Source organism: Passer montanus, unplaced genomic scaffold (genome assembly GCF_014805655.1).
Source record: "Passer montanus isolate IOZ18808 unplaced genomic scaffold, ASM1480565v1 scaffold51, whole genome shotgun sequence".
Lineage (NCBI taxonomy): Eukaryota > Metazoa > Chordata > Aves > Passeriformes > Passeridae > Passer > Passer montanus.
The window spans coordinates 1,541,521-1,613,075 of NW_024370041.1; the positions used below are offsets into that span (position 1 = coordinate 1,541,521).

Genomic DNA, 71,555 nt, shown 5'->3' on the forward strand with positions numbered 1-71,555 from the left:
GGATCACACCCTCCTATATTTATTTGATTTAATTTGTCCGCAGAGAGGCACACTGACTCATTTATCCCAGGCCCTTCTTTCATTTGCTCAGTGCCTGGCACAGGTTGGAAGCTCTGCTGCCTGCACCCTCACATGAGGGTGAGCCAAAGAAAAGGGAAATGTGGGATCATTGCTCCTTCTCAGGGAAAGGGAGAGCTCACTCTCACATCTCCTCTGTGTTGGGAGCTGCAGAGCATTCCACATCAGCCTCCCCTCACCTGAAAACGACCCAGTCGGAGCAGCTCCGTGTAAATGGATATTTCTGTGGTTCATTTCTGGATATTTCTGAAGTTTGTGCTGGAATTGCTTCTCCATTTTTGCTGCCTGAAGCAAATGGCACCAAACTCTCCTGCCTCTCGAGAGTCACCCACGGGCTTTTGACAGGGATGGGAGGAGTGAAAAATAAACCCCAGGGCTGAGCCTAGTCTACCTGCAAGGCTTGGACTGTCAATACAGAACATGAAATCAATCTATCAACATCTTTTTACTGCTGACTGCCTCTGCAGTCATTGCTCCCAGCTACTCTGGGATGGATCATACACAGAGACCAAGGCAACTTGCTGGTTCAGCACCTTGAGCAGCTCTTTAGAACGTGTTTCTGCTTTTCAGACCCATAAAACCTCAATGACTGTCCTTCTTACTGCTTCACCTCCTACCACAGACCCAGGATCTATTCCCAATGAAGCATTTTACTGGCATCTCTTTACTGGAAGGAGAAAGATAACTGTGGATGGACTGAACAGCCATGCCAGAAGGGATACATGCACCTCTCCTCCTCTAATGATGCTCAAAGTAGCACAGATTCTGCAGGAATTGAAGGAGGGGGACTTGCAGCACAACTCACTGTTGCAGCCACCCTTAGACCCATTTCTGAAGATCTTCAGTGACATGAGATTAACTCAAAGCTCTGGGCAGAGTCCCCTTGAAGGCTAATGAGCTTAAAATGCACAGGCAGTGGAAATTTATTCTGCTTGCAAAGCCAGGTGCATGCATAATTCTTTGTTGATTCAGGACCCTGTTCACAAGAATAAAAGCAACTGAACCCATTACACTTTGTGTGACCCTGCTCAGAAGAACTTGTGAGGATTTTTCTTCAAAATCTCTTGAATTAGCTATAATCAACTCTCATTCCATCCACCTCTTTCACCCTGATTCCTGCAGAACAGCCCAACACCTCGCATATAACAATGTGAATAGAAAGAAACTGTAAAGACCCTGGTGGGCTGAGTGTCTGGTATTTATTACTTGTGGGAATTGATTTCTTCTTAGCTCAATATTGACCATTTTAGGGGGATTTTTTTGTTGCAAGAGGTAAGAAAAATTGCAGGTGGGTGTGCCATTGGTTCTAGTGCCATTCTTCTACATAACTATCTCTTTGTCTCACAAGATACATTTTTTTGCATTGTCTAATGCATGTAAAAAAAGCAGGCAAAAATATTTATTTAATTGAATGAACAGAAAGATGATATGAGCCCTCAGCCCTCACATTATATATTTGCCATGACAAGGATCAAAATCATTCAGCCTGCAACTGAAATGGCTCATGAAAAGTCTTAAAATGCAAACAGACATGATGCAAAGGTTCTCTTGTGGATTGGACACTCGGGCACTATAATTCCACCTGGATTGCCCACTCAAAGCTCTCACAATGCCTTTTGTCTCCTCTTTTGGGGACTAGGAAAAAGTTCTCATCTCTAACTGGACACTTCTTATGCCTCTTGGCTATCATTCCTACTCAATGTTTTGTTTAAAATTAATGGCAAGATATATACAAACAGCCAGCAAGCTTTGCCTCCTTAGGAAGTCAGGCTAAATATTCAATTAACAAACCAAACAGCATTTAACTTTACCTTGAAACTTCAGTAACTTATTAGCTTTGCCTTTGCAGGTGCTGGAGACAATTAAATTCCCAACACTGAAGCCCTAGTCAGATACTGAAAAGCAGCCAAGCTCCTAAGGCTGGGGCACTGGAAATAATCTGTTTTCCCTGCCAAAACCAGAAGAAAGTTAGCAACCAATTTAAGTTTCAAGGCAAACTGCTTTCATGTGTGCTGTTCATTTATTTGTCTTTGCTAGATAGGTTTTTCTTCCCCTCAGTCCTTAGCTTGTGCAAGGCTGCCAGGGAGGAGAATGATGTGGTGTGGGGAGGAATTGGAAGGAGTCTCAGACAGCATAAAAGTGTTTGTTTTAGAGGCAGAGACAGAGAGGCTGAATCAGGTGCACGCTGCCAGATTACAGCAGTCAAACACACACTAAGATGACACTATAAAAAAAAGTCATCAGCCCACCTAATCCAGGGACAAGCCACAACATAAACCAGGCTGCTCAGGCTCACTGCTGATGCTGTATGGGTTGTGCCTTGTGGTTGCACTGGCTGAGAAGAAATTCAGATTTAACTGTGCCAGCTCTGCCACCCTCAGCCATCTGAGCCTCAGGTTCACATGATTGAAAATCCATCTGTAAGGGGAAAAACAAGATGCCAGCTCTCAGCAGACCACCCTGCAAGGGGCCAAGCAATCAGCCTGCCATAATAATTGCCCTTCTAATAACCTCCTGTTTAAGGAAAAACTCAGGCTGTTGCTGCCATTTACCCTGGTGAGAGTCCTGGAAGGTTGAAAACCCTTCCCACTCCCCATGAAACCCTTTAGCTTAGTCCCATTGTGTGATTACTCAAGTCCTTCTGTAAGTCCCCATAATTCAGGGGCTGCTGCTTCTGCTCACATGGTTGTGACCCACTGCTGTCTGCTTCTGCTCCTCATCCATCTGTGCAGGCTGCAGCCACTTCAGCAGAGCTCTTTGGAACAAAATCCATGTTAGAGTGATTAAAAGGTAAACCATTAGTCATTTTTTAATGATTCTAACTTCAGCTCCCAGAATGTTTTTGGGGTTTTTGACTAATGGCTGAATTTCAGTTGGAGGATTAATTCTAGAGATGTATGTCCACACATTTCCCCCTTTCTTCCACCAGAGGTTTTGAATCCTTACAGGTCTTAAAACAGAGATGATAATTTCCTTCTCATCATAGTAGAGAATGTCTCAAGGCTAAGATATGAGAGCTGTCCAAAAAGTTAGAAGGAAAAAGGCTGGAAACACCCAGGGGAGACCCAGGCAGCTCAAGGCCAAGAAGTCTCTGCACAAAGGGTGAGGACACTGATCTCTTTTCAGTGGTGACAGGACCAAGGAATGGCCTGAAGCTGTGTCAGGGGAGGTTTAGGTTGGATATCAGGAAAAGGTTCTTCCCCCAGAGGGTGGCTGGGCACTGAGCAGGCTCCCCAGGGCAGTGCTCACAGCACAGCCTGGCAGAGCTCAGGAGTGTTGGGACAATGCTCTGGGGCACAGGGTGGGACTCCGGGGCATGGCTGTGACCAGAGGGCTCAGGGGCAGCAGCTCACAGCCACCTCTGGTGCTGTCAGAAGCTCCACAGCTCTCTGTTCCCCTGCCAAGGGGATTTGGGCACAGACAGATGCAGCAACATCTTGAGACAGCTCCTTTAGGACACAGAGCTCACTTGTAGGGCATACTCTGTCATCAGACCAAGATCTGTCTGCTGACCAACAGATCAGTTTCTATCCGTGGAAATTTGCCAACTTGGGGTTTTTGTTTTGTTTTGGATTTTTGGGGGTGGTGATGTTTTGTTGTTTTGTTTTTGGTTTATTTTTTTTTCCCCACAAACAATTCTAGCTGGGATGGTGTTTCTTAAAAATTCACCATTATTTCCAGCTGTGAAACCAGTGAACATGTCATGGTGCCACAATATTAACATATGCCTATGTAACATTTCTAATTAATATTGAATGTTTGGATGTTGTTTATTTACAGGAGCATGATGACAGACCCATTTAACCACAGAACAACCAGTCAGCAAGAATATTCTTCATAATTAAAAGCCTTTTCCCCATCTAAACACCTGTTTCTCATCCTTTAATTTGCATCTGCATGCCAAACACTGTCATGCTGGAATTCAAAAGTACAGCACTAAACAACCACTCTTCACTGGTCCTGTGGAAGCAGCTCCCTGTCTCAAAGGTCACCTTGGAGAAATAAAGGAAGGTATTGTGTCATGGAGGGAGAGGCAGGTGATCTGCAAGATCTAGAGGCAGGGAAAGGCCACTGCAGTGAGAGTTAAAGAAGTTCCACAGAGTGGATTTTCACACACTGTTAAGATCCCTTATGGGATCTAATATGGGGATTTTGGAAGGAATTTTGAATGAGTTAGAGAGGGGACCTCTGAGTTTTTAGATGATGAGGTTTATTTTCTTATCTTCTACAAAGACAGGAAGGGTGAGTTTGGCTCACATCTTCACTGCACGGTTCAGAAGGTCACAGGACCCCCAGTTACAAGACCTTTTAAGGATTTATTGACCAATAAAACACTGCCAACAAGGATATTTATGTTTTTGACCCAATCCTTAAATATTTCACCTTATGGACCTATGCTACAGTGTAAGCTTTCTTAGGCAATCATGTTATGACAAACAAACCTACAGTCTTGCATTCTAAACTCTTTGTTTACCTTTGTAACTACTTTTCTTTTTTTCTGCATCTTAAACTCTAAAACTCTAAACATTCCTTAACTTAACATGTCTCTGCTTTAAACTATAAATCCACATTCTCACTTCTAGTACCTACGTTTGGAAGCCTTTTCCAAGGTCTCAGATCAAATCCTGTGTTTAATTCTAAGCTTTGGCTTACAGGCCCAAAGTTCTGAGAGCTCTTTGCTGGTTCCTTCTGAAAATTCCTTGTTGGAGAGCAGCGTGCAGCATTCCAAGACCCCAAGGACAGCCAGGAGTTCACAGATCTTAATTAAGGTTCTGATGCTTTGTATAGCTCCAGACAAACTGCATCTGGGAGAAAAACTTTGCTGCAGTACTGACTGCAACATCCTCATCCACACCTCCTGGCATTCCTTCATCCCTCACTGCATCACTCCAGTGACAGCTTCAGAAGGTGGCTTAAACTTCAAGGGACTTGCCATAATCCTACCCACAGGGAACAGGGGTGGTGATGCCCCAAAATACTGCTTGAGCTGTAGCTGTGGGGTTATTACAGCTTCAGTGGGTACAAAGCTTTAAACACTGATTTCATGGACCCATATGCATATTAGTTCCAGATTTCTATGCATTAAGTTAGGCCATGAAAGCATTTAGATCTCAAAGTAGAATCACCACAGCCACTGAAAAGTACTTGAGCATTGATAATTAGCAGGGAAGTTGCAAATTCTCTTGCAGCTGAAGTCTTGGGTAAGTCTACAGGAGCTGTCTGGAATTTTCCATGTATATTTAGAAGATTTATTGTTGAAGATTTACCCTTTCATACAACAGCTTTTGCCACCACTCTTCACTGTGGCCAGCAGCTACCACAGGAGCCACGCTGCCCTAGTTCACATTCTGAGATCCATATTTCTGTCATGCTGAAATGAGAATTATTATAAACACTGGGGGACTTTCTCAGGGTGTAAAGGCTGTCTCTAACTCCTGTTTGCAAGATGAAGAGGCAAGGCTCAGCAAATAGAGTTAAGGTGCAAAGATCAAGTCATACACATTTCCTCCTGCACAGATTTGTACTGGAAATGAGGCGTGTCCAGATAACAGAGCACCAGTCTAGTAGAGCCAGTGAAGAAAAAAAGCTGAGTTTGATTTTAGACCTCGGTGTGTGGACTCCTCTACTCAGCTTGCCTGTGTGGCATAAAAGCACCTCGAAGTGACAGGGGTAACAACATTTCTGCCATGGGAAGCTGCTGTTTGTGAATTTTTTTTTCCCCTTCAGATTTTACATTTTTCAGAGGTTGGAAGCAGCTGAAGTGCTGTTGTTAGCAGTGAGCAGCCAAAGAAAAGGAAGGAGAAAAAAATGGAGCCATTCTTCTAACCATATGTCTGTTCCCCAGGTCTGTCTAGAGAGTGCAATTACCAATAGATAATCACTCAATTTAGAAATGTTAGACCCTGTAGGCAGCTTTCATGACTGAACACAAGGGATGTGCAGCATTAAATAGTTACTCTGCCTCAAGAGATAATTCTCAATAACACTTAGTGGGCCAGAAATCATGGCTGCAATCGAATTCAGGTTTTACATCTTGGCCCAATAAAAATATATCAGGTGCAATTTAGAAAAGGAAAAAGAAACTTGCATACAAGCAGACATAAACCAAGAATTTTCCCTTCACATTTCCCTGCCCATCTTTCTTTATGTTTGCTCTGCATTAGAGAAATGGGAGGCTGGGACTTTTTGCCTCTTTGCCATGTTGAATTTATTGCAAGGTGGGTCCTCCTCACAGCTCAAAGAGCAGTGGGGAAGGGGAAAGGAGTTCAACCTTCCCCCTTGGAAGCTTTCCCTATCCAGAGATGTGTCTTCCTTCTTCCCAGGTACCTCATTCCTGCTGATGTCTTCAGTTTTAACTTTTATATTTTTCAGATCCTGTACTGTATTAGTACATAACTCTGAACTTCACTCAAAGTGTTAGCAAGTTCTATTCACAGTTTGGTCAGACAAAACAATCCTTTTCCAGATGGGAACCAAAGTCATCATCTCAGCCTCAGGCACAAAAAGTGCAAACAAAAATGAATTGAGGGGAGCAAACTGGGGGGATGTGACTCTGTTACCTGAAGCTGTAATTGGACAATTAACCCCTGATAGGTAAAGAGACCAAACTTATATCTGTCTGAAAAACTCATTAATGTGATCCATCTTGGGTGTAGCCTCTGCACTGCCCAAGGTGTATCCTTTGAAGGCCTTTCTACAAATACCTGCTTCATTTCTATCTCTGTCCAGCCTCTGTTCTGGTAGCCTGTCCAAGGCATCACTGCCTCTTGGATGGAGCTGCAGGGACACTGCTGGGAAGCCCTGGCAGCAGATGCAGGAGGGAGGAGAGGCCCAAGGGTGGCCCTGTAACTGAGTCCAGAAACCTCAAGGCACAGATGACTTTCTTGTTGAGACCTTCTGGCAGGAGAGGTTCCAGTTCCCAGTCTGCTGAGACAGAGCAGAGCATGACCAAGAGCAAATATGGTCTTGGTTAAGCTGTGTTGAGGAAAATAGAGGTTGGATATTAGGAAAAAGTATTTTACAGAAAGGGTGATAAAGTTCTGGAATGGCTACCCAGGGAGGCGGTGGAATCACCATTCCTGGATGTGTTTAACAAAGCCTGGATGTGGCTCTGGGGGCCAGGGTTTAGTTGAGGTGTTGGGGCTGGGTTGGACTCAATGATCTTGAAGGATTCTTCCAACCTGGCAATTCTGTGAAATTGAAATCTTTTCTTTCTTGTCCTTTGTATCATAGGACTTTGGAGCAGGGCCAGCACCAGCACTGGGTGAGGTGCTGAGCCTTGGCCACTGCAAGGAGACTTTGCCATCAGTTTATATCTTCAAGCCCCACTCAACCCTCAGTAACACTCTCCAGGTAAGAGCCAGCAGGATGGATTTTTCCAAAGTGCTGAAAGGCACTTCTGCAAACCAATTTAATCTCCTGAGATAGAAAGACACATAAGTGCAAGGAAGAGCAGTTTGCTTTGCCCCCATCCAGGCAGCTTTATTTGTGCTCTGGATAGATCTGTGACAGTGCTCCTGACTGATGCACAAAGCACTCAGTGCCCAGAGAGGTTACAATACTAAAACCCCAAGTGTCAGCTTTAGCAGGTGACAGTGCCACCCCAGAGCCATCATTACTGCTGCTTCTGAGAAGGGAAGTGGGCTGGCTACAAGCAGCAAAAAGAGAGCAAGGGCCTGCTCCCCAAAACCATAAAAAATAACCCCTCCTTAATCTCCCACCAAGAGCCCTGTGAAGTTCAGGTGAAAGCCCTTAGGCTCAGAAAGCACAGTTGGGTGAATTTTGGGAATATCAAGGACCTTTCCTAGGATAATCCTGCTTTGATCTTACAGACATCCAACTTGTTCTGGCCCAGACAAATCCCACTGAAGCTCTCACACTGGGGTGCTGAGAGCTGTACAGTTTGAGCAGCATTTCACAGCCCCACACTGCTCTCAGTGCTCCTGCAGCACCAGGACTGCTCCTGTGTGTGTCAGAGGAGTACACACACATTTCTCCTGCTCTGTGCCCTCTCTCTCCTTCCAAAAGCAAAGCAGAGGCTAAATTTCAACTCTGAAGTATTAAAATACATCTAAAAGTTTATGAGTTTCCTGCCTGGAAGGGCTTTCCTTTGAGGAATTTCATCAGGAGTTACAGGAGAAGAAGCTCAGATGATCAGTATGGATAGAGATGCACAAATGACTTACCTTCAACAAATGTTATTTGGGCTCCTCTTGATTAGGCAGCAGGGTAAAAAGCCTTGAGATGTATTCATTGGTTAAGCTGGGAATAAGTTTTTATCTCAGAAACTATTTGGCATCTACAATTCTTAGTCTGTTCACAAGACAACCACTTTCAGCTTGACATAGTTAGAAATCAATGAGCAAGGTTAAGAACGATGCTGTAACTCAAGGTTTTTGTGCCACAAATGCAACTGTAGTTATGCTAAATCAGTGGGATATGGTAGCCCAAATTTACTGCTGAGTGGCAGCACGAGCAGTTAATTCATGGATATTGCTCTGGCTGGTTCAGAGGTAAAAGGGTTGTTAAGAACAGCACTCTGGAGCAGCTCCCCCATGGCTGTCATTCATCTTCCATCCAGCCTGCCAGGCTTCTCAGTGTGTTGAAAGAGACTTTGATTTCAGCAATAAAAACAGGTAGTTCAAATTCTGCTTGCTTTGTTGCTGTGTAAGCACAGCTCCCCTGAAATGATTTTGTGTGTTTCAAAGCTATCAGCTTGGCAAACATGTCTTTAACTTCATGAATAAAGTGGAACTGACTTGCTTCTTAAAAAAAACATCACTCGCTCTATTTTTTAATCTTTTATTGCTGTTTGTACAAAATTCATTCATAATAATTAGCATTAATATACGTGCAACAAGTTTTGCAAGCACTTTACATCTACAGTTGCCCTGCCTCTTGTTCCTTGGTAAAAACACCTCCCACAGGTCCCTATGAATTTGGAAACCATCTATCATTTGTGTCACTGGGTTAAGAAACGTGAGGAAAAGCAGGAAGCCAGACACCACGGGAGCTCATCAACATCATGTGCCTTGAATGTGTTTTAAGGATGATAAAAAACCCACCTCAAAGGGAGATCATTATGATTAATTGTTTTAATTTTTTTTTTACTCAAATCTAAGTTGAAATTACTCATTTGAGTTACACTGTGAAAAAATAACTCTCTTTTCACAACTGCCATCACTGTGCCCTTTGGAAGGGAGATTTTCCAGCTTGCTTGTACGGATCAGTGAGGTTTGTATGCACCTGGATATTAAAAGAGGAAAATGTTCATGCTTGTCTGATGGTTTCCATTAAAATCTTACTTTGGCTTTTTGTGAAGGCCTTGCCATGTTGATTCTTCCAGAACAGCTGAGAAAATTTCTCTCTGAAATTAACTTCATATGAAAGACTGCATGGTTCCACTGCTATGTGAAGTGAGGGTGACTGGATTATGCATTGGTTTGTTTCTGCTGGAAAACAGGTTTTTGTCAAAAGGAATTTACATTCTACAACAAAATCTTTTTTGGCTGTCACCTTTAAATCATTTCCCAGCAGGAAAATTTCAAATAAAGCAAATATTTTAATCTACTTTGCTTTTCAAAAGAACAGATTGCAGAGTGAAAGCAGAAGTGGAATGGAAACCAACTCTTTTAACATAAAAGTAGAGGTACATGTTCTTTGACTTTATTTTCCTCAGAGGGTTAGAAAATAAGTAGATGTATAATAAAATGAATTAAAGCAACATCCATAGGGTTCCCAACATGTTTCTTAAAAGAAAAATGAAATATTGTTGTGTGTAGAGCTGCATTTATAGATTTTTCTTTTCCTTTTTTTTTTTTTTATGGTCATTTATTTTGAGAGTGAGGGGTGTTATTTGTATGGTTATGGCTTCTTACCAGGATTATGGTTCCCCATAAGATGGTACTGCTCCATCATACAGGGCTCTGAATTATTTCAATAGGTTTGATGTAACTTTGAATTTCACAGGAAGGGGCAGGGGAAGTGGGAATAGAAAACTTCAGCTGACTTTTTTTTCCCCTTTCAGCCCTCAGCTCCTGCTCACACATATTTATAGCCACTTCCAAGGATGATAACTTCTTTGAAAGGGTTGCAATTTGAGCATTTTTATACACCCCAGGTGTATTGCATCTATATAACTCTTATTACCATATAACTCTTTCTAACTATAAAACTCCTTTAGGGAACATAATGCTGTTTGCATTAACTCAGGAGCTCAGAGCCAGTCAGGAGGATCTGGGGCACCTCGTGCAGGGCACTGCACATGTCCACATCCTTTACTCCAGGATGAAACAGGCCCAGGAGCCCTTTTTACCCCTCATAATGGCCAAATAGATTATGAAAACATTTCTCTGCAGGAGTGGCTCTGGAGATAAGGAACGTTCATCAGGATTCAATGGGGGTGAATTTAATTTCAGCCAGCGCCATCTCTGACTTTGCTGTTGAGCACCTGGTGCCTTCTCACACTCAGCTTGGAGGGGAATAAAACAACAAAATTCCTGTCAATGGAAAAGCCAATAGCAGAGGCAAGGGAGTGAAATGTCCTCGTGCAGACGAATATTTACAGCTGCCATGTGAACATCTATTTTCTCAGATCACACCAGAAGATGTGGTAACAACACTGGAGGAAATTGCTTTATGAATTTAATACTCATCTATTTCCTGTGGTGATTTCATTCATCTAGGTTTGGTGGCATTTTATGTGGGTGGTGAGCTCTGCTCTATGACTATTCTTATTACAGCTAATCATCATCATCATCATTGTTATTGTAATTAATTGCCAATTTCCTCCTAAAAAATCTTCTGTGAAAATAACTGAGGAAAGATACAATAACAATAGAAATATAGAGACTTTTAGGAATTGCTTAAGCAGTCAAACTGTCAAAGATCTTGTGCTAAGGACTTCCCACAGCTAAAATATGCCTCTGACATCCTTAATGGCTTTCTGCTCAGCACCAAAGGGATGAGATTACCCTCAAATTAGGAATTTGTGTCCTTCTTCAAAAGGGCACACAGCAAGAGAGCCTGTCTCAAGTGCCTTGAAAGCCTCTCAAAGCTGCCCTGGTAGGGGAGAGAGGACTTGGCTGTGATGAAACAGAAGCTGATCTCATGAGCACTGGACACAGATTTTGGTGGGTCTGTCCCCTTACCAGACTGCTAAAGGTGCAGCAAAATGCAGACCCCTCCACCTGGGGTACAAAAGAGGAAGAGACAAAGGCAGAATTTAACCACCCAGATTGGTACCTTGGGCTGTCTGGGACATGAGAGAACCTCCTGCAGTGGGCACACACCACACAGGACCTAGGGATCTCCAACTTCTGTCTCATTTGGGCATTTTGGGCATCTCAGGCAGCACCTGGTCTCTCCTTTAATCAATATCTTTCTCTAATCAATATCTCCTCAATCCATGCCACAGGCAGACCCATCTTGCTCCCAGTTGTACAAAGTCAGTATCTGTAATCCCCCTGCTCAGCACAATCAAAAAACACAGCACAGAACCTTAACCAGGGTCAAGCCATCTCCCATATTGGTCCCTGTTGTTTTTATCACTAGATAAACAAAATAAGTGATATCAGCTAGAAATAATCTCTTTTAAAGCATTATGCTGAGAGATGTCTTTAAAGAGGTCTGGAGTCCACTGGCAGTCTCAAAACTTAGTAAAATCAATGAGTTCTTTAAATGTTCTCCTCCTAATTAAAAAAAGGCAATTAAGCCCCCTTTCCACCTAAAGACACCATGGAAGGTGTGTTTAGGTTGTGTTTAACCTGATCCATCCCATGACACAGCAGGAAACTGCAGGAGAGCACAGGGGAATAAACCCCTAGAGTAGGTGGCCTCACTGCCAAGAAAAGAAAAAACTCTTGAAAGAATGAGACACAGGGTCCCAAGGAAGTGATTTTGAGTTTAATACATCAAGAACCAGCAGGGATGGGCTCTGATTATTGTCTGGCTGCCATCAGGTCAGGCTGGGCACCCCAAATTAGATATCAGAGAGGTCATGGACAGAGTCTGGGCTCCCCAAAAAAGGCTGCACTGAGCTCACCATGGCACTGCCAGGTGTCCTTATGTTTTCAGACACAAGGAAAGCACTGGTCACCACTTCAGCACTTAGCAGAGTGTTGGAATCCTGGATGCTGAGAATTTTAAACTTTCTGTGCTGGAAGGCACAGACCCACAAGAGAACACTGCATTTGACCTCAGGCTGTGAAGAAGGTTTCCAAAATTGATTGATAGCACTGGGATTATGGGTGTGTGGTTGTTTAGAAGTGTGCAATATGACAGGGTGGAAAACTTGGAGTTTGGGATTTTAGAATATAGAAATAAATATGAAGCAAGATGGGGGGTTTAGGGTGGAGGTTGGTTGTTCTTCTTTACCTTCTTCTTCACCTTCTTCTTCCTTCTTCTTCATGGGTTTGGGTGATGTTTTTTAATTGGGCAGAAAAGTCTGCATTGTGGACTTCAAGGGATCAGTTATTGGGTTAAAAGGGAAAATAATCTAGGTGTCAGTTCTTAATTAGATAGTTTAGTCTTAAAAGACCTTGTAACAAGAGATTGTTGGCCATTTTGTGCCTTCTAATGAAAGGCTGCAGAACTCATGGTTGTGAGGTTGTTTCACTCATAAGAAATAATAAACATCTGAGTCTGAACATGAAAAACTGTCACAAGTGCATTCAATCCAGACCCAGAGAAACTGATAGGAGAATTGTCCCTGCCTAGGACTGGTCCCCCTGTGCCTTTCTTTTTGCAGTAGTGCTTCAGGCAGTGACCTGTCCCATCTTGCTTGGCTCCCAGTTTCACCCATGACCTTCCTCAGCTGTTTTTCCTCCCACCTCAGTCTCTGTGTGCTCTGAGCACATTTCACACATGCTTGTGAATTGCCATGACTTGACTCCAGGAACACACAGAAACACTGCAGGATTTACATGCCCATTTCTCCAGGCACCACACAGATGGGCTTGAAGAGACAGCCCCTTTCCTGAGCTGGGTACAGATGAAGAAAAAAAAAATTAGGAAATTTATTATAGTTACTCAGCAGCAGAGTAAGGAAAAAAAAGTGCCAGTCCCAAGGTTGGTGTTCTGCCCAGACCCTTTTACCATTCCTGTCTTTTAATGCATTTAACTTTCGCTGGCATTTTGTTGAAACAAACTTTATGGTCCATAACACCAATGGCATCAAAATATGACAATTAATCACAGTCAGCCACCAAGCTTCCACTGAGTTCAAGCATTTAAGTCACAATTAGCAGACACAATTTCAGGATCTCAGTTTAGTCAAAACATGGAAAGGCTGAACCAAATTTGATCTATGACACTGGCAGAGATGCCAGCAGCCCGTTATTGCACAGCTATATCCATCATAATTTATCTGGTCCCTACCAAGCTCTGCTGTGCTCACCAGGCCATGAAGGCAAGGACTATAAGTAATCCTTGAATCTGCAGAGATGATGGTTAAAGCCTAGTTTGCCCAGCAGCTTTTACTGTCCTGTTTCTCACACATACAGCCAGTAAAGTTCCTGAGAATAAGCACTTTAGGACCAAAAAGACCAATTTTTGCAGTAACAGGCTCCAGTAGTGCCAGCCCAGCTGTACATTCAGCTCCCAAAGATGCTGCCAAAGCAACAGCAAACAGCTCCAGGGCAAGGAGGGGCCCACCCTCAGCTTTCTTACAGAGGACTCGTTGCTCTGGTATTTACACTGTTCTTCACCAGCAGAGCAAACAGCCACTAAACACCCAAAAAAAAAAAAAATAGGAGAAAGAGAGAAAACCCCTTTAACTGTGAGAGAACTCTTTCTTCTCTTACCTCAGTCCCTGCAAGGCCAATGGAGCATTTCAGAGAGGGGCTGCTAGGGGACAGAAAGATGAGATGCCACTGGGTGGTGGAGTAACTGCTGAGGGTTCAGAATCAAATCAGATCAAACCAGAGCTCCTTCAAAATCAGATGCAGGAGCAGCTGAAAAACTGGCACAGGTGAAACAAACAGGGCTAAAACTGCCCATTCAGAGGAATATCCTGCTTGAGCTTCCAGCCTGAGGGATACTGCTGGAATTATACAAGTTACACACTTGACATGGCAACTAAAAAAGAGAGATCTATGAACTGACTAGTCTCATGAAGTACAACTCATGAGAAGAAGCATTTGCCCTCTCCCTCAAAAAAAAACAAACAAACAAAAAAAAAACAACAAAAAAAACCAAAGAAATAGACAAAAAAAACTTAGTGGTTGAAAGGAGAGGATCAGAAAGGCAAATTTAAAAAAAAAAAAATTTAAAAAAAAGACTGGTTCATTGTAGCCACTGATGAATAGCAGGGCAGAAGAAGAGGAAAATTTAACCCCAAAACATCTATGAGAATGTGCCCAATGAGACTGAGGTGTTGCTTACAAATGAGCTGCACTTAAAGGCTCATAACTGCACTGCACAGAGCAGATCCTGGGGGGAATATCTGTCCACTTCATCTCCCCATCCTCATGGATTGAGCCTTGTCACTCCTCTGTCCATGAGGTGTGAGCAAGGCCATGGACAGGACACAAAGCCAGGACTGCTGGCTCTCTCTTCCTCCCAGCACCCTGTGATCCAGCTTGATGGATTGTTTGCTTCTTTTCTGCCAAGGCTGAGATTAAATCTCAAGATGGTATTTCTTGTTCGGACTCAGATGTTTATTCGTTCTTATCTATGTTACTCTATTAGTTCTTGTCACAGTTCTTATCCATGTCACCAGAGGTGTTCGTATGCCTGAGACTTAGCACACACCAGACCCCCATTGGTCATCTGCCCAACAGCCTGTGTTATTGATCCTGAGCAGCTTTTATAGCAATTCAAAAACTCCCAGAGCTAAACAGTCATCGGTCTGGTCTCTATGCCCCCCAGACTGTGAACCAGTCAGATGCCTGTATTTTAGGGGAGTTGTTATTGGTTGAGGCCTCTGTCAGTCAGCCCAGAGGATGGTTTATAGAACTGTGCTGGAGTTCTTCTTTATAACTGGATTAATGCTAACCACAGACCAGCTTGTAGTGGAACAGCTCAAAGAGGCAGCACAGCCTTGGTTACCCCAGGGGGCTGCCCAGCCACCCCCAGCCACCTGCACCCACCCCCTGAACAGAAAACAGACCATGAGTCCCAGCCCTCCACCCCTCCTATGGCAGCAGAGCTCTGCCACCATCATATTCTCTGGAAAATCCCTTTGCCCAGGATTCCTCTCCTGGGAAACTGAGAAGCCTCAGAGAAAAATGAAAACAATAATTATCTGATTTGCTTCTCCTGTGTTTTGCTGCTTTGGGATGTGGTTTGGACATTGTTTACCAACAGGTGCATGTTTGATTGGTTTAATGTGAATTGTTTTGACTTAATGACCAATCGAGGCCAGGCTGTGTCGGGACTCTGGAAGGAGTCACGAGTTTTCATTATTATCTTGTTAAGCCTTCTGTCTCTATCCTTTAGTATAGTTTCAGTATAGTAATATAATATAATTTAGTATAATATAGTATAATATGATATAGTATAATTAATACTGTATAATATAATATAATATAATATAATATAATATAATATAATATAATATAATATAATATAATCCTTCTAAGAACATGAAGTTAGATTCATCAGTTTCTTTCCTTCAACGGGGACCCCAGAAACTCCCAGAGAGCTCCAGACATTCTCCTCTGCTGTGGGCCTGCCCTGCCCCTGTGCCAGGCTGAGCAGGCAGGTGTCTGCAGCCTGAGCCAGCTCCCTATCCACCACCACCCTCCTCCTGTGGCTCTGCCATGCCTGCTGGGCACCAGCCTTCTGGACTCTGACACCTCCCCAGCACTGATATGGATGTCTCAGAGTGACAGGGGCCTTGCCCAAGCCTCCACATGTCCCCAAAATGACCTGATTTCCCCACTTGCCTGGGTTTAAAAGTCTTGTAAAAAGGTTGCACAGAGCCTGTTTCTGGCTTGGCACATACCTGCTCATCTCCACGGTGAACCCTTTTAACCAATGGTGCTTGAGATGATTTACAGGTTTCCAAGAGCCCAAGTCAAAGCACATCACTGGGTTATTTTTGGATTATTATTCATGAAGCTCATTCAAAGGGCATATGTACACAGTTGGGGAAGAGCTGGGACCCCCACTGTAATAAATGAGTCATTTCTCAGTGAAGAAGGAAAAATTTACCATGTCAGCAGGAAGAATGCACATGGCAGAGCCTTGAGAGAAAATAAAAAGGGGGTTAAGGGAATGGAAATACAAGAAAATCTTAGGGGAAACAGAGGCAGTAAAATATACAAGTGGGGAGAGTGTCAGATAAAGTTGTGTAAAGAATTACTCTCATGAAAATTTTCAAAAGCTCCAGAGCTTCAGAATGAGAGAAAATAATTCAGTCAGCAAAACTCCTTTCCACCTCCCTTCCCACCCAGCTTTCTTCTTCTTCTCAAAGTGGGTGTCCAGGTGCAGAAGAGGTGGTGCAAGGATTCCCAAAGGGAATCAGCCCCTAAAGACATTGATCCATGAATAAACTTACCAAGTCAGGGCATGATTTTCCAGGAGGTGCTTGGCTCAGAGCAGAGTGGATGGCAGGTGAAGGGCAGTTCACCAGGCTACTACCACTGTTCTGCAAGGAGAAAGCAAGCATCCAGGTAGGAGCATCCACAGTACAAGGGAAAGCAGGCAGGAACATTTTCACACTCTTGCTGCACTGTCCATGACAAATTTTTGGTCCTTAGGGCCAAAATTTTCTCTTACACTTGGCAATATCAGCCTTTCCTGAACTGGAACTTTGATGTTTTGTTAGAAAAGTACAAAGTGGGCTTAACTTTGTGTGAGCTGAACCAGAGCTGGGCCACATCAGTGTCTCTGCAGGGGAATTCAGGGGAATTTCTGTTCTACAGGGGCTGCAAAATCAGAGCCAGCCCTAACAGCTCCGAGGATGAAGGTTGGTAACCTGCACAGCTGGTGAATTTCTTCCCAGGAAGACCAAAGCTTCCTAACCCAGATGCCAAAGGTTCATCTGCCTCTCAGGCAGGGCTCAGCTGCAGGTGGTTCATTTTCATTAAAATAACAAAGCGTCAAAACCACCTCTGGCTCCAAGCCTGGTAAAAAATATTCTTGGGCTCAGCTGTGTCAACCTTTGCCATTGCCTCCTTCCCCTCCACCTGTCCCCAGCCAAGGTGACTCTGCCACCCTTCCTGATGTCCCCTTCCTATGAGATAAGTATAATTTTGGTGTAAAAGTGTCAGTTCTTTTAATTCACTATGCCTTTCTCAAGAAAATCTCCTGCTGATTTTTTTGTCTAGGTGCTTCTGTATTTGTTCTGAGGGGTTTGCTTTCATCACTTTAAAATGAGTTTCATTAGGAGGCTCCTTGCTCTGGTGTGGCTAGAAAAGCCTGAATGATAGACTTACCTCTTACAGCATCATTTGTATTGATTCCTTTCACCAGTTTTGTGGGGCTAATTATTTTAATTTTCCTTCCCTGAGCTCTTCTTATTGATGAGGTTTTCCACAGATCTGCCAAAAGTACAAAAAAAAAAAAAAGTGTTTTTCCCCTGCATGGTGGCTGATGCTGCAAAGTCCATCACTCCACGTGGGCAGCAGGAATGTTTCTTTCTGGAGCAGGGAGCCCCATGGATCAGCACCTGGCTCCACAAATGAAGCAGTTTTGAATTTAACACCTCAGTGCTTTTGCCGTGATCGTGGTTGTAATCCTTCACAATTACCTCCAAGGGCATTTGCCCCCATTCAAATGAATAATGTCCTGCAGGGCCTGCCAGGAACACATGGAGAGAGGGGGAGAAAAGGATGGATAAAAGAAGGATATAACTAAAAAGAAAGAGAATGCAACAGAACTTCTTTGTTGCCCTCCTTCCTTTTGTTTTCCACTCAGAATTATGGCTTTAAAAGTGCAGATTGTTTACAGAAAATGCTGAAACTGTTGAAGCAGCAAAGGTAGTGAGGGATGCCAGGAAATGGAGCATGGGTTTGCTGCTCATGGACTTAATGATCCCTGTGGGTCCCTTCCAGCTCAGGATACTCCAGGAGTGAGGGACCCTTCAATGCCATGAAACTGTGGTTCACACTACCCTCAACATCAAACTGTTTTGATTTCTTGTCCCTCCTTAAATCTTAACACCAGACTGGTCTGAAGCCTTTTAATATCTCACTTATACCTCCCTGAGGTAGATAAATGAAAGGGAAGCCAAGAAATTCATTGGATGTATTTTTCCACCTTCAGAGTGTTTTGGAAGCAAAGCTGATCGTGAGGCAGAAGCACAACTTGTGTATTAACCATGATAGGCAAGAGCAGTAGGATTTCCTTTCCTTTCCTTCTGACACAGCTTGAAGATGAGTTGACACACCACCTCTAGAGCAGGCAATGAGTATTGAAGAAACCAAGCCCAACCAGAGTAAATAATTTAAATGTCCATGTAGACAAAGGGCTTAAAATACCCAAACTCTGCTGGGGTGCTGCAGAATCAGGCTGCAAGCAGGAAACTGAAGTGTGGGACTGCAGTGGGGATACAAACAAAGAGCAGCTTCATGTTCGAACAGCAAATTTCTGAAAAAAATGCTGCTGTCTGCCTGTGTTTGCTGCAGTGACCTCATTGCTGACCCTGCTTTGAGCAGGAGGCTGAGCCAGAGGCCTCCTGAGGTCCCTTCCCCACTTGCATGATCCTGTGATCCCCAGCCGCTCACCTCCTGCCAGCTTGGTCGTGAACTTAGCTGGAGTTTCCCTGAGATGAAGTGTTCAAAGGCTTTGGTCAAAGCCCTTGCAGAACAGTAATCCCTGGTACAAATCACTGCTCTGGATGTTTCGCAGGCACACACCAAACCAAGCAGACAGTAGGAGCGAGCCTTGGGATGATCTAACCAGGTCTGCAGGATAAAAATGACCTAACAGGTGCTGAAAGCCAGAAAAACCATCATGGCCATTGAGTGTGACCTCCTGAACACACAGACAAAAGCATTTTAGCCAATGTTCTGCACCAAACACTTCTTTGCCATGACCACTTTGCCCATAAATGCAGAAGCATTGCAAACACCTTCAGAACTGAGGTACCTGAAGGTGCTGATCCCTTAAGAGGATGCCAGTGTAGGAAAGAGGCACTGTAACCCTTTTGCTGGAACAGGTGCTTATTCATTAACCACAAAAGGAAGGAGGAGCCCCCAGCAACAATTTAGGACCTGAGAGAAAAGCCTCTTCTTGTCCAGCCGTCCTTGTTTCCGCCACAGGGCTCACAACCTGTGATTAAAGCTGGGTCTGAAGTTCACATCAGACTGAAAAGAGGGGTGCAAGACTGACCCTTATAGTATATAAATATATATATATATTTATTTTTTATATATATATATATTTATATGGGTCTGAAGTTCACATCAGACTGAAAAGGGGTGCAAGACTGACCCTTATAATATATAAATATATATATTTATATATATATATATATATTTATATATGTATAATATCTTAAATCTCTTGGTGGTGAAGAGTGACACAATATATCCTGTAAGTCACAGGCTCAGGAGAGACTTGAAACTGCCTCTAACATTTTGCCAGTTGAACAGATGAATTAATAGCTGAACACTTGGACCCATATCACAAAGGACAGACAGATCTGCCAGCACAGACCTCCTCAACAGCCACAGAGCACAGAAACACAGATGCTGGTCAGTTTGGACAGACAGACAGCCTGACAGACACACAAAGAAGGAAGTCAGATAATGAACACAGAATTTTTCATGTCAAAATTCACACACCTTTCTCTCTTTTTTGAGTAACATTAAAAATGGGATTCAGCACAAGAGACACATTTTGGCATTGAAATACAGGAACTAGCTGGTTCTCTGAGTCTCAGTGGAGATCACAGAGGCAAGTTGGCAAGCAGCTGATGTCTCAGGCTGCCCTCCTTGACCTCCATCTGCTTTCCTTTAGCCCATGAATCTTCCACAGGTGCTGTATCATATTCACAAGCCCCATGTGGAAGATTTGCCTATTTGGCATCTTCATGTGGAAAGCGGAATCCCACTTCTACATTTGTCAAAAACTGAATTTAGGTGCCTGAACCTGGAGCTGAACAAAAGTGCCAACTGTTCACACCATCAGATGTCTCTTCCCCTTCTGCTCCATCTCACATTCTCCTAAACACCCTCTAAGGGATCATTTGCTAGTTTGTAAAGTTTCTAAAGAGCTTTTAGGGTCTTCAGGACGAAAAAAGATCAATTATTTGTTAAGTCATTTATAACGAGGATGTCCATAGCCTTATTCCTGATGAGCAGGATTTAAACTGTCCCATCTGTGGAAGCAGTGGTTTAATTACAGGTATGCTTCTTTCATATTTTGCATGAGGGAGGAAAGAGAGCAGGAATGGTTTGATGCAGACAGTAGATGCACCAGAGGTCACTGGTGGCTCAAATAAGTCATCAAATTTTGTGGCCTCCCGCCATTACAGGACACTCTGCTACCTGGGATAATTGGCATTTATTAGCTGATCTTTAGTACTGCATCTGCAGAGAACAAACTATTCAAATCCTAAGGAATTCACTTGTCCAGTCAGAAAAAAAATACACACAAAACAAACAAGTGAATAGGATAGAAATATTTCCAAATGGAATGCCAGCAAGCTGCTACTCTCACCCTCTCTTTAGTCACCTGGTTCATTCAGTGACATCAAAGAGTCTCCCTGGGAAGAGTCCAGGCTCTGCAGTCCTTGAAAAATCTCCACAAACCTGAATTCCTGGGATACTCAGAGCTGAATATTTGTCCAGCCACATGGGAGCAAGGTATTTTATAGAATCCTGGAATGGTTTGGGTTGGAAGAGACCTTACAGATCACCCGATTCCAACCTTCCTGCCATGGGCAGGGACACCTCCCACTGGACCAGGTGACTTCAAATCTCATCCAGCCTTTGGATAAGACTTGAAGATCCAGCTGATCTTTAAGGTCCTTCCCAATCCCAACCATTCTCTGGTCCTGTGAACCACCTGGAAACCATCTCTTGCCACCTTGTATCCCCCAGACCTGGGACAGCTCACTCACATCGACTGCAGAGGTGTGGTCAGGAACAAAACTTCTCCATTTCTTCCTTGTTCAGAACCTCCCTGGAAGCTTTGGCCATATTTCTTTACAGCTCCAAAGATGGGAACCTGCTGCAAAGGAAGAAGGGTCCTCAAAATTCCAGCTCTTGAACCCTCTAAAGAATTGTCTCCTTGCTTATGCCTTTGCAAAGGTGTCTTGGTTTGAAAAGACAGGTGTCTGCTAAGGAAGGCAGGAGCCTCCCTTGGAATGGAGAATGTAAACCCTCTCCCTCTGAATTATTATAATTTGGAAATTAAGAGGCTCTCAGGCAAAGATATGGGAGTAGAAATAACAGTTCTTTACTAGGAAAATTAAGATACAAATTCAATAGTAAAAATAAAATAAATTTTAAAAAAAAACTACTGCCTTGTGTGTCAGGGTGGTGGCACAGTCCCATCCCATGGGGGCTCAGCCCTCCTGCAGTGCCAGCTGTGCTTCTGCTGGAGCAGGGATCCTGCACAAGGCTGCAGTTTTCCTCTGGAGTTCCAGGGCTGCTGGAGATGGGCCTGCTCTTCCTCTGGGAATGCAGGGCAGGAGAAAGCTGCTCCTCTGGGAATGCAGTGGGCAAAGGCTGCTGTGCTGTTCCAGGCTCAGATTGTATCCAGGTAGGAATGCTTGGCTCCTCCCCTGGGCAGAGCATCTCCCAGTGGGATGATGGCATTTGATCAGCCATGCAGGAACACTCAATGGCCATGAACAGAAGATAATTAATAATTAATGGCCCATGAACAGCAGAGATCTCCTGGAGGGAGGATTGGTTGTGGGGGAGATAAAGAAAACTGTCCAATGAGGAGAAGAGAACTGCCCCATCTCTCACAGATGGTGATAGATCACACACCCCAGCTGCATTTTGTAATCCAAGACAAAAGGAAACCCTTCAAAAGGCCTTTATGGCTGCTCTGTCTCCAGAGGATGCACAGTTCCCCTCATTTCAGTTTCTAAGCTCTCAGGTCAGGTTTTCTGGCTTTTCTCCTATAGCCATGGGATCCAAGCTCCCAGAAAAAAGGAAACCCTTCAAAAGGCCTTTATGGCTGCTCTGTCTCCAGAGGATGCACAGCTCCCCTCATTTCAGTTTCTGAGCTCTCAGGTCAGGTTTTTCTGGCTTTTCTCCTATAGCCTTGGGATCCAAGCTCCCAGAGTGTCCCTCCAAATGGAGACACAGCCACTGCCATGGGCTGGCAGCTTCACAGGGCAGTTCTGGCTTCCAGCCCCTGCAGCTGGGCTCTGAAGGAGCAGAATTAAGTTACAAGGCACACAGCAAGAACTTGAGAGTTGGCAGCAGGGCTTTTGGTTTATATTTTAGAATTAGTTCCTCTAATCCAAACCATCTTCAGGCTTCTGCATGCCTGGCATCCAGGAGACCCTTATAGTCGGGGGAATGAAACAAACCTCAGCTCATTACAACTATCCTCTGGAAAAAAGAAACATAGTTTGAAGCTGTAAATCCCAGCACTCAGCCTCTAACAACCTAAAAACAATCTATCCAGCAGAAGATGTTCTCCCCATCCTGCAAGCATTATTCACACATTAAATCAGGACTGACAATGCAATCTTTTCAGCTGAGCTGTTCTCATCCTTCTTTTTTTATCATGATGAAATAATTCCCCTTTTTAACGACTTCCAAATGTTCCTAGGGATGTGTTATTGAAGTGACAATGCAAACTCCAAGGGGATGTGTTTGGGGTTTTTTCAAAGCAGTGAATAGACAGGATGTTAATGAATTGGAGAAGTATTAAAAATTTGTTTTGCAAAAAGAAATGTTTTTAACTCTATAAACTGCTGCAACAGCTATTGATTGTATTTCCACCACAACAAGGCAGGCAGGCAGGCAGGGGCTGATTTATGGCAGCAACCCACCCTAACTATCTAACCAGATTTAATATAGTTGCCATCCCATGACACAATGATGTATACTTTCGTGGCAATCTAGAAAATAATTTGCAAGGAGTAACAGCTCGTTCTTCAGGCATCAGCCATAAAGCTGTCACAGGAGGGTCCCCAGCCCTGTCTGTGGGACAGTGATGTAGTGAGGATGACTGCAAAGCCTCGTGGGCTGGGGGGAGAATGGAGAACCTCAAATTTATGGATAGGAGCATTTTCAAGAGGCTGTGTTTGTTACTGGGTTTATTTAACCATAAACCAAAGGTAACAATGTCTCTATAAGAATATGCAATGTTTGCCAAAACCTCACTTTTCACTGTCAGACAAAAAATTCAAATGGGCCCTTACTGTGTAAGCTCACAATGTGGTGTTTGGTCTGGAGAGAGCTGGAAACAGCTTTCCATCTGGGAAACCAGAGACAAGGTTAAGGAGAGAAGAGGAGGGTGCTGTTCCTCAAGGAAGAACACCCCTGTCCATGGGCTGCTGGGACATGAAACATTATGCAGGAGATGCCCTGAGATACCTCCATAGCTTTGCAGGTCCAGCCACCACCCTCACTCCTGGGCTGGCAGCACTAGAAAGAAGCTCCAAATAGACTGGAGAAAATTCTTCACAGAAAGGGTGGTCAGGTATTAGAACAGCTGCCCAGGGCAGTGGTGGAATCATTATCCCTGGGAGCGTTCAAAAGCCATGTAGATGTGATGCTTGGGGACATGGTTTAGTGGGACCTGGCAGTGCTGGGTTAACAGTTGGAGCTGATGATCTTGGAGGCTTTTTCCAACCTTAATGATTCTGTGATTCCCACTGGAGGAGAAGCTTGTTTTCTCATTAAGTGCTTCATACAAAATAATTTCTACCATTTGTCATAAGCAGAGCTAATAAATACCTTGGCAAGCAATTTCTTTTCTGCACTTCACTGCAGGTTAAATGGTTGAGCAGTAAATACAAAACAAGCCCCTTCCCCTCCACCATTCCCTTGCTGCCTGCTCTCTTCTGCCCCTGTTGCTCTCCAACACTCCCATTTTTGGGGTTTGAGGTATTTTCTTTCACTTTTGCCATTGCTGTATCGCCCCGATTTAGGGTGCACTGGCTCCCCACCAAATCTCAAAACCTGATCCACAGGATCACTAATCCACTGGAACACTGATCCACTGATCCCAGAGGTGCTCCAAGCAAACTTCAAGGTGGAAAGCAAAGGGGACAGGAGGACTGCAGGTGCTTCAGGCTGAGTGACTACCACCACAGCAGGTTTTCCTAGAAAAAAAAAAAAATCCATGTTTTAAGCCTCTAAGGATGCCTTATTTGCCAGCAGCAAATAAAAAAATGAACAAACAACAATAACCCCTAAAGTTAACCACTGAAGACAGCCCCTGCTGGATACAAGCTGAGCATATTTTCTTTAGTTGACTAATTCTTGTTGATTCTTTGAAGGCTGACGCTATAAAACTGACAATCCAATTACAATTTCCAGGCTGAAAGGATGGCTTCTAATTATATTGTTTTCCATCATTGCACGAAAGAGTGGATTAATGCTGTATGATTTCATTCCCTGTACAAAATCAGATCTTGGTGTTCTCAAGTGTTTTATAAAAGACACATTAAATAAATTATTAACTGTGTTTTTGCAGCAGAAATGGGCTGTACCATAAATAGGACAAATTGAAAAATTTCAGATCTGCTGCTGTTTCAATGCATCAGGAATGAGGATGGCACGGTGCATACTGAGTAAAATGGCACCCATTTAAAACTGGAAGGAAAGCTCCAATGACTTTTTGAGGTGTGGGAGTGGCAGCTTGACTTTCAACATGACTTTGGGCAAGTCACTTGGACAGGGGGAGGGAGATTGCATCTCCAGGCAGAGCCAGCCAAGCTGTCCTGCAGGCACAGCTGCCTCCATGCAGGTGAGGGTGTCCAAGTTTCTGCTCTGACCAGGAGATCAGACATGCCTGAAATGTGACCATTTCAGAGCTTCTGCTGTCTTGACCTTGTTCCTTACATGTTCCCCAAGCACTGAGTTCTACCAACACGCCTAAACTTTGGGATGTGGATATGGATCTTCCCCAAATTCGATGTTTCAGGACAGGGCTGAGCCACAGTCTGTCACTGTCATATTTTCTGGAAAAATTCCTTTGCCAGGATTTCTCTCCTGGGAAGCTGAGAAGCCTCAGAGAAAAAGGAAAACCATACTATCACATTTGCTTCTCCTGTGTTCTGCTGCTTTGGAATGTGGTTGGAGATTGTTTACCAACAGGTGATTGTTTCATTGGATTCTGGTGTGAGTTGTTTTCACTCTTTGGCCAATCAGGGCCAAACTGTGTTGGGACTGTGGAAGGGGGATTGTTTACCCACAGGTGATTGTTTCATTGGATTCTGCTGCGAGTTGTTTTCACTCTTTGGCAATCAGGGCCAAGCTGTGTGGGGACTCTTGAGAGAGCCACGAGTTTTCATTATTATCTTTTTAGCCTATTGTCAGTATCCTTGCTGCATTCCTTAGTATAGTTTAGTTTAGTGTTCTTCAATATAATATAATATAGTATCATAAAATAATAAAGTAGCCTTCTGAGAACATGGAGTCAGATTCATCATTCCTTCTTTCGTCTGGGAGCCCCACAAACACAAGAGCAGTCTAGGCTGGCATCTGTGAGCTTGGGTTGGATTTACATCCAAGTCATCTATACTCTGGGGAAGAAAAAAATTTATTGCTTGTCTTGAACAAACATAACAGTTGCCTACAGAAAGATAAATAAAATACACTCAGTTAAATGACTGAAATGATTGGAGGCTCAATCTCCTGCCTATTGCTTCTCCTCCTTGTAGCCAGGGCTGCAGTCAGTAATTAGGCTTGCAGTCTGCAGGGAGAACAAGGGAGGAGAGGGTGACCTTGAGCAAGGCACCGTCCCTCAGGGTACAAATCCTTCAGAGACACTTGTACATGCACACAGCTGGCTCCACACACACAGCAGCTGTTCCCAGACACAGCTCCTGGCCCACAGGAGCCCTGGCAGCCTCTTCCATGCCAGGGCTGGCACTTGAGACCTCGAATTATGGAATCACAGCATGGTTTGGGTTGGAAGGGACCTCAGAAGGTCATCCAGTTCCACCTCCCCTGCCATGGGCAGGGAAACCTCCCACAAGGCTGGGTTGGTTCCATTGAACCAAAGTGGTCTGGTGCCCAGCTGGCCGTGAGAGGAGCAGGACTGGTGCCAGCCCTGAGGACACAGCTGACCCATTGCCCTGGAGGTTACAGAGCCTGGTGGACACAGCAGCACGGAGGACGCTTCTCTTCCAAGGAGCAAACAAGTGGATAAAAGGAAAAAAAGCAAAGTCAGAGTTGCTGAGCCCTTGAAGAAACAGTCTGAGCCATTTCTTGCCTGTTTCAAAATGAACACAGGTATTTGTCTGAGGCAGGTCCCATTTGACTGCCAAAGCCACACAGTTCAGACATACAGCAAGAAAAACAAGACATTTCCACATCGTGAGTGTAGTGAGAGCACCATGAGGAAACCAGGCAGATCCTTTAACACCTCTCTCCAACTCATATAAAAGGATATGATCATAAATCAGTCTAACACAGAGAAAGAATAAAGTAGCAGTCCTTTGCCTCCATCTTTTATTTCTCCAGCACATTTTGAGCCCGAGTTCAGAGCAGGAACCAAATCCATGTTTTGGAGTCAAAACCTGCCACCTAGAGAGCAAAACAGCAAATGGAAAGGAGCAGGCTGGGAGGCTGATGGGGTTTTTTAAAGCAGCTATCTTGTAACGTTACAGATGTGCTGGAAACTATAAATTTGCTGTGCTGTCTTTTACAGCAACAAAACAGATTTTAAGAGACCCTCAATTATGTATCTGCACAGCACAGACATCGTTAGAGGATACTGCTCCTACTGCCAGCACCAACACTGCTCTGCGTGGTTACTCATTACAGCACAGAAACACAGGTTTACTCCCAGCCCTAGAAATTTATGTGGTTTTGTAAACAGAGAGGCATCTCTTGCCTTTTCTTTTGAGACCATGTAACTGCTGCAGAAATAAAGTCAGATTTAATGAGTTTTTGGATGTTCTGAGTGGCAGAGAATTGTCTGGGTCTGAGTCCTGTGACTGAGCTATGGATGGTCAGCAGGTCCAACAAACAAACAAACAAACAAACAAGTGAACAAAAAACCACCAAACCAACAAAAACAAACAAACAACAAAAAACCCCATGAACCAAAAAAATCCAAACACACCATACACACACACACACACACACAAACCAAACAAACAAACCAACCACAACCCTGGTGCAACCCTGAGCAAGTTCCCTGAGGTTTTTAACTTCGGCAAAACTCTCAGAGTTCCATTTCTAGGAAAATATCTTGTTTATACCTCAAGTTCAAGTGGAACAAGATGACAAATTCCTTTAGAAAATTGAAAGACTTTCATCATTTCTGAGTCAATAAAATTTCCAAAATCGCTGGCATTGATTTCAGGTCAATTCAACACTAAACCAAACTGACAGAGCTACAAGGAGAGGGGACATCCTGAAGTAACCTCTCCCTAACAATGGAACCTTACAGGTTTTAATTCCTGTATCATAGAATCACCCCCATCACATTCAGTCACAGGGCTCTGTGGCTCATCATACAGCCCAGGCAGGAAAGGAGGAAGTGGCAGATAATTTCAGGATTGTGCGTTATTTATTTACCCTGCATTGTGAAATACCTTACCCCCACCACTCACCTCAGTCAGCCTCTGTGAAGGGTCCTCAGAGCCTTGGGCAGCACAGAGCAAAGGCTGGATGCAAATCAAACAGCAATTCCTAAATGTGCTCTTGCCTGTAGGTTTAATTACAGACTAACTGCACCACCCCATGCTGGGGTATAATCTCTGATAGAGAAATACAGTTTTAACCCCTTATTCAATAACTTAGGAAAAACAATTATTTAACAATATGGCCAGTAGCATAAACCTGATTTAATTGCTACTGGAGTGCTGCAAGTTGATGGCCAAGCAACTTTTTGGGGTTTTTTTGGGGGTTAAAATTTCCGTGGAAAGCATCAAACCTGGACTCTTCCCTCTTCACCAGCTATTTCTAGTCATCCCAAAGCTAAAGGCTGTCTCAGCACTCCCAGCCCTGTACAGATGCTCCAGGAGGAGCAGACCACTGTGTACAACACCCAGAACCTGCTGCTGTCAGGTATCCACAGCAGCACAGCACCTTCTGCCACCCTCCAAAATCACCTGCAGGCTCCTAGACCTTCCTAGGAAAAGCTGTCATTTAATCCTGACCAGCACCAGGTAGTGGGAAAGGGAAGGCAAAGGTGATGGTAGACTGAGCAAATAGTTATGTTGGAGCACAAGATTTAATTCCACACTTTCAATTAAAATTAAGACTTTGGTCACTACAAGCTGGGCATTGCTTTGAAACAACCAGCACAGAAGTCAGTCTGAAATTCTTATTGAAATGTATCTCTCATGGCTCGGATCCTGGCGTTTTCTGGCCCAGTTTGCATTGACACCTGGCTGCTACCAGGGAATCCAATCACTACAAAGTGTTAGGGATTGTCCAGAACCAAGTATTGTCCAGTAAGAGGAAAAAACCCAAGGGGCTCTACATCCTTCTGTCTTTGCTGAAGAAAATCAGCATGGCAATTAATTTCCCTGACCAAAATGAACTTACAGAATTCGTCTCTCAAAACTCAAAGTGATTTATGGACTGACATCACTGTCAAGTGTAGATCAAGAAACACAAAAAGGACTATTCCACAAAACATGGAAACACCAACACTGGCAGCATTTCTCTTGCACATAAAAACTCCCTGGGTTATACCAGGTTATAGTTATATAGGTTAACTACTAGGTTATAAAGTACCAACAGCTTTAAGGCTCAACACTAATTTAAGTTGTGCCTTCAAAAAATGAGTAAATAAACAATTTTACAGATCAGATTACTCAAAATATTTACCCACAAGAACATATGGCACTAAACAGATGTGAACTTTTTCCAAATAGATGCTGTCATTAATTAGCTGATATTTGTCATGTGCACATTTTTAGGCAGCAAGAAAAAACTGTGCAAACCAAATCTCTATCAAAGGTCAGGGTCCTTCTCCATCCTGAGGTGACATCAGTGCCAAGTTAGCACAAACTGCAGCTGAGGCACAGCACTGGACACTGCTGCAAACCTCAGAGACAGGGGTGAATTGCTAAACCCATCCTCAGATCTCAAGACAGAAGAAAACACTTTCTCAGGGTGCAGCAATCACTGGAGTTTATAGCTGTCTTCTAAAATAGCTGGTGCCTCTAAAAGAGCTCCCAAGGAGCAATCCTTAGCAGGAAACTCCCTCCACCTCAGCTAGCCTGGAAGAGCATCTGTTACAGGGATGAAATTCAGGCAGTTCATCACAGAGCATTGCCCACCCCAAAGGGCACAGGCACAGCACTGCCATGAGTCACTCTGATTATCAGGCTCATAAGACTGGCTGCAATTCCCTGACACTCATTGCTGAGGAGCTGCACTCTGGCACAGACTGAGACAATTTAGCAGTGCTATGTCTCTAAAGGGCACCCGTCAGTCATTTTGCTCCAGATTAAAACAAGCACCACCAGAAAACTGAGCAGATCTAGTAAAAAAAACCCTTCTCTGCTGCCATAGGCTTTATCAAATGATTTACTGCTCAATGCTGCTTTCAGCTGTCCAGTGACAGGGTGTCAGGTTCATTTCAGTAAATCATGCCCAGGTGAACAATGCAGCACCTGGTCTCTGTGTCCCAAGGCTGGATCACCTGGCTGCTGCCAGACCATACATCAAGTGCATGAATACACCTTCAGTGTGCAGAGATGTGACCTGTCCCTTATGCACTTCACCAGGGCTTAGCTCTAGGAGCTGCAGATGTCAGAACTGACACACCAGCCTGCTTCAGGAAGAGAAATTCCACAGGGATTTATTTGAGTAGGAAAACCAAGAACAGTTTTAAATAAATAACGACACAGGCTTTCGTAACAGCACCTTTATGGGACACAAGGTTAGCTTTAAACAAGTGCCAGGTTACAGGAACTTTCAGTCCTCTATATAAAGCAATCTCGGGTTTCATCCATCCTGATGAAACTTGCAACATTGATAGGCACAATACTTGGGCTATATCCACAGTAGAAAAAAAAAAAGGGTTATCCATTACAGTGCTGGGAGTGGTTAACAAGAAAGTTACCTTATTACGTTATTTTCTAGAGAATAATAATTGTTCTCCACTATGTCCCATTGTTACTTGGACTTCAGAATACAAGCAGTGCAATGCTAGTTAATATAAAGTGGAAGTTAAGGTAAAGTCAGCTAAAGACCAAATCATCTTCATAGTTACAATTTTGAATATATATTTTGCATGTGAAATTATATTAATTTTCATCAGTAACAATTCCATTTTATACACAACAAACAGAACTCCTTGCCAGTAGAGGACTGCACTGTGCATGGCTAATCAGCCTTGAAGAGAAAGTCTGGACCTCAGGCATATCCAGCTACGTGGATCAACACCAATCCCTCCAGATCCAGCAGCTTTGGTTTAATGGACGGAAACTTTGGCCTGTTGTTCAAAGGTACTGGCCAGCAACCAACGAGCAGGACTGGACTTCTTAAAAATAAAGCAAAGTGTGGTATGTGCATAAAGTCAGTGCCTTGATCCTTAAAAGCAGCTCTACAAGCAACTTCACCTTAAAAAGGGGCAGTGCTTAAGTTACAAAAGATTTTGTTTATGATGACCGAAGAAACGGCTCTGCTTCAGGAATTCAAAAGATGGATCAGATTTAGTAGTAGATTTATTAATTTGCTGTGATTTACAACAGGGTGACAACGTCTGAAACAAGGAGACACCAAAACAGGTTTAGCCAGGAGATTTATGGCTTCCCAGTCAAATTCATTGACCAATGTCAAGACATTGGGGCAACTGAAGATTAGCAGACAGAAGATAAGCGGAGGCCGGGTGCTGCACTGGTGTTTTGGAGAAAGTATTCCAAAGTGTCTTCTCTTACAGCAATTTCCTTTTCTCAAACTCCTGCAAAGAGCACACAGATGTTACCAGCAGGGAAAACACAAAATGCTTCTATTATTCTTTTCTATTTCAAAATACTTTGTATGTATCATAGGAAATCTGATGTTAAGGATTAAAAATTAAAATATAAAAAGCATGAAGTGTGCAAGTTAGGGGGAAATTAAACTGTGCATTCTCCCACCTCACATTAACAAGCCAGCTATGGAAAGCCAAACTGTAGTCACTGCCAGACTGTAATGCTGTCAAGGAATCATTTGATCCCAGACCCAGCCTAATCGGCTTGAAAACCACCAATTCTGCATCAAAACTGCAGTAGAATCCTTACAGTGAAGGACTTAAGCCAGGGAAGCAACAAAATCAACATTTTCATTTCAGTAAAGAAAAAGCACAACAAAAGAAGGGAAGAATCCCACAGCAGCCTGTGGAGATGCTGCACTATACAGTCACCACAGGAAACAAAAAGCACCTAACAGAGCTGAATTATGCATCTCCTCTAGCTGTGAAGCAATCCCCTTTTTTGGATATGAATTAAGTAAAATGCAAATAATCCCATTCCACACCTCAGTTTTTCAGCAGCATATATTCAACCATAACTCTGAATTATACACCAAGGCTCTCCTTCAAATACCCTATTTGGAAATAATGTTCTCATATTTTACATTAATTCAGGCTCTTTGCATCCAAAAAATAATTTCAACAAGTTGCTACGCTTGAAAGCAGAATGTAATCTCTTCTCTACTTTGCTACGTTTACTTTTCTATAAAACAATATTAAATAAAACTGTGTGCACATATCTTTTATGCAGCAATTTCAGCTTGTCCAGCCAATAGAGTTCTTATGTTTAAGCAAGTTCAGAGCAGCAGTGTCTGGATAAGAGATGGACTCCCAGACTCCCAGCTCGTATTCCCTCAGAAGTGGCTTCCTGCTCTAGATGAGCCAAAGCCTGAGGAACCAACCTTGTAGATGGTGCTGCCTAGCTGAGCAGGGGACATGCTGACCACAACCCCTGCACTCTGGAGGGCTGCAATCTTCTCCTTGGCTCCCCCTTTGCCCCCAGCAATGATGGCTCCAGCGTGGCCCATCCGCCGGCCCGGAGGAGCTGTCAGGCCAGCTATGAAGGACACCACTGGCTTGGCATTGGGGCCCTGGAAGAGATAAATGTGTTATGTGGAGGAGGGTGAGAGGAAAAGCAGTCCCAGGTGGTAAATTGCTCATTTTGTTCATTTTTATTTTGTTAATTTTTTTTTTAATTGTTCATTTTTTATTTCAATATCAACTCGCCGGGCAAAGTTATTAAACAGCTCACACAGCACAAAGAAGTGTGGAGTACTTCCTCTCCTGATAATCATCATAAACCAGAAGCAAACAAACTTTAAATCTTTCTACAGACCCATGCATACAAAAAAAAAAAAAAAAAAAAAAAAGGAAATCACTACAAATATTGTTACAGGAATAAAATTCTGAAGTTGACAATGCTCTCCCCTTCACTGAACCACAGAATATGCTTGGAAAGACCTCTAAGATCGAGTCCAACCTCAACATTCTTAATTTCAACTCTTTTTCTTTAAAAACCCCATGACTGTTTGTGGTTTTTGTAAATAGAGATGAGAGACTGAAATGAGCTTTCCTTGATGTGGCAAAAGAAGCTGGCTAACTATGAAAGTGTCTGGAAGCAAGGTGTTTTAAGACTTACGGCATTATTTTCTTTCAAAAATGCTGCTGCATCTTCTTCAGCATTTCCTCCAATCTCCCCAATCAATATGATCCCCTCAGTATGAGGATCCTTCAGGAAGACATCAAGGCAGTCAATAAAATTAGTTCCATTGAAGGGATCACCTCCAATACCTACAAAAAATATTAAAACCACAAAAAAAGAGGATAACTCAGGATAAAGATATTGCACTTACAATTGAAGTTTAGAAGTAAATTTCAGCATAAGAGTATTCTCAAAGGCTCGTAAGACAGGCAGCTCTGAAGGCTCTACCCAAGTCAGAGCATGTCAAATTCCTGTTCCCCCACAATTCACAGAAAGCTCTGACACCTGAGTGTTCGCCTTTCAAACCATAAACCAAATGTTATGAACACAGCAGGCCCAATATGCCAGCTCCACAATTTTGGTGTATGAAAACTGAATTTACTTAACACACTCAGCTAAAAGCCTAAGAATGTCCTAATCCCTTACAACTAAACTTCTTGGGACAGTCTGTTTCCAAATTGACATCATATTTGCTGGCTGTTCTCTGTTCAAAGCTGGTTTTAAGGACCTGATGTGGAAATATTAACACAGAAGAGCTGTACTCTTCACAGCACAAAGGAATCCCACTTGTCAATACAACTGCCATCCAGCAAATTCTACACTTGCAAAAAGGAATTATTTTGGATTTACACTTGTGAAGGAAAAGCAGATTAGTCCAGGTACAAGAGGCAGATTCTGAGGGAACCTACCAACACAAAAAGACTGCCCCAACCCAACTTGTGTTGTCTGATGAACAGCTTCGTATGTCAGGGTTCCAGATCTTGACACAATACCTTGAGGAAAGAAAAGAAGATAAACTTACCACTAACCCAGCACATAACCAGGGGCAGCTGTTCTTATAGTAATGAAAATCACCTCAGTAAACAACATGAGATTCCAGGTTTTCCAGCTGTCCTTGCCAAAACATTCTGTAAGATTCTTTCTGTACCATTTCTTGGTTTTCACCTTTTGACACTTAACTAAAGCTGCCCAGAAAGTAAGTAATGTTTTTGTCATGCTAAAGCCTTACCAGAAAAGAAAACTGAAAAGCAAATAAAAGAACATACTTCTTATCTTGTATGTGAGTAGCTGATGCACTGGACTTGTAACAGAGTTGCAGCTCAACAGTTAACTAAAGAATTCTGTATTAATCACATCCCCTGGCCCAATATGGCCAGGCACACAAGAGATCTTCCAAAACAGGAAAAGGCTGCACAAATTCAAGCTATCACTATTAAGGTATTTGTTGCTTCTCTAGAGAACACACCTGGCATTAACATTACAATATCACAGGAGACCCAGTTTTAAATTCAGGATGGAAGGTAACACAGAGAGCAGGGGCCGAATATTTGCAAGGCTTTTTGTTCATTTTTTCAAGTCAAGACTTCTGTTAGTACTACAAAAGGATTTCAGGAAAAACAGACACCATCTTCCATCTACTTCAAGCCATATAACAAGGAGTATAACACATAAATTGCATGAACAGAGGAGAAAATATGCCACTAGACTAAGAACCTTAGTTTTATCAACTGTTTATACTGTTGGCCAGCTCAGATGTGTTCTAGCACAGGGTTTTTTCCTTGCTATGTTTGAAAAGGCCTTCCTGTTTACCACTAAGATCAGATTGCCTCAGAGAAGCTACAGATGAAAGTCCAAAGACTGTGACTATTTTTATACCTTGCATCACCGTATATTCAGATGATTATTGGATGCCTCACAGTAATAGAAAGCTGGAGAGCACATCACCGAAGGTCACATATTAGATGAAACTGGGAGGGTGGCAAATCCACATATTTATTCCTTGATTCTTGGATCACCATTGAAAACATTTCCAGCAATGGCAGAGCTACTGGATTCAAGTTGTTAAATATTCTTTTGCACTTGATGTGCCTTGAATTCAGATTCTAATAACTTGTGTCTGCCACACATTTCTTGTATATATTTAGAAAATCAGAACAGAACTTTGATTCAGAAGGGAGCTCAGAGTAACACTGGTTGATGTTCCCTTTTCCAGTCATAGAGCAATGTATCAGTGGTTTTTATAAAGGGCATAATTGCAGCCATTTGATTTTTCAATTCCAGGTTTATGGGTACTTGTGAAAGCTGGTGGTGGAACATGAGTGCTATCTTCCAGCATTCCTTAGGTGCAGTCTAGTCTCAAGCCATAGTGGTCACATAGCAGAGGGAGCTCCTCATGATAATAAAATGCACTGAGTCCCTAGTTCAACAGCATTGAACAGGCTTTCCCACAATAAACACATTTTCCATCAAAAAAAAGGTAATGCTGCAAAGGGTACTACTGTGCTCGAGTGAAACTGGTTCCCTTGCTGACAGGCAACAGCAGCATGTGCTGCTTACAGCAATATTTCTGAAGCTCTACCTAAGTACAAATGGACTTTTCAGAAAAAATCTCTCTACAGGTCTTGAACTGCATTATTTGAAAATAAAAAAATCAAGTTGTTATTTCTATAGTTTACAACAAGGAGCAGACAGAAGTCAGGACAAGAGACTTGCATGTAACAGGGTGTGTAACTCATCACACACAGGGGCTGTGACCAATATTGATTATGAAGAAGTCACTGCCTTCCTGCCCTTTACCACACTGCCTTAAAATTGGGTATATTTGTCACTTCCACTTGTGATGGTGTCATAGTTGTCTAAATTGTGTTATGAACTTCTCTGTAGTCTTTCTCTTTGCTGAAGTACTGAGTTCACTAGATGAGAAGGATCCCAGCCCCAAGCAGCCAAGCTGGTGGAAGGAATAGTGCTGGAGAGCTTAGTGCTCTCAAATCTCAAGAAAAATGTAAGTTTCCTCAAGGCTCTCCTTTGAAGATACCTAGTCAACCACATTACCTACAGGAATTCCCAATTGCTTTGCTTCTACCATCAGCACCCAGTGTCTACTATGGCAGAATTCCAGATTTCGGCTGTCAGGATTGATAATGCTAAAATTAATGTACAAATTGAGGACAGAAAAGCTGTCCCACAGTGTTATCAACTCTCTCCAGGGCAGGATGTGCCTTGCCTCAGAGGAAGAACACTAGAGCACCAAACTAGTGTTTTAGATGACGCATAAATATTCAAAAACTCACCAATTCTTCCTTTCTTGTGAATGTGACCAGGCATGATACCAATTTTACATTCTCCAGGCTAAGGAAAGAGTGGGAGAAGTCAGATGGAACATTCAAAGCACCACTAGGAACAGTTCAGCCTTGGGCCAAAGCCAGAGGTGACTTACATTGATGACCCCGGGGCAGTTGGGGCCCACCAGGCGGGTCTTGTTCTGCCGCAGCAGCCGGTGTTTGACGCGCACCATGTCCTGCTGGGGGATGCCCTCAGTGATGCACACCACCAGGGGCATCTCTGCATCGATGGCCTCGTTGATGGCAGCAGCAGCAAATGGGGGAGGGACGTAGATGACAGTGGCTGAAGCACCCGTTTGTTCTTTGGCCTGCAAGGGACACAAGAAAAAACACATCGTGTGTTTAGCGGGGCTGAAGAGAACGTTTGACAACAGGTCATTTAAAATACATCCATTCTCAGGCATTAATTAAGGATTTGTATTAATCTGCTATCATCTAAGCAAGTGTTAAATTCCCTAAAGATGGGGCACAACCAGGAACTGAGAACTGACCACTGTCTGGGAAGGATCTGCCCTGTGATCACCATCATAAATGCTCTTACATAACAGTTTGCTAAAAATTCATCATGCACAGCAGAATCAATCAGAAACTAGCTGCATTCATAAAGCAAGTGTACCAGGCTCTGTGAACTTCACAGTGGAAGCCAAACTGGTGCCTGACCACCCTGAATGCTCCCTCTTTTACAAGGCTTCTGTTTCACTCTGTGCCCAGTGACATCCACGGCTCAAATATTTGTCCCTCCAGTGTGAGTCATGAAATAAGGAACCCTTCAGCTTTAAACTCTGTGCCCTCCAGTCACTGCTGCAAATTACCTCCTTCACAGAATTAAACACAGGCAGACCTAGATGAGTTTTTCCCCCTTTCCCTGGAGAAATTCCTCCAACTAGATTGGTGCCATAGTCCAATGCCTGCTGGCTGTGAAAGGTGCCCTATGAGAGACAAAATAAGTAAAGTTAGAAGACACATAATAGCAAATAAAGTTAACCAAAAAGTTTGATGTTACCTATAATTCTGAAGACAATTTATGCCACTGAAATTTGCAATAAGAAGGGAAGTTTTCACTACACATACATATATATGCATATACATAAAATCAGATATTTTGGCGAGTGCATCCACATGTTTAAATGCATTTGGAATACGTTAATATGCTCTTTTTTTTCAATTATATCACTGTAGTTTCATGCTCAAGGGTATTCTGTTGTGTGCTGCTAACACACCTGCAGACACAGCAGCCACAGTTTCTTTCCCACATTGAGTTTGGCAGATGACAAACACTACAGTGAAATAGAAATTAGCATGCTCATCCATGACTAGCTGATAGTTTTACAAAAGCAGCCTTCTCTGCCTGCAAATGTGTAAAAGAGTGAGTCTGAGAAAATTATTAAATATCCTGAAATAAAAACAGAAATTTAGTTCATAGGCATTGATATTGAAATGCATTTGTGAAAGAAGCACTTTGAAAATGGGCAGGTTTTTGCAGTTTTTTTGCAAACAGCCTTTTACAAAGAAACCCTTTCAGCTACATACAATATGAAAAACAAAAATGAAAAGCACTATAATAGAGATGACTCAAAACCAACTTTCAAGCTTGTGCACAAGTATTTGGGCCAAAGAATGTCAACTACAGTGCTGAAGGGACCTTCCTGATGGTGAAGGAATCCTACCAACACAGACAAAGGCAGTATATAATCAATTTCATACATAACTATGTTCTCTGAGCAATTAACTTTCTGACTGAAAGGCTGATAGAAAAAAATTACTTATAGACATACCTGTTTGCCTGTAAAACCCTGACAGATAACCTTTGTGTTCTTGTTAACATACAGGTTTTTCCTGGATGCTGTGTAGGAGCAGTGTCGGACTCCATTCTGTTGAACTGGAGAGAAAAGACAAGAGAGCACAAACCATTAATCCACTCCTTTGGTAGACTCTGAGTCAAAAAATGTCCTCCTAAGTACATATCAGTCAATGCTTGTTTCAAAAAATCATGAGCAGCTCATGTTTTCAAGAAGTCTCAGTCAGTGCTTGTCAGGCTAAGACATTAAACACCTGTAGCTCACCTATTATGCCAATTACTCAATTTACTAGAAATTAGGAGAGGTTTCTCATGCTGAGTACTCAGTATCAGGATTCCTCCTGACAGAAACAACTTCTTAAGCACAGCTTTCATTTGCAAACACATTTTTATCTTCTCAGATACTCTGCAAAGTGACAAAGCAGAACTAAAATCCTGATAAAATCCAGAGGCTGTTACAACACTGGTACTATGTGACACCTCCTGTGAACAGAGCACAGTCCAGAGCAGACAATGAGAGACTCTGAGGAGCTCCAGGGTCCCTCAGCCCAGGAAAAACCTGATGCTATGTAAGACAGCAAGAGATCTTTTTCCAACAGATGCCTAGCTATGGCATCACTGCTGGACACACATTTGGGCTCGAGAGGAAACACAGCTCTCCAGATACTCCACTAGAGTGATTTTCAATTTAGTTCTCACAACTGTGTTGAGAGAAGAAAACAACACAACTGTAGAAAAACAGCACAGTATGTGCTGGCAACAAAAAAGCCAAGGGCAATGACTGCATCTGTGCTGAAGGGAAAGGAATGATGACAGTAAATGCACAGAATGTTACCACAGAAGAAAGCCTGAGATTAGAAGAGAGGGCTTCTGGTATAAATAGGATGCACACCTACATTTATTGCCATATGCTTTTTCAAACACCACAGTTTTGAGGGGATCAGAACCAATTTATTTCCTGCAAGTGTCTGACATAAAAACCTTAATTTATACATAGAGTGACCCTGGGAAGGCACAATCCTAATCCAAGATCTCCAATATATACACCAAAATGTTACTATTTACTTCAGCTCTCTTAAAACTTTAGCAACTAAGATTTAAGAAAGTAACTAGTGCAGTTGAAATCAAAATAACACACCCTGAATCATGGTCCCCAGACTGTTCCATATACATACTCAGGCACATCTGAACAAGAGAACATTTTTTCCTTTTTCTCTTTTTAGGAAGGGAGTAAAAGCTTTTAAGGAGAAAGAAGCAAAAAAGTATTTTTATGATAATACACAAAATTTGTTAAGGTGCATTATTAAATTATTATAGTAACAGAATGTCTATGGGTTAGTAAATCTGCAGAATCTTTTTAAGATCCACATACACACACATTTCCATCACAGAGCTTCACAGTTCTCTCTTGCCAACTAAAGTTTAGTGCTACACGGCTTTTATGCTTCAGTTGTATTCAAAGGAGTGAACAGAAAAACCAAACCATGCCAGAAGCAGCCTACACACATCAGTGCTACTGCTAAACCTAAAATCCTTACTCCATTCTTAGAAAGTGCTGGCAAACCCAGGGTTTAACTCCAGCCACCTTCTGCTGTTCTTTAAGGAGCTGCAGCAAATCCTCAACTTTACACAGACACAAAGTAAAACTCCACACAGAAAGGAACAGACTAGGATGCAGCAAACTTGTGAGGAAAGTGGCAAAAGTGCACTTCAGCTTAGTGACCTTCAGGGTTTTAACCTAAACCACAACAAATACTGCTGCAGAACTCATTATGCCAGGAAATACAAAGCAGTAACAGACAAAATCCACCTGAAATCCTCAGGAAAAGCCATAAAAACAAACAAACAATTGTATGCTGGGCTGCATCCAAAGCAGCGTGGGCAGGGTGAGGGAGGGGATTGTGCCCCTCTGCCCCACTCAGGTGAGACCCCACCTGCAGAGCTGTGTCCAGCTCTGGGGCCAGCACAGGAAGGAGCTGGAGCTGCTGGGGTGAATCCAGAGAAGGGCAGGAAGCTGATGAGACAGATGGAGCTATGAGGGTGCTATGAGGAAAGGCTGAGAGAACGGGGATTGCTCAGCCTAGAAAAGAGAAGCCTTTGGGGTGACTCAATTCCCTTCAGTATCTGAAGGAAACTTACAGGAAAGATAGAGCAAGACTATTGACAGGGGCATGTAACGACAGGATGGGGGGAATGGCTTCAAAGTGGAAGAGAGCACATTTAAATTGGATATTAGGGAAAAAAAACTGTACTGTGAGTGCGGTGAGACCCTGGCACAGGTTGTCCAGAGCTGTGGCTGCCTCATCCCTGGAGTGTTTCAGGCCAGGATGGATAGGGCTTGGAGCAACCTGGTCTAGTGGAAGGTGTCCCTGCCCATGGCAGAGGGTGGAACAAGATGATCTTTAAGGTCATCTTCCGAGCCAAAGCATTTTGTGATTTTATGATTTTATGAAAATATGTCTAAGGCTGAGATTTAATAAACAAAGGCTACCAGGCTGGCTGTGGGACGGGAGAGAGAAGCCACTGCTACAGAAGACAGCACAGGATGATTTTTGTCCTAGGCTGAGGACTTGGTCTGCCTAGGCAGGACTGTAAGGCCCTGCCTGCAAAGGCACATCTGGTGAAGAGCAGCCTGCCTCCAGCAAAGGAGAGGCAAAACAAAACCAGGAACAGCTGGAATGCTGGTTAGGAGAGCAGGGAATGATCTACCTGAGCCCAGCCGCTCAGGCAATCCCTCACTGTCAGAAGATGTGCCTGGGTGACACCCAGCCCTGAGGACAGCAGAGGATGATTCCCTTGAGAAGGAGCTGTTACAGTCAGTCCTTACCACCAGTGAGGCCTTGGGAGAACACTCCAGGCTGCCAGGAGAATGGCAATGACTGTTTGAAAATGGGCCTGCAAGGGGAAAGAACAAACAGGCAACATAAACTGACTCAGATCTAAGTTTTACAGAGCCTGTGCCCAACCACTGGCAAATCCACCTGCAAAGTAAGAGAGGGATGCTTGCCAGCCACCTGTCACTGAGCAATTTCTGTACTTTGAAAAAAATAAAAATCACAGAATGGGTCAAGTTGGAAGGGATTACAGTGGGTCACCTGGTCCAACCTCCCTGCTCAAGCAGGGTCATGCTACAGCACATTGCACAGGATTGTGTCCAGATGTTTCCTCAGTATCTCCAGTGAGGGAGACTCCAGTGCCTCCTTGCTGATGACAAACTCACAAATAGTCACAATTTCTCTACACCTTACAGCAATTGTACACTCCCAGTTCAACTGTTCATTCATTCAGATCAAGTTTCAGATTTTTATAACTTTGCACAAAAATGTTTTTGAAAGCTTAAGTTTGCCAATCCTCCATTTTCAGAAGACAGTAATAATATATTTTTCAAGGATAAAAAGCTTTTGAGCATTTTCTAAACTATCAAAAAAAAATTAGGCACTTATATCTAAACAGCAGCTTAAAATTTAAGCTTTGTATGGATTTACCCTTGAAAACCATGTGGTTCTTACAGTATGGCCTTGCTTCAGAGAAAATACATCTGGTTCAAAAATCCTGGCTGTAGATTTGAGCCCTGTGCTGTCTCCAGAGGCAGGCAGCTTAGCATGGGCAAATGTCTGGAGAGCAACATATTTTTGAAGTGATTTATGGGAAAAAACCCTAAAAATCACCTTGCAGTCTCTGGGCTGGATGAGTCTGAGTTTCTGGGGTTTTTCAAATTATACAGTTCTGTACTTGTGTTCCTGGCCCTGCCTGCAGCAGCAAGGTTTGCCCCAGTTATCAGCAGAGGGGGAGCAGCAGGGCCATGGGTCAGGATGAGGTTCTGCTCCACGTGGCACAAACAGCAAGCTCTGGGTGCAAACAGCTGGCAATTTCAATAGTTAAAGACAGATCCAAGATGAGAAGGAAACAGGTGGAAAGTGGAAATGGCATGCCCAAGTTCACAGCAGGTATGAGTCAGAAATAGAAGCCAAGTCTCAACTTCCACCCAGGACCTGCTTCACAACTTCAAACCCATCCAGACAATTGATTTTACTAAAAAAAAAAAAAAAAATCTGGGTCTTAGGTCTTCATGCTGTTTCATGAAGGCTGGAGGAAAAAAAAAATTTAAAATGTTCTTTAGCTGTGAACCAGCAAGGCCAAACCCATTGGTGATGCTATTTTAATGCTCACATCTAAATTACAGGCCAAAGGTGAAGGCTCCAGATGAAGTCCTAGAGCATAAGGACAAGTCTTATCAAATCCAACTCTTCCCAAAAGCACAGGGAAAAATGTTACATTCTGTCAAGTCAGAGTTCTAAGATAACATTACCATGTCCAACAAAGGCCTGTAATAGACTTTTAACAAAGTGTATTAAAAATAAAATAAGAGACTGGACAATCTTTCCAGACACAATATTCATTTCTGCCCCACCCCTGTTCAGTTTGTGGTTTAAAAATAAAGTTATACAAATAACAAGATTATTTATTTTGGCTTTTCAGTACTTTAATTTCTACTTAGCTAAAAAGTGAGATGTACTGTGGCAAGAGCCTGCTTTGATCCATTGTAAAGGAAAACAGTTATGAAAAGTGCTCAAGTACCCAACCTCTGTTGTCTCAGGGGATTTGAAAAGCAATATCTAAATTTAGCAGTGGGGCATAAGCCTGTATATGGAACACCAGCTGTTTTAGTCAAGAAACCTTATTAGAAACTAAGGGACAGAGTTACTCCAACACCTCACACTGCTCCTGGTTCCTCTGGCATTTCCAGGCATTGAGGCCCCAGCCAAGAGCAGAACTCACTGCAGGACAAATAACTGGAAAATCTACCTCATTTACCTCTTAGGAAAAAATCTCACAATCCCAAGATTCAAGCAGGACTTAAAAGTTCACTTGTGCATTACAATTAAGAAGCCTTTCTAGAAAAATACCCTATTATTAATCATGGAGTCCAAACAGGAATTTACATGTTAAAAAGAAAACTGATCCATTCACCGGGTATGTTAAAACACACAGGGTATTTAAATACCATTTACACTGAGTTTTCAGGCCCTCCTTGAGCAGCAACACCTTTCAGGCTCAAATGTAATTTAAAACAATGCAACTCAAGCTACATTTCATGGAATCACAGAATGGTTTGGGTTGGAAGGGACCTTTAGAGTACATCTAGTCCAAACCCTTCTCTATTTGGGTTGTTCAAACAGTGACAGCACAGATCCTAAAGGCTGAATCTCTTCTTCACCCAAACTATACAAAGCTCAGAACTTACTATTTTCAGGGCTTCTTGTAGGATTTCCTATGGACACAAATCCAATCAAAATGTCTCCCTCTTACCCATATTTACCCCAAACCAAAAAAATAAGGAAATCTGGAAGCTGAGGTAGCATCTGAAGCTGCTCATAAAAGAAGCCCAGTATAAGAGCAAGGTGAAACAGCAAATTCCTCTCCACAATGACCTGAGCTGACACCTACATTGCCAGAAGACTGAAATTCTTCCTCTACTGCTCCTTGAAATACCCACAGAACTTGGGAGATGAAGGAAGATATTCCCTTTCTTTTCTATTACCTATTTAAGGAAAGAAGAATAAGTGAAATTCTTCCTCTATTGCTCCTTGAAATAGCCACAGAACTTGGAGATGATGGAAGGTACTCCTTTTCTTTTCTATAACCTATGCAAGGAAAGAAGAAAGCCTTAGAAATCGTAGGAGCTCCAATGTAAGTGGGGAAAATGGAGGCCAGTGTAGAGGAAGCTCAGGGAAGGACTGAGGTATGAGGAGTGCTACTTAAAATGCTGTGTCTTTTTTCCACACACACATCCCAACCCTCCCTCTTTATCTCCCATCAGTTATGGGCCTTCAGCTTGCTCCTCAGAGCTCCTTTCAATGTTTTCTACAAGTTTAATTTACATTTTTATGACCATCTCCTTTCTCCTTCCTCTGCCAACAAATGCAAGGCCTGAGGAAGACACAACAGGAACAGTTGTGGGGAGCTCCTGACAGTGCAGAGGAGCATAAACCCATCCCCAGAACTCAAAAGTGATCAGTTACATTAGCAGAAGATGCTCCTTGATGACAAAGAAATCTTCATGCTATTGAGGGATGGTTCAAAACATCCTTTAAGAGGATTATGCACTCCAGTATTCCTGTTTATCAGTCCTCAGGCTCTCCCCTCTCACCCTTCCCTTGCCAAATTCCTGTTAATGATGGAAACCCAGATCTGTGACCATGAAATAGGAGTTGAGGAATTAAGTAAATTAATCAGGCTGCAAAGGGCAGATGCAATGCCTCCACTACACCCGTCACATTAAAACAAATCTACAACCAGTGGGAAATGACATTCAGAAACATTTCAGTTCTTTCAACACATCTCTCTTTTCTAATCCAAGTCTCTCCTCAGTACAAATCCACTACTTCCTGCAAGCCAACAAGCTGCTTTTCCCCAGGGATCCTCCACCAAGAATGTGAGCAGGTAAGGGTTTGTGAGCTTTCCTCCCTCCACACTGCTGACATAAAAACAATTAAGGAATTCTTCAGTTTGGGTTGTTATTTCTGCAGCAATCCTTTGCCAGGGTTACTCACATAATTACTGTAATCTTTTAATCTAAGAGCTCTCCAAAGCCTTCTAACACGTCCAGGACATGGAACCCCTAATCCTGACTCTCCAGTCAGCTCAGATGCCTACAAAAACTCTTCAAGGGTATGGGCAAGCACAGATCTCTCCTAATGCTGTCCATACACCAGCTGTGCTCTGAGCTGACCTTTGAACAGCACTCACCATTTACTGACTGATTTCATACTCCATTTCCACAGCTTTCTCATCTCAACCTTAGGGATACACACCCTGCATGTTCCTTCAGCAATGCACCAACAAAAACAAGGTTTGCATCTCTTTTGCAACAGAACACACTGGGCACTCGTGATTTCAAATCACTCAGAAGCAGATGTTAATTGTTAGTGAAAATGTACATACAAAGCACAAATTTAAGGTTTCAGCAGTCTTTAAAGGGTAAAGAGTATCAAGCCAAAGATTTCTAATGAAGGACTATTTCATCTTGCAGGAGTTTCTGTAAAAGACTTCATGAACAGCTGCATGAAGACACTTCTTGAGCCACTTAGATTTCTTCCTCCTTTCTACCCTCCAAAATAATTTTAGTAACTATTCCCTGAATCTCTTACTGCTGTTTGTAAAGGGAACAATGTGGGGTTTTAATACATAAAACTGCACCCAAGAGTAGCTTTGCTGGGAGTATAAATTGAACTCAATTGGAAGGTGCTACATTCCCATCTGTTCCCCTCCATCAGAACCAATTCTTACTGGGCCCAGGGGAGCCAATTCAAAAAGCTGAAGTGGCAGAAATTAACAGCACAAATAGTTTTCTGATCTTGCTTGTGGAGAACAAGAGGCAGGAATGGATACCCACCTGGACAGTAGGTGTGCCACAGGAACTACTCAGAGCAGCCTGTGGTTGTGAGACCACATTACCTGACCTGCAAGTCACCATCCCACAAAGACAAAAACACTTTGTGTGCAGCCAAATGACGAAGGTTTAAGTTTGTTCATTCATTTTCAGCTACAAGAACCACGTTAATGCACAAATTTCTCTGTTTACATTCCTAGTAACTGCTCTTGTGCCTGGGCATACCCACACTGATCTCACAGAATGGTTTGGGTTGGAAGGGACATTAAAGACCATTTCATTCCACCCCATGCCATAGGCAGGGACACCTTCCTCTAGAGCAGGCTGCTCTAAGCCTCATCAACCTGGCCTTGAACATGTGCAGGGATGGGAGCCACAGCTTCTCTGGGAAACCTGTTCCAGTTTCCTCACTGTAAAGAATTTCTTCCTAATATCCAATCTAAACTTACTCTCTTTCACTTTGAAGCCACTATCCTTTTTCTATCACTACAAGTCTCCTTTTCAAGAGGATGCAGCCAAAGAAAAAGCACTCTGGAAAGAAGAAAAAAAAAAAGGAGGGAGAAAAGCACTTTATTTTTCATTGTGATGTTCAGAACAACACACATTAAATGTTTCGAGCTGAAGTACTAGTCTCAGACTGCTGGCATTCTCCAAAAAGGGAAGCCTACAACCTTATCCCTGGCAACAGAAAGAACTTTAGCAAGCTGTGCTGAAACCACAGGGTAATTCAAGGCCCTCCAGAGGCCTCCAGCCCCAGCTCCACGGGCTCCCTCCGGCCCTTGCCCTTCGGAGTCTTTCCGGGGCTACAACGCCGAGAAAACCTCCCCGTGCGGCCGCCCACCCTCCACGGGAAACTTCCCATTACATTTACAGGCAGCTCCCCGGCAGCCAGGCGTGCCCTGCCCCGCTCCTGCCCGCTCCCAAGGCCCAGCGATGCCCGGAGCAGCGCCGGCAGCGGCGCGGGCTCCCCCGGGCACAGCCCGAGTCCCGCCCCGCTGCCCGCGGGCCGAGCGCGCCCGGCCGCGCTCCGCCGTGAAGTCCCGGTACTCACGGCGGAGGAAGCGGCCGAGCAGGCGGGCGGCGGCGGGGCTGCAGCGAGACATCGTCCCGTCCGCAATGACGGCGGCGGCGGCCCCGAACTCGGCCCGCCCCGGCGGCGGAAGCGGCTCCGCGCCGCCTTCTGGGGGTTGTAGGCACGGGAGCCATGAGGGTGGGGAAGGGTTTTGGGATCACCGAGTCCAAGCTGCCCCCGGCATCGCTATGAGCACGTCAGTCTGTCCTCAAACACCGCCAGGGACGGGGGCTGCGAAGGGCTGTGGACTCTCTCAAAGGAAGGGAGGCCCTGCAGAGAGACCTTAGCAAGTGAGGGCTGGGCAGTCACCAACCATGTGAGGTTCAGCAGGGAAAGTGCCGGATTCTGCACCTGGGATGGAGCAACCCTGGATGTACGGACAGGCTGGGGAATGAGGGGCTGCGGAGCAGTGCCAGGGAAAGGGACCCGGGGCTCCTGGGCAGTGGAAAGCTGAGCCTGAGCCAGCAGTGCCCTGGCAGCCAGCAGGGACATCCCTGTCCTGGGGACATCAGGGACAGCACGGCCAGCCGAGCAAGGGAGGGATTGTCCCGCTCTGCTCGGGGCTGGGCCGGCCTCACCTCCAGTGCTGGGGCAGCTCCGGGTGCCACAATGTAAGAAAAACATTAAACCATCAGAGAGTGCCCAGAGGAGGGCACAGGGATGGTGAAGGGCCTTGAGGGGAAGCGTGTGAGGAGAGGCTGAGGGCACTTGGTCTGCTCAGCCCGGAGGGGACAGAGAGGAGACCTCAGTGCAGATACAGCTGCCTCATGAGGGGAAGAGGAGGGACAGACACTGATCTCTGCTCTCTGGTGACAGTGACAGGACCCAAGGAATGGCCTGAAGCTGTGTCAGGGGAGGTTTGTGTTGGATATCAGGAAAAGGTTCTTCCCCCAGAGGGTGGCTGGGCACTGAGCAGGCTCCCCAGGGCAGTGCTCACAGCACAGCCTGGCAGAGCTCAGGAGTGTTTGGACAATGCTCTGGGGCACAGGGTGTGATCCTGGGGATGGTGCTGTGCAGGGCCAGGAGCTGGACTGGTGACTCCATCACCACACAGAATCACAGGAGGGGTCATTGGAGCAAAAATAAGCAAGCAAAGTCATGCTCTGATTTCTTCCTGATTTATTAATTAATTGTGTCCCTAAAACTGAGTCTGGAAGGAGGCTGTAATGAATCCAAATGTTAAGCTTCTCATGAGGTATTCCCTTAGGAGGACACACACACACTGATTTTATAAAGAACTCCCTCACTACTAAAAAATTTATACCTGGATCCATTTTCAAATCAATTTTTCCTTGAGGCTTTCACTAAGACTCTTGTGGAGATTATAGAATTTGAGTTAGCTGCCAATGCATCATCATTCTGTATACAGAAACATTTCACTTTTTTAGTGTTTTTAACAGGATCGTGTAAGATGAGGGTAGGGGTTGTTGCTTTGATGGCTTGGTTTTTTTAAACCTCAGTAGCAGAAATATCTCTTCAGTCCTTTTTATTCAAACCTTACTGTGTATAGAGTCTTTTGAGTCTGTAATTAACATCAATGCAAGGCATCATCACGCTAACTTTTGAAGTTTCAGGGTATAAAAATGAGCTGTACAATATCTTAATTGGCCAGACATAAATGGGATTGAGGAAAAATAAACTTATTTTCAATTTTTTTTAATGCAGTGGTTTGGTTCCCATCAGAGAACACTCTGTCCAACCAACATTCATTTTGCTGATTTATTCAACTGCCTATAAAGAAACCATTCAGCCCAGGGAGAAACAATGCAGCAATTATCAACATTCAGGTAGCAGTGACAGGGGCTGCCTCACAAAACTCAGGTCAGAGCCAGTTCTAGTGGCCAAAGGACTCCTAGGATGTTTGCCCCTTCCTTATGCCACAAACATTGCGCTGAACTTCCCACCAGGCAGAAATCCTTCAGGATGATCTTGTTGTCCAGAAAAGCTGTGAATTCCCCATCCCTGGAAGTGTTTGAGACCAGACTTGATGGGGCTCTGAGCAGCCCGGCCTAGTGGGAGGTGTCCTCACCCATGGCAGGGGGTTGGACCTGGGTGGTTTTTAATGTCTCTTCCAAGCCAAGCCATTCTGTAATTCTACAGCAGGAGTCACACACTCGATCCATACAATAAACTCAGACATATTAAAAAGCTTCAGGTTGAGTTCAGCCTGGCATCTGTACAAACTGCACAGTGGGCACAGCCACAAAATGGACTTCGTGGGCAGGTGTTTAACAGCATCAAATATACCCCTGATTTCCCATTCAGAACCTGAAGCAGGTTTGTCTTCTGGTCTAAAAAACATCTCATTGACCAATGCAGGTGCCAACAGGGAGGGTTTGGCAGGAAGGCCATCCTTGGAGGGAAAGCCTGTATTTAAGGAATTGCTAAACCAGGGACAAGTTCTTGAGCTGGTTTAGCCCTTACTCACCTCAGTGATGACTCTGGACCTACATTTCTGGCATCAGCTGATGTCTGATTGCTGTCTGATGTCTGATCTGAGGTATGTCTGATCTTACCCTCAATAAAACAACCCAGCAGCTTGAAATCCTCATGATCTTGTTAGCTGTAGTGGCATCATCACCTCCTATCACCGGAACTTAAGGATGTGCAAACAAATTGGTCATCCCCCACCATCTCCCTGGAATCAAGGCAGGAACCCAAGTGTGAAGCTAAACCTGGCCTCACATCTATCCAGCTTCCAGCAGCTAAGGAGAGCTGGCCCTTCTAAAAACAGATAAGTTTGTGGATTTCTATACTTTAATTTATAAGCTGTAAATAAAAGTAATCCCAGCATCTCAGTCCAGGTAAAGTGACTGAGAGGAGCTGGACCACTGCTCTCCTTTCCTTTGAAAAGAGCACAGAGAAATTCAGAGCTGAGGATTCCCTCTGGAGGGATTAGCCACACTTGTGCTTTAACCTGTTTTATTTTTAACTTAGAGCCTGTGGTTTTCAGTAACAGAGCTATGGCTGAGAACATCTGCTAAGGATTTAGTTAGAAATTAACTTTGCTGGGACTTCTGTAACTCCAGAGAGCAGAGATAAGGAGCAGTGGAGAGTTATGGCAGCGAGGGTGTAGGTGGAGCAAGAAAAGGATCATCCAGCTTGCTCTTTTTCTGTGCAGTCCCCATTATGCTTTCAGCAAACAAATTTTATATTTTGCTTCTGAAAAATCCTGCTAATGTTTGTGGTACTATTAGTATAGTTACTGTGGGGGGCTCGGTATTATTAATGCCAAATGAAAATAAAGAACCACGCAAACACTACCCCTCATCCCCTAAGCTGTGGCTTGGTGTTTCTGAGGAGGCTGACATTTCTACAGTGCTTCACAAACAGGAGATCAGATTTCAGCTTGGCACCAACTGTGGTCAAAGCGTCAACGTCGGAAGCACTTCAGTGGGAAGTCCTAAGGATGGACACCTGCAGCCTGCCGGCCCCAAAATGATCCTTTCAGGTCCACCATGGCTTGGATTTCTCCTGGAAGGAAGATGCTGCCAAAGATTTGTAGTGATCTTCATCTAAATAGTGGGGTTTTTTTTTCCTTTGCTCTGTGATTTGAACCAAGCCTGGCTCTGTCACATATCAGGGGCTTATCAGAGCTTACTCATTTTATTCAGTAAATTTTGCCAGAAATGCTTCAGCAGCTCCAGGTCTTAGAGAAAAGCTTGACATTTGATGGGGTTTTGCAGCAGCTCACTGGGCTGCAGCCCAGCCATACACCTCGCACTGCCTTTGTCCCTCCTGGAGACAGGGCAGCCAAGCACAGCGAGCTGGTTTATTGAAAACACGGCTGTCAGACCTGGGGCTGCCCCACAGAGCTGGGAAAGGTCACATCCTGCAGACCTGCACTTCCAGATCATCAGGGTACACTGCTGGTAACGAGGAGTGAAGCAGACCTGAAGATGGGAGGGGTTCATAAAGGGAAAACAGCAGATTGGGACAAATTCTGTTCTCAGGTACCCTGCTTGGAGTTTTCCTGGTGTTGGAGCAGGACAAAGGATCCTGCAAAGCCTCTGCCACACAGAGAGAAGCAGGAGCAAAATGGCATGCAAGTTCCTTGAAATGCTTATGCCAGAAAAGCCTCTGGCCATGACTTGTCCCCCTGCTATCAGGAATTGAGTTTGGCTGTTAATTTTTCATAGAATCATGGAATGGTTTGGGTGGGAAGGGACCTTAAAGACCATTTCATTCCAATCGTAATTCTTTGCCCTGAAAAAAACTCCATTGAATACCAATGAATCCCTGTGTGATAAATAAATTTGTCTTTTTCCCTGGAGGCCACACTGATTTTTAAGGTTTCAGGATTGTGGGGTGCATCTCAGCAGGAGTTAAGCTGAAAGCTGATAAAACCCTGACATCTAAGGGCCAGAACTGCAGCAGTGGAAATAGGAACATTTCTTTTGACCTCAGCATCCCTGAAATGCTGTGGTTCATGTGTCTCTGCATAATTAGTCATGGAGCAATGACATGGAGCAGTGATCTTTTTTACCCCTGTAGGGTTTAAGAAAGACATAACTCTGAACATCAGCATCAGAAATTAAGAGAGTGGTAAGGACTGGGAGCACCCAAAAGCCACAACAAGAGAAAGGTTTCAACCTGGCTAAATGTAGCACAGCCTACAACAGATCAGATCAGGTCTGGTCTAGTCTGGTGTCCCCAGAAGTCACAAACACATGGAACAATGTGTTCACCTTCACCAGGGAGAGCAATAAATCCAGCTCCTTCCCTTTTGCCCTGTTCCCCATCATCATCATCAGCTATTTCACAGACAGATTGGTTGGGCCACTGCAGGACAACTGGGCTGGGCAGGGCAGGGCTCTAGCATCCTGGAACAGGAACTGGTGGCTTTTCTTATCCTCAGGTGACAAACTTCTCCCTCCAGCAATCTCCTGGGGCTATCCTCTTAGTTCCAGTGATGTTCACCCACATGTCCTGGAGACACACGCACAAAAGCACAAAGAGAAGCTCAGCTGCTTCTCTTATTTAATTCTGCATCATAGAACCACAGAATGCTTTGAGTTGGAAGGAACATTTAAAGGTCCTCCAGGCCAATTTCCTGTCATGAGCAGGGACATCTTGCACTAGACAAAGTTTCTCAGAGCCCTGCCCAATCTGAATATATGTCAACACTTTAAGAAATGCTGAGCTGACAAATTACACATTTTACTCCCTTTTATTGGATGCCACCAGCTCATTTTCAGTGGTCAGACAGGTCATGTGCAGTCTGGAAATCCCAGAGCTGGCCACAGCAGTCTCAGAAACACATCTGTTGGAATTTTTTTGCACTAAAATTGCTTTTCTTTTCAGGCACTGTGGGATTGATGAAGAGTAGAAGTTCTCTAGAGCCCACCATTTCTCTGGAGGCTTAACAGCCCCAGAATAAAGTATGAATATAGGTTTATTCCATGGCAGGATTTGTCTTGCACCCAAAGAAAAAAATAATTTTGCTCAAATTTGTTCTTACACTAAAGCCAGCTTTGTCCTTGCAAAAGTAACTGAAAGCATTAAAAGAATCCAGATGCCTTCTAAAATGAAGAGTTTTATTTGAGGTTTTTAATGTTGCAGAAATTGCAGAAATTTTGCTGACAGAGCAATGTCAGTGTGCAAAGTTCTACAGGACCAAGTTAATGTTCTACTGAAATCCTTTGGTTCAGGACTAGTTTTTGAATGTCTACAAAATGTATACAAATGTAAACTAAATCTACAGGGGCTAATCCTCATTTCACATCCTTGCAGTTAAAGTTGGAGCAGCAGTGGTGAAGGCACTGCAATGGCAGCACTTGAGAGCTGGTGACCTTTGTGAGATCCCTCTGGCTATTTATCCTTTAAATATCATTAAGTATACCTATTTTTCATTTTTAGTATTATTCAGCATATATTTTCAATTGGCCAGAGAAGCTGTGGCTGCCCCATCCCTGAAATTGTTCAAGGATGAGGTTCTGACCAGCCTGGTCTAGTGGAAGGTGTTGCTGCCCATGGCAGGGGTTTGAACAAGGTGATCTTTAAGGTCCTTTCCAACCCAAACCATTCCACGATTCCCGGATTTTTCCGTGCATTGTAACAGCCACAAACACCACTAGATGTCACAACTGCTTCACTTTTTGACTGCTCCCTCCTGAACAGCCTGGGCTGAGACCAACTTTTGCAGGTTTAACTGAGGAGCAAAATACAAACTAAGCAAAGCCAAGCTTTTGTCCTCAGGAAGTGCAGGGTGCTTTAGGACACACCTTTCTTGGAAAAAAAAATCACGTGTTTCTCAAATCCTCTGATTTTGGGCACAAAAAGGCTCTGCAGTTTGTTCAGTATGAAGGAATCAGTGTGCAGGACCACCCTGACCCTTTGAAACTACAGCAAAAAGCTGTGGAGAAGAAGTTGATGTGGAACACAAAACACTGTGCTGGAGGCAGGAAAGAGTAGTGACCACAGGATATTATTTTTTGCCTTTATTCTGATAATTTCAGTGCTAGCAGTAACTTTCCTGCACTTTCCCTGGCTATAGCATATGGCATTTGTGTTGTCACTGTGGTTGTTGATGCTTGATGGTCCTGGAACACACAAGCAGCCACCCACGTCCTCCTACTGAAATCGTGAAGAAATAGCAATAACATCAACTGAACTTAATCAGGCCAAACTCGAGGTGTTTTCTGTTGCAGGAGCTAATTTTAGATGCCAAACTGCCACAGAGGCTGGCTGTATCTCTGCCCTATTTTAGCAGCTCGTGGCAGAGAGGCAAATGATTGGAAGGTGAAGGAGCAAGCACAATTGCTTCAGCCCATGTGAAGGTCAGGGAAGAATATTCTTCCTCTGTTCCCAAGGCAATCTGATTTCCTTCCTATGGTGTCATCCATAGGAACCTGTTCATCCTCAGGTCTTGGCACAGAGGTTGCCACAAAAGAAAAATACACTGTTTTCGGGGGGAGGTTCAAACTAATTATTTCCCACAGGCTTTTAGAGAATTTTTCTCCCTCCCCTAAACACACTGTAGTCAGTGCACCAGCCTGTGCCATCATTATGTGCATGAAAATAATAGCAAAGCTGAAGATAATTAATTCATTTATTCACTCTCTCATGACCAGTAATTGCTCCTGTGGATTCCTTTTTCACTCCAGTGACAACAGTTATTGCAAAAAAACCAAAACTGAATTCCTGTGAAATTGCTGTTAAAGCATTCCCTCAAGGTGAAAAAAACAAAAAACCCCAAAACCAACAAACTTAAAACCTATAAAAAAGTAAAAAGAAAAAGAAAGCAAAAGTGATTGTCAGAACAACAGCACCTTACAAGAAGCAGTGAACATCTTGATGGGGGTGTTCTCACTGTGCTGATTTGTGAACAAACTTCTTTGTGAGGGGAAAAGGAAGGGCAGACATTGATTTCTGCTCTGTGCCACGGGACAGCAACCGAGGAATGGCCTGAAGCTGAGTCAGGGGAGGTTTAGGTTGGATATCAGGTAAAGGTTCTTCCCCCAGAGGGTGGCTGGGCACTGAGCAGGCTCCCCAGGGCAGTGCTCACAGCACAGCCTGGCAGAGCTCAGGAGTGTTTGGACAATGCTCTGGGGCACAGGGTGTGATCCTGGGGATGGTGCTGTGCAGGGCCAGGAGCTGGACTGGATGATCCTTGGGGGTCCCTTCCAACTCAGCTTGTTCTGTGATTCTGTGAAGAACCTAGTTTAACTTTATCCCTAAAATGGACATGAAATGGGAAAGCTCAGGAACTTCAGCTAAATTAGTTCATATCCCAGCTGTCCTTCTCTAAAAGCTGAGTGCATTTAATGGGAAAACAGATTTAAAGTCCCACAGAAAATAAATGGCACTTTTACCTTGAGAGAGCTTTGAGTCAGACCTGCAGTGGGTTCCAGAGGAACCCACTGGAGGTGCTCCCATCTCTCTGGGAGATGTCCCATCACAGGGCATTGCAAGCACAGGCAGGAGCCTGCTTTTCCTGAGCAAGAGGCGTTTTCAGCTCAGTGGGGTTTCTGCTTGGCTACACCACAATGGGTAGCTGTTTGCTCTCACACTCCACTGAAACACCCAGGCACATTTATCCTCAAACTGAAATACTTGCAGTGCTTAAATTCACTGAGATTATTGGCAGGTTTAGAATGAGACAAGCCTGTAGGACACACAGTGAAGCACCACGCATACACCTGCACGTGACAAAATATAATTTTTATTAGATTTACCTGTGAGAAACATTTGAAAGGTGAGGTTTTAAATGGCTGATTCTGGCTGAACCACAGAGCAGGGCTGGACCATGGGTTAGGACCCACATCTCTCCACTGTAACAGGAACCCAGAGTGGCACAAAGGTGTGTGAACTGCCTCAGGCCTGGGCAGAGCGTTCCCAGCCTCTCTACACACTTACCTAATTTGCATGACTTGCCCATCACAAGATTAATTATTACAGTGGCTTTAGTCAAATTCCTCTTCCTCACTTTAAAGCAATGCTTTGTCCATCTGACTTCAGATGCAGCCTAAAACCAACTGAGAGCAATGAGTCTGTTCAAACTGACAGGCTTTGCTAAATGAGCTTCTCTGCTGGACTCAGTGGTGCTTTCTTTTGAGATGACACCAAATCACAGCTCACCCAAGCCTGATGCCAGTTCCCTTTGTGACTGGAGAGAAGAGAAACTTGGCCCACAATTTGCCTGGGAGAAAAGAGGAAAGAAAAGGAAGGAGAGAAATATTTTCAACCACCCCCCATCCTCAATATGTAGCCCAGCTTTTTCTAAATCAATCTAACAAATCCTAGATGAAAACATTAATCATAGCTATAGATAGGTTATATGGATACAGATATGGATTATATAGATTATATAGATAGATATAGCTATAGAAAGATATAAATATAGATATAGATGATATGTAGATATAGTTATGGATGATATAGATAGATTAAGTGTAGATATAGATGATATATACAGATATAGATATAAATATGGGTATAGCTATAGATAGATATAGATGATAGTGATATATATTAGATTTAGACATAGATATATATAGATATAGATTATCTAGATTAGATATAGATATAGATATAGATATAGATAGATATAGGCATAGGTATAGATAGATAAAGATAGATGTAGCCCCTCCTCTGCCCCATGTCAGCCTGGGAAGCACCCCATGAGACCTAGGGAGCCTTCCTCCCTTTGGTGAACTTCCCAAGCTGTGCCCATTGGACCAGCCCATCCTCAGGGCTTGGAGCTGTATCCGAGATGCCCCAGTGATCATCCTCAAGACACCAAAGGTTCCTGGTGTATTTTGCTTAGACTGTTTGGGCTGACTTCCCCAAGCATTGCATGTGTTTGTCTGGAGAGGCCTTGCCTGTTTCCAGAAAAACAGGATGATTTCAAACCATCTGTTTATCAGCAGGGGTGACAGCTACTACTGCCAGGTGAAAACTGAGATGCTCATCTCTTTTGTCTTCTTGGAACGGTATTGAAAAACAAACAGCCCCATGGCTGGTCAGGTTTGGTCACAACCCAGAAATTCTCTTTAGCAACCTGGCTGCTGGCACCCAAAGTGTGTTAAATCAGACTTTTGTGGGTGATGAAGGCAATGACAGGGCTGATACTGGATGTAGGGAGTGACTGGCAAACAGCCCAGTCTCCAGCACAGCCACTGTCACCATCCCTGTGATGAGGAGATAAACAACACAAATTTGAGTGTTTTGGCTTCATCTCACTCTCCAAAAATCACCTGTCGTGTTTCTGCAGTGACCTGGCTGGTTCCCAGAAAGCATCCCCCGCTCCCACACTGGTTCCATGGAATTTTTCAGCACATGAATCTCCATATCCTCCCCCTGATGACACCTCTGCACAGAACAAGCCCACTGAATGGGTCCCATCAGAGATCTTTCTGTGAAACACCTTGATTTTTAAAACTGCATTTCACTCAATCTTTCAAAACATCTTTCCTCTCCATCTGGGACTCCATATGCAGCTGTCAGTGATTTCTGGCTCATCAGCTCCACGCACTTCACTGGAGCTGTTCCTGCTGGGTGTGGAGGTGAGGAACCCTTGCCATGGGTTGTCACCCTCTGATCAGTGGAAGACTTTTACGAGATCACATTTTTCTAGCAAGTAAGCAACAGCTTGGGCCAACATGAGGTACTCTGTATACTTGAGTAGATCTGAAAAAAGCTCTCTGCATCCTCCATTGAATATTCTGAATTCAGGAAAATCTTGTAGCCATCCTTTCTGCTTCTACACATCCCTCCTAGAATCACATTTCTGCTCTAAGCAATGCAACACTTTGCTAAAGTGTTGTTATAATTCTCTGGTGTTGAGAGACTTGTAGGCAGGAGGGGATGTGGGTTACCTTTGTCTGGGGTGGGCACCCCCAGGAGGTAAGGGGGTCTGCCTAAAATAGATGGGGTGAATCCATTCTGCTCTTTCCATAAGGCTCCAGGTTTGTCCAAGCTCATGTAGCTTTTGAGTGGGAAGTTATGTGAAATAAATCCTATTACTGATGTGGGAAAACTAGGAATAAGTTGTTCCTGGTCCTGCTCTATCCATCTGTTTGATCAGCAAAATGGGTGCAGAGATGGATCAATAGACAAATAAACGAATTATAGCAGACAGCATTTGTCTGTGCTTGGCCAGCCATCTGGCTAAATAGCAATATTGATCCTGTAAATAATGACATCCCTGAAATACCTCACTTACTCCTCAAGCAATAAATACAGGCCTTAGGGCGTGAATTTCTCCACTGAATTTTTTCTTGGGAAGGCAGCCATCCAACACAGAGTAACAGCAACGTGTGGATTGTCTCTCTCACATGGGTTTTATCTTATCTATTTCTCTTAAATGAGTCAAATGAAGACTAGAAAGCATCAGGCTTTTTTTCTGTCTCATTTACTGAATATTCAGTTTGGAACTGTGAGTATTATCAATAAAAGTTTGAGTTTTCTAAGCATTCATTGACCAAACAAAGCTTATTTTCCCCTTTATAACCAAAATATTCCCAAACTGGATGACTGAAATAAGTGTCAAGAGCTCACATTTGGCACTTGGTGACTGCACCACTTTTAGGCAGCCAAGTGGAAGAGCTGAATTCAAACCCAGAACAGCTGTAGAAATGATCCCCTATGTGAGCTGCCCCATCAAGGCATGCAGATAAAAAAGGCCCAAGGCCAAGTCAGTCCTGATCCAGAGGGATCCAGGAGTCCAGAGGGAGGGTCTCTGTGGGGCTGTGTGGGATCAGACCAGCTCAGAGGGGAGAGCAGGGGCTGCCCTGTGCTGGGCACAGCCAGCTCTGCGTGGTTCCATGGTTCATGAGATGTCCATTTGTGACAGAGATGTCACATGAGATGTCCATTTGTGTCCCTTTGTGACAGAGGCGTGTTCCAGGGCTCTTTGTGACACAGGGGCCGTGCTGGGGTGTTTTTGGGGCACAGAGACCCGGGCTGCCACTGCCCCCAGAGCACCTTTCTCAGGAGGCAGCAGTGGCCTGAGAGCCCCTGCAGGAAAGCATGACAAAGACACCCAACGGGGAGAAGGTGAATCCCAAATCCCTGCCCACCCAGGGGCTGCTGAGCCTGAAGAGACCAAGGATGGGGCAGGACAGAGAGGCTGGTGATGGCACAAGGCTGGGCTGGAGCTGTGCCAAGACAGCCCCCTCCACCCCACGCCTCCTCTGTCCCACAGATGGACTTCGAGCAGCCCCAGGTGGACCACAGGCAGCCACAGAGTGAGAAGCGCTGCCCAAATTCTCCTCCTGAGGCACAAGAGGCAGCAGCCCTGGGTGGGCAGGTGTCCTCAGCAGGGGCACAGAGCCATGTCCCACCCCTGCAGAGCCCCTGCTCTCTCCCAGGCCCCTCATCTGCCCAGGGGACAGCCCAGACCCTCAGCGAGCCTGGGCCAGTGCTGGAAGCACCAGAGCCCGGGGAGGGGTCCTGGGCCAGTGGGGAGGAACAGAGGGAAGTCTGCCATCCCCTCCAGCCCTGCCGAGGGGAAAACCACATGGAACAGGAGCTGTCCCAAGGGGAAGTCAACAGAATCCCCAAGCCTTCCCAAGGGGAAAACAGCCAAAAAAACATCCCCGCGGGAAAACTGGCGACAGATCACAATCCGGACGGTCTGGGTCAACCCCAACTACCCGGAGCTCTTGTGGGACCCCCTCCAGGAGGAGGCAAAGGCAGCAACTCCTTCTGCCTCAGAGGAGCAGGTGCCAGCAGCAGGGACACAGAGCCCTGGCCCGGCCAGCCCCTGCTGCTCCCCCTGTTCCTCACGGACCCGGCTGGCAGCCCAGGCCCTCGGTGACCTGCGGGGTGTCCACAGGCAGCCCTCCAGGCGGGCCCTGCAGGCCCTGTGCGCCCTGCTCTGGTGCTCCTGCATGGAGCTGCAGCTGGGTCATTAGTGCCCACTGCCAGACTCAAATCGGTTCGTTTGGGATAGTTCAGTTGTCAATAAATTTTTTTTATATTTGCAAAGGGCTCTGGAGAATTGTCATTGTCCCTCATTACTGCACAGAGGCTCAAAGCAACCAACACCATTCCTGCAGGAGGACATCCAATAAAAGATGCTGATTTGCCAGCAGTGCTCAGTGAGCCACCCCAGGACCCTGATGGGTTCCAGCAGCACCAGAGATTTGAAAATCAGTGTTTTCATGGTTGTTGTGGCCAAGACAACCACCAATCACCACCTCCCCCATGAGAGCCTCTCTGGGAACAAGTAGCAAAGCACAGAGGGCACCTCTCCACATTAGCTTCCCGAGGCCCTCTGCCAAGTTGTCATCCAGGAGTCTTGGGAATCTCCTGGACCTGTCTTTTCCCAGTTAACATCTGGCCAGTGGAATTGCCCCACACAAGGACACGGGTGGTTGGGTTGGTGGTGTCCTGAGAGTCCTTAAAGAATAATTCCAATATGCCATGTCCTGGTTGGAATAATGAACAATATCCTCTGACTGGTGTCCAGAATTCTGGGCACTTGAAGTGAAGAAATCTCACTTTGAGATGAAGGAGCTTGGATGAAATGTACCCTGCTGACCTGGCATATGGGAGATGTAATCAACTTTACTTTCAGTTCACTGTCTCTAGAACATCCATGATTTTAAAGGCTGAGGTATTAGATTGACTCCAGGGGAAAAAATCCCAGCTAAGTAACCAGATGGGTTTTCCTCTTCACAACTTGACACAGGCCAAGCTTAGCTATGGAGAGGGAACATGGAACTGTGCCTGCCTGCCTGGGAGCATAAAAACATGTCCCTCTGTTTTTTAAAAAAACAATCTTACCTTTTTTATCCTTTATACATGGCCCAAAATTGATTTAGTTGAAAAGCAGAAGAGGCAAGAAGTTGCCCAGGCAGGATGGATTAAATGATGCTGAACCTCTGTGTAATGTTTTGATGTGATTGTGACTGTCACATGTGGCAAAACCTCCAGCTGTACAATCCAATGAGCAGAGATTATTTTTCTAATGGTTCTACAGCTGAGGGTGTTCAACCTGCTAAAGTTTTTTGCTGACTTGCTTTAAAAGTGGTAAAAGCTCTTGGCCAGCCTCGCTGGTGCTGAGGCAATGGTGTTGGTGAGGCACAGCATCCCAGGAACTGGAAATGAAGCCCATTGGGCATCTGTGGGCATCAGAGATAGGAATTACAGCAAAGCAACTCCTTGAGCAGCTTCCAAGGATCAGATGAAGGAGCAACAATGGCCTTGGGCTGCTGGGGAGCCTCTGGAAGGAGGCTGGGAAATGCTGTTGATAGCCAGGGCTATCACAGCAGCAAATCCAGAGGAAAAACAAAGAGCCTGAGCAGGAACCCTCAGTGCAGCTCCCAAAGCCCTGCCAGGATCAGCATGTGCTGCGTGTGCTCTCAAATAAGGATGAAAGAAACTTTTCATAAATGATAAACCACAGCCCACAGCTGACCTGCAGAGAAACCTGCAAGTACCCTGTCCAAAAAGTGGTGGTCTGTGGCAAAGAGGCTGAGTTTGCCCAAGGTGCTCATATGCAGCGGATCATGCCCTGAAAACCCTCTCAGTACAAAGTGTGATTATCTGCTTGCTCTTCAATTAGACAAGGTTTTGGTACATCACTTATGAGCTGTTGGATTTGATTCTTCACTGATCCGGTCCAACCCTCACTAAGTTACATATAAAAGTAAAGGAAAGAATTATAATCTCCTCTTCAAAAAATAATACTTATTTAAGGGTTAAGCTGAAGGCAGGACTGTCTTTTTTTTTTTTTTTTCTAGCAATAAATTAAGAGAGTAAGAAAAGCATCCCAGTGTACCATCTAGATTTACAGCAGGGTTTTTCAATTTCATTTGTCATTGCCAAATACATTACACTGGGATTAAACTGTACAGGTTATTAAATACTGATTACAAGAAGACAGCATGCTGTGGCAGGCAAATAAAGCTTGCAAGTTACTGAAATGAAGGCTTTGAAAATGTTTTAAGGGAATTAATGTTTAATTAGAGATTTTGATCTATAAGGCATTCTAGTAATAGCTTCAGTAGGAGATTACACAAACCTGTGAGACGCTTATAAGTAGAAAGGATACTTGATGTAGTATTTTCTTTAATTAATCCTGCAGTGGAAGACCACCATGAGGGAATTTAGAGTTTGGTGCACAATCAAAAAGATCATTCCAGTCAGCAGGCACTTCAGCTTCTGTGGGGTTTTTTGCATTATCAAATTCATGTGCACATATTTTTAACAATACAGCATGAGATGAACTTTGAATTTAGTGTGATTAAGAATATTTCTAACTCTACATCCCCAAGGGAACTTGGATATTGATGTGTTGGGAGGTTGACAGATCTGAGGTATTTGGCTTAATAGTCACTTTTTACCTCCTGCTGAATTTCATCTTTCTGTTACTGACTTCCAGAAACAACATAAATCATCAAAAGCATTTTGCTTTCCTACATGATTGATGGTTTTATCTTTCACTCAGACATTCTTGTACAAAGTCTTCCATTTCCACTAAAAAAATAGTTTATGTAATTTCCTGTAGTCAAACCCAGTGACTGATCCTTTACTGTTTTGTTCACTACATTTTAACATTGATGGTCTGACATGACTTTCACAAGTCTAGAAGTGTCATTAAGGAAGTGTAAGAGGTGTTTGTGTTGGTAGGTGTAAAAATACAAACACAAAAGTCTCATGATCTGAAAAAAAAATTCCTGGTCCCAGCTACCAGGGTTATGGAGTTACAAGGATGATAAAACTCCCATCAAAGTTACTGGAAGGGGAAATTAATAAACTTCACCAATTTTCAGTAGAAAAACCCATCAGTTTTAGGTCTTTAAGTTAATCTTTAATCTGAAATGCATCACCTTTCTGCTGATGTACTGAGTGAAATAAAGCTGCAGAGACATTTTTGAGGATTCAAAAGGCTGGATAAAATTGAAAAATTACTTTGAAAATGAGGACATCTTTCCTTTTCCTCGTCCTTTCCAGGAGCAGCTGGACTACGGACAATGTTATTTACACCATTTTTTGTTAAATCCTCACAGTTAAAAAATGGATCAGGCCTTATGTTTCAAAGATATTAATACATATTACAGCTTACTAATATTCCTCACAGCTAATTTTTATCACTCGTTATGCTATGCTGATTTTGTCCTCATCACTTTAGCTGTAATTGTTTGGTTTAATACCCAGAGCACACACCCTCTATGCTGCCTGCGTAATTATTTTCACCTCTTTTTGTGTCACATTTCTCAGATCACTAATTATGTCAGATCATAAACCCCATCCTACACTGACTATAATAACTTGATAAATAGTAATACTTTCTATATAACATGGAATAAGGTGAGTTGGTTTAACAAAACAATAATAATTTCTTTCTGGTTAGTTTAATTAATCTTAATTATTTAACCTACTAACCACAGGTTAATTAAATTAAATCTGATGCACTCTCTTACTATATTTATATTGCTTTTTTTTTTTCTTCCTGAATGGGACTAGTGTTTCATTACCTCTGTTGCTCATTAATTTTAGTGCTGCTGTTGCTCTTTCTTGAAAGGTTTGTTTCCTCCAGAGCCAAGTTAATCCATAATTCAGAGCTGATGGTAAATCTCTGTGCATTACCCACCAGGCACAACCCAAAAGGCAATGGGGGGGTGGCCTGGATCACATCAGGTAACAGAACCCACTGCAGGAATGCACCCGAAATAGCCACCACCAGCCTGCTTGGGTGGAAAAGGACACCTCCTTCCACCTGCTTTTGATAGCAATTTTTTTCCCAATGCCATCTTCTAAAAATATATCCCTGCTTTTCTTCCCAGGGTGCATGGGAGCAGGGGGAGAGAGAAGTGGCAGCCCGTTTCTAAAGGCTTCTGAAGGCTCTTTTGAAGAGCACCTTGAAAAACCAAAGCCCAGAGCAAATGCCACAGTAAACCAGCCACGGTGGTAAAATCAAATCCAGCAAACTCAGGTTCAGGAGCTCTCAGGAGCAGCTGCACTGCTTCTACCCAGGGCAGTGACAGGGAGCTGAAGTGCCTGCCCTCAGCTGGAGATCCACCAGAGCATGCTCATCTATGAACTGTTACCTCTCCAAAAACGTATGTAATAATGGTGGTAGCCTGGAAAAGCAAGGACCAGGGACTAGGAATACTTCTGCTGCCTGTACACTTCACTTTGTTTGAAGAAAGTGATATCCATCCCCAGGAGAGGATGGACTACCTGCACCACACCTGGACGTGCTGGCAGATGAAGATGAGGGTGGTCATGACAGATGAGGGAGCCTGGCAGCCTCCAAGGGAAAGGGCACAACCATTCCCAAGAGGCCCTTAACTCAAACTCCATCTGCTGGCTCTGCAAATGTCAGCTGGGGGAGCTTGCACAAGGATTCAGACACTGCATTTGCTCCAGGGGTTTTAATTCCACACAGACATTTTAATTCCAGCTGTGTGGTACAGTGCACACCGTGCCCACAACCCACAGCCCAAGACCCACTCAAAGTCCCACCCCGGCAGGGGAATCTGCTGCAAAAGCCCCCACGGGATCTACCCCAGCACCCAGAGCAGCTCAAGAGTCAGAGCTGCCCATCTTCAGGCTATGGAGCCCCTGCTAGCACAAAGCTGAATGAGATCACAGCTGGTCCAGGGCCAGAAAATAATGGTGCAGTAATGGGTTTATTGGCTTTTTGAGAAGGAGCTGTTTGATTTCAGGCAGAGGAGAGTCAACAGCAGCATTCACTCCTGCTAATCTCATTTCCAGCAGCACACTGAGTGAGAAGGCACTTGGGCACAAAGCTGTGCTCGATTGCTCTCTGTTTATCCAGGATTACATTAGGAGCCCAAGAGCATCTGAAAACAGCCTCTAGCCAGAGTTAGGGCTTTGCAAATGGCTTCTGCAGCACCTGGCTTGTGGGAAAAGAAATCCCAGTGTTTCCAGCAAGCTGCTGGCAGTTTGCTCAGTACAAGGTTGTACAGATTTTAGATGTAAAAATTGAAGACATTGTCTGTTGAGGAAAGTACTGCAGATAGCAAGTGTTGACAGATAATTTGGTTAATTTTAAATAATTCATTTACCTTAAGCAAAAAGAAATCAAATGCAGAAAGGGTGGATTTGGGTGAGGGTGAGGGATTCTTGCAAGGGGGAAGTTCGCAGAAGTTGGTCTGACTGTGATCTGCCCCATTATCCACAAAATAATTTACTCTGACAACAAAATTACCACCAAGTCTGGTATAAGAGCTCTTTATTTCAGTGTCTAAAACACAAAGAGAGGGCTTGCATTTCGACATCAGAACCATGCAAAGCACCTACACACCAAAAATGAGATACTGAACGAGCGTCTCTCTCCTGCTACACATTGAAAATTTAGGCAGGAAGACTCTGTTTTCCTGTGCGTTCTGCCCTATCCTTCCACAAATCAACCAGCTGTGAGGGGTGACAATTAACCTTCATTCCAAACCAGATCATTTGCCACTGAACACTATTCCATGCTGCCCTAAGCTGCTAAAATATGCTCCTGTAAGCTTCATCAAGCACCCAGTTGTGCTCTTGGTCTAAAAGGACAAAGTCTCAAACATCTCCAGCTACAGGACAGACTTTAATCAGAGGTACTGAATTAAATGAGAGCAGAGTTTGGCTCAAAGGATGAATGCCTCCTCCATACAGAAGCCCAGAAAAGGCCCTTATTAGTTTCCCAGAGAGGGCGATGTAGAGACCACCCTAGGCTCAGAGAATTGTCATGTGCACAGAGGACAACCAGACATCCTGAACTATAAAAAACAGTGGTATAGAAAAATAAAAGGCATAAAATACTGAACCAAAAAGGTTCCAAATAAGGCATCAGCAGGTCCCAACTGGATGTGCTCCTGTTACATACATCACCCTCCCAGCCAGGATAGTTAGGAACGATGCATTAGGATTGTATTTCTGACCTCCATCATTAAGTGCTATGAGCAACCAGAAGGGTTCAAGTTCTCTTTGAAAAAAAGAAAAAACAAAAAACAAAAAACAAACCTCCAAACACAAAACCAGGGAGTAATGTTTTTGGTAAGTATTTCTTAGAAAAGAAAATAAAAACATTAAAGCAATTCATTGAAACGACTCATTAAAAAAAGACGACATTCCTGTAAAGTAAAAATATATATATATAAATAGAATCTATTTTTTGTTTGTTTGTTTCTCTTTAAAAAAAGACATTCAGTATCACATCAGCGGATCCTGATGGGCTTTTCCCGCGGGTCTCCTGCGACAGCCGCTGCTCCTTAAGGCAAAACGTGGGCTTGGCACCGGCGGGAAGCTGAGTCCCCGTGGCAGGGCCCTGTCAGCAGGGCTGCTTCTCCCGCACGCTGACGGAGCCGTCCTCCATCCCAAAATACACCACCTCGGCCATGTCGATGAACAGCCCCGTCTCCACCACGCCTGCGGAACGAGAGGTTGTTGGTTACTGCCAGAGCCACCCCCTGCTCGTGTCCTCTGCCCTGCCCTCCGAGCTTTGGCTCCTTCAAAAGCACCAGTGTCTCCATCGGAGGTTTGCAGTTGTGTCCAACCTGGATCGGCCACACTGGGAGCTGCTGGGAAGTGTTTTCCATGCAGCCACTTGAGCAAAAACTCTCCAGGGACTGAGGAACAACTCCCAAAGCTCCCCTGACATTCACGCTGCCCCAGCCACCACTGCTGCACCAACACAAGCATGAGAAAAGCAGTTTCTGCTATCTGATGACCCATGGGAGCAAGAGGAAGCTGCACACACCCACAGGACTGGGGATCACTCCCTTTGCCTTTAAACTCACCTGAAAGACTTCCCTGTAAGAGCACACCTGGCTAACATTTGTTCAAGTGTTAAAACTCGGCAGCCCTGGTGCTACCTCTACAATTTGCAGCCCATTTGTAAATGTACTTTTGATTTCATTTAACTATGGGGTGCTCCTAACTTCACAGTGATCACTGAGACACAGCCAGAGGCCAGGAAGGTGGATAGAAACAGAGGACAAGGGCTACCACAAGCACAGGGTGGCCAAAACCCTTCTACCAGCACTGCATTTAGGCTTTAACAGCCACACGTGTAGGCTCATCCACTTCTGCATAGGGAAGAAGCTCTTCTTCCCTGAGCAGGTCCATTTCTGAGCAGGAAACAAGTCCCGTTATTTACTACTATTTACTATTCCCATTATTTACTATTATTTACTATTATTTACTTTATTTACTATTCCTTTCTCAAAGAACAAGAAATGCAGGGAAGAAGCTCCTGCTGTGCAGAGCCACCAGGCACTGTCTGCCTCTTGCACAGACACAGCTCTAATGATACAGAGATTTGTACAGCCATGGGCAGCAACTGGGTTAGGATATGGAGCACTGCACCAGAGATCCAGACCAGCAGAGATCCCTTCCAACCCCAACAATTCTGTGATTCTGTGATGAGCACTACTGAGGGAAGCAAAACCACTGACCAGAGCCTCTGCCTGGCCTGGTGTTTCAGTTGTGGAGCCAGGACAATACATGGCTGCTTTGTGGGGATGTTGGCAACTCGGCTCGTGCAACAAGATCCCAACCTGTTCCTGCACGTTCTGGCAACACATGAGCAGTCAGTGAAGGCAGCTGTGTGAAGGCAGGACTCCAGGGACAGGCTTTGCCAAGATAACCAGAAAGACACCCAGATGCTGCTTCCCTGAAGTTCAGAGAGTGCCAGTGCCCCTGGGCAGACCCAGATGGTCCAGAGGCAGCTCTTGCCTGGGCAGCAGGTCTCATGCAATGCAGGAGTCCTTGCAAAGAGGCTGTTTTGTTTGCAAACAGAGCACTCAGCCACTGCTGCTCGAGCCCAGCAAGAGCTTGAGTACACTTCATCTTCACAGCAAGGCCAGCAGGGAGGGCTTCCCAATGGGAACGGGATGCAGAGCTGTGAGCAGCTCCTGGAAAATACCAGAGCACAGTGCAAACCTTCCCTCCAGAGTGCACTGGTGTTTCCACTGGCGTCCCTCTCTAAATGGGCACAAGGAGAGTAAGGAAGAGGGCAGGACTGTTGTGTCTAATGGGAAGCAGTGTCAACATCAACCAGCATCACTCCAGGTTTTCATCACTGTATGGAAAAAGCCACATGGGCACAATTGTACCAACTGAGCTGACTGCTTTCTTGAGTAGAAACAAATGCAGGGACCTACAGGAGGGAAGCAAATAGACACACACACACACATTCCCTTGCTGCCACAGTCCAGGTCACTTATCACACACCCAGCCTCAGCCAGCTTTTTTGGTTTTTAAAAAATCACAGACATCACCTGGTATCATTTTGATAGCAGAGTTCACTTCACGCCACTCGTGAACCTTGTCAAACTTCCAGTCCAGGATGAAGTTCCCATTGTCTGTCACCACAGGGCCCTGGAAGCAAACCCAGTTGTCATGGCATGAGCCCTGTGTCTCCTGATCCCAGACAGGGATTGTCACAGCCCTCACTGGGACCAGCTGTCCCCACTGCAGTGGTTTAGAGTCATCATTCACATAAACTGGGGCTGTCCCCACAATAAACCTGTCAGTGAAACCACCACCCCCAACCTGAGACCCTCTCTGGCAGCTCAGACTGCCCTGCAGCCCCCCAACACCCCCAGAGCAGCAGGTCAGACCCAGGCTGGAAATTCCTCTGCTCCAGGATGTTTCTTTGGGAGTCACAGCCAGAGTATAATAAAGTATAATAAGAAGGAATTACACAAGATGTCATTTGTGGGAGTGAAAGCCCAGATTTCACCAGATGAAGGGCCAGACCTCTGGTCCTCCCTTTGCCCACGTTCAGGGGGGTCCCCAGGGCAGCAGGGCTGACAGGGACACTCACTGCTTTGTTAACAGCCATCCGCAGCTCCACGACACCGCCAAACTTTTTGGTCAGGGCTCTGGTGACAGGGACATAAGCCATAGGGATGACCTCGATAGGAATTCCCTTCTTCCACTGCTCCCCAAGTCTGTCAGATTTTTTCCTGAGGGCACAGTTTGAGGTGGGATTAGTGCTGGATATTACACTGCTGACACCATAACCCACCCCAGCCCCTTGGCAAAGCCCTCAGGCACACGGCTCAGGATGAACACCAGCCCATGTGTGCCCTGATGCAGCAAGAGCCAGTCTAATGCACAATGCTCTATCCACTCAAAAGCTCTGTTTTGACATGTTTTGGACAAGCAGAACAGGAGTTGTTTTCTCCACAGCCCCATGGCTGGAAAATTTATCCCATGCTGACAATCACTGAGCTCAGAGAGCAGAACTGCCACTTCCCCACAAGCTCTGCTGACTCCCAAGCAGGCCTGCTGAGTTGAAAATTAAGAAAAAAAAGATAAATTGAATTGCTGAAATACTGGGAGCCAGGCTCATTTCCACCCATTCCTGCTCTCCTGCAACCATTGGAATGACAATAATGGCCTAACACAGCACCATCTGAAACCTCCCATGGAGGAGAAAGGTATTATGAACTGTGATATCTTCACCTGTAATCAGCAATAACAATGAAGCACTTTGCAAATCCTGCAACTATCTTCTCCTGTGTCAAGCAGCCACTGCAAGGGGGAAAAAATAAAAACAAAACCAGAAAACATCAGACTGCTCCTCACTGTGCCTAATGGCCTTGCAATCCAGTCCCCTCTAATATGCTCTTGCTGGTTTTGGTGCTGCCATTGCCCCACACCTTATCCTCCTTATCCCCACCCCTCACTTTGTGCCCCTTGCCCCTGGCAGCCTTGGCCAGGAGTCATCTGTGGGTGCACAGGATCCCCTCCAGCCCAGCCCAGACACCCACAGCCACACAGGGATGCTCAGAGCTCCCACCAGCACTGGGACAGACAGACAGACAGCCAGCAAGGCTCACCCGCCACCTTTGATAAGGTTGAGGTCAGAGTCCACCTCATCTGCTCCATCGATGGCAACATCAAGCTGTGGGAAGAGGAGAAAATGGCTGTGGGAACCCCTCGGGTGCAGCATCCAGGCCCTCTCCTGGTGCAGCTCCAGGCTGGCTCACTCCCACAAATGAGCCACAAGTGTCACCAGAGCTGGGACCAGCCTGGTGCCAGCCTGACCAGACACAAGTGTCTGATGGGCCAGCCAAGGATACCCTGAGGCCACCCAAGCCCCTCCAACAACCACAGGCATGTGAGAGGAGGAGAATCCCAAACCAAGTGCTGGCCTGCAAGGCACATCTCTTTAGCCTCTGGTGTTGTTTAAGGACCAGCATGCAAGACTTCCCCAGGAAAAATCTTTTCCCTGTCTCAAGCTTCATCTTGGAAGAGATGCCAAGCACTTGGAGGCAACACAACCCAGAAGCCTTCTTGCCATCTAAAGGGACAAGAACTAAGAAAGAACTTTGGGGAAAAACGAACTAAACCTGTTCAAATCACAGAATCATTAAGGTCAGAAAACACCTTTAAGATGATTTAGTCTATGTCTCTAAGCATCAAATCTACATGTTTTTTTAATCATTAAGGTCAGAAAACACCTTTAAGATGATTTAGTCCAGCCATTCAACAAACCCTGCAGGTCCCCACTAAACCATGTTCCTAAGAATCAAATCTACATGTTTTTTGAACAATTTCAGGGATTCTGATTCCACCACTGCCCTGACACAAGTGTCACCAGAGCTGGGACCAGCCTGGTGCCAGCCTGACCAGACACAAGTGTCTGATGGGCCAGCCAAGGATACCCTGAGGCCACCCAAGCCCCTCCAACAACCACAGGCATGTGAGAGGAGGAGAATCCCAAACCAAGTGCTGGCCTGCAAGGCACATCTCTTTAGCCTCTGGTGTTGTTTAAGGACCAGCATGCAAGACTTCCCCAGGAAAAATCTTTTCCCTGTCTCAAGCTTCATCTTGGAAGAGATGCCAAGCACTTGGAGGCAACACAACCCAGAAGCCTTCTTGCCATCTAAAGGGACAAGAACTAAGAAAGAACTTTGGGGAAAAACGAACTAAACCTGTTCAAATCACAGAATCATTAAGGTCAGAAAACACCTTTAAGATGATTTAGTCTATGTCTCTAAGCATCAAATCTACATGTTTTTTGAACAATTTCAGGGATTCTGATTCCACCACTGCCCTGGGCAGCCTGTTCTAGTGCTTGACCAACCTTCCAGTGAAGAAATTTTTCCTAATATCCAATCTGAACCTCCTGTGGCACAACTTGAGGCTGTTTCCTGTTGTCCCAACTCAAGTTCTGCAGCGTGGCTGCCCAAACTCAGCCTCAGGGGAGGACTGAGGAGCCTGGATCCTTTCTGAAGGACCAGGTGAGAGGAAGGTCAGCTGAGGTCTCAGCTCTGTGGTCCCACTCACCTCTGGATTTCGGTCCAAGTCACTCAGTGTTAAGCCATTCTGCAGGATCAGCTGACGAGCCTGTGCACCAAGAAGAGAGCAAACACCATTTACCCGTGGCAGGAAAGGAAAACAGACTCTTGGTGTCCTTCCCTGGCTGCAGCAAGGATGGAGCCTCCCCGGGAGAGCTCCACTGCTCGTGGAGAGGCTGCAGCAGGAACACACAGCAAGGAGAATGATGTTTCCACATCAGAGCAGTTTAATGAAAAGAAAATCCTGCTGCTGATTTGAACTGAAATGCTCAGGTGGTGCAATAGAACTCCTGGGTTTGGGTGTCTCCACACTAAATAGCAGGAGGCCTCATCAGCTTGGTGGGAATCACTTCTACCTAAGCACTAAAGCAGATATGGAATTTTTAATTCCTATGTTTTTTCAGCTTGGACGTTCTCCCTTACACCCATCCAGCCCTTCCTATCTCCTCTGGCTGAAAAATGGGACCAAGAAAATTAAATATTTACACTACAGCAATGTGGAACTAACAGAAAATATTTGTCATATTGGAAACAAGCTAAAAAGTAAACAACTCGTGGGGAAAGTGTGGGAAGCTGCTGAAACAGCTGCTTGGTGACTCTGATCTGTCTCCTGCAGTGGCTGTTTCCCTCTAGTGGCAACACAACACAGGGCACCCAGAGCTGCCCTGGGCTCAGTCCCTCAGCTTGAACAGGCAATCACAGAATTGTTTGGCCAGGTTTGCTAACACCAAGCCCTTAACCCAGCACTGCCCAGGCCACCCTAAACCACGTCCCCAGGTGTCACAGGTACATGGTTTTACATCCCTCCAGGGGTGGTGACTCCACCACTGCCCTGGGCAGCCTGTTCAGTGCTTGGCCACCTTCTCAGTGAAGAAACTTTCCCTAATAACCAATCTAAACCTCTCCTGGCACAGCTTGGGGCCATTTCCTCTTGTCCTGTTATTTCTCACTTGGGAGAAGAGACCAACCCCGACGTGGCTGCCCTCTCCTGTCAGGGGGTTGTGGACAGTGAGAAGATTCCTCTTCTCCAGCCCCTCACATGCTCCTCATCACACCTGTGCTCCAGACCCCTCCCTTCTCTGGACATGCTCTAGACCCTCAGTCTCCTTGTCATGAGGCACAAAACTGAACACAGGATTCCAGGTGTAAAGTTCAGACCCTTGGCCTTGGTCCGTCCATCCATCCATCCATCCTGTCCAGATCTCTCTGCAGAGCCTTCCTGCCCTGTCACCCTGATTTTTTAAGATTTTCTAAGCCTTCTGGTGTTTACATTCTTGTAATGAACTTTCTCACATGCTTTATGTAAATAACTTATTGTTTTGCATTCTTTTATGGAGGAGGAGAAATTTGATGGACTGTTGGTTTGTCCAGTGTCATTGGAGAGGTGGCACTTTCACCCTCCAAACCACTGTCACTTTTGGAAATCTGTAAATGCTGGAGTCAGAAAACAAAAAACCCTTTTTACCTTGGAAAGAGCAGCGAGTCCGTGTCATGTTGTTTCGTGTCCTAGAGTGACACTGCCCTCCAGCACATCAATACTCCCACCCAACTTGGTGTCATCTCCAGAATCTCTAACTGGTTGAACTTTCTATGTTACAGATCATCATTCAAGTGAGATTCCCTCCTTGCACAGACTCTGCTCAGTCCAAACTTGCTACCATGCTG

General features: G+C 44.5%; 2 protein-coding genes across 3 annotated transcripts in view; both read right to left on the bottom strand.

Annotated features, from left to right (window-relative positions):
* Positions 1–29,985: 29,985 nt before the first annotated feature.
* On the bottom strand, positions 29,986–46,325 carry SUCLG1 (succinate-CoA ligase GDP/ADP-forming subunit alpha). Of its 2 annotated transcripts, XM_039723870.1 has the most exons (10): positions 46,156–46,325; positions 40,539–40,606; positions 37,689–37,792; positions 36,726–36,842; positions 36,009–36,221; positions 35,863–35,920; positions 33,481–33,564; positions 32,729–32,880; positions 31,992–32,180; positions 29,986–31,038 (listed from the first exon to the last, which is right to left on the bottom strand). In XM_039723870.1, the coding sequence occupies exons 1-10, from the start codon at positions 46,308–46,310 to the stop codon at positions 31,012–31,014; spliced, it is 1,167 nt and encodes a 388-aa protein (XP_039579804.1). In that variant the 5' UTR covers positions 46,311–46,325; the 3' UTR covers positions 29,986–31,011. The 2 variants fall into 2 exon arrangements, with proteins under 2 accessions (XP_039579804.1, XP_039579805.1); XM_039723871.1 differs by lacking the exon at positions 40,539–40,606 and having other exon boundaries at positions 46,156–46,303.
* Positions 46,326–63,801: 17,476 nt separating this feature from the next.
* RPIA (ribose 5-phosphate isomerase A) overlaps positions 63,802–71,555 on the bottom strand; it is an 18,002-nt gene continuing 10,248 nt past the window's right edge. Inside the window, exons 4-9 of the mRNA XM_039723890.1 lie at positions 69,880–69,939; positions 68,427–68,491; positions 68,050–68,118; positions 67,406–67,547; positions 66,858–66,957; positions 63,802–65,004 (exon numbers count right to left, since the gene is read on the bottom strand). Of these exons, the coding sequence (XP_039579824.1) occupies positions 64,907–65,004; positions 66,858–66,957; positions 67,406–67,547; positions 68,050–68,118; positions 68,427–68,491; positions 69,880–69,939 (534 nt within the window). The 3' untranslated portion in view covers positions 63,802–64,906. The remainder of the gene's footprint in view (positions 65,005–66,857; positions 66,958–67,405; positions 67,548–68,049; positions 68,119–68,426; positions 68,492–69,879; positions 69,940–71,555) is intronic.

Coding starts and splice junctions, on each gene's coding strand:
- SUCLG1 (XM_039723870.1), bottom strand. CDS start 46,310: ATGGCTCCCGTGCCTACAACCCCCAGAAGGCGGCGCGGAGCCGCTTCC. Junction 40,607..46,155: donor GCTCGGCCGCTTCCTCCGCC/GTGAGTACCGGG, acceptor TTCCCCTTGCAG/GCCCATTTTCAAACAGTCAT. Junction 35,921..36,008: donor ACTGCCCCGGGGTCATCAAT/GTAAGTCACCTC, acceptor CTCTTTCCTTAG/CCTGGAGAATGTAAAATTGG.